At 44.6% G+C, this 72,089-nt stretch overlaps 1 protein-coding gene across 1 annotated transcript; it reads left to right on the top strand.

Annotated features, from left to right (window-relative positions):
- The first annotated feature begins 40,188 nt into the window (after nt 1-40,188).
- LOC147679931 (gastrokine-1-like) lies at nt 40,189-67,687 on the top strand. Its single transcript, XM_086944767.1, has 6 exons — nt 40,189-40,441; nt 41,951-42,004; nt 46,461-46,550; nt 49,490-49,591; nt 49,926-50,052; nt 67,243-67,687. The coding sequence occupies exons 1-6, from the start codon at nt 40,430-40,432 to the stop codon at nt 67,317-67,319; spliced, it is 462 nt and encodes a 153-aa protein (XP_086800893.1). The 5' UTR covers nt 40,189-40,429; the 3' UTR covers nt 67,320-67,687.
- The last annotated feature ends 4,402 nt before the right edge of the window (nt 67,688-72,089 follow it).

Genomic DNA, 72,089 nt, shown 5'->3' with positions numbered 1-72,089 from the left:
CAAGCGTGGTTTTGAACCGTTTACGCTCAAGACTATTCACTAGGGCAGAGCCGTGAGTATTCTGTACTGCACAGTTACGGCAATGCGAGTTCAAATGCCGGTAATCCAAAACCAGACGATATGAGCCGTCCGGCTTGTTAACAGTAAAAAGGGGATTATTCATCGGTGACACACACGTTTCAATTACACCTTGATATTCCAATTGTTCAAGGATAGCCGCGACCGAAGCCTTAGCTTCACGCCGTATGGGATATTGGGGTTGTGGCTGCGGCTGTGACCGTAACGGAATCTCATGGCTCGGGGACAATTTATCCCAGCCACACTGATTCCGGTACACAGCCGGCGCAAGCGCCAGAGCCCACTCTTCTGCAAAATGCAGCGCTTCCACTCTTGGCACAGTGTGCGCGAAACTGGGGAGGATTACCTCCTCCCCTCGCGGAGCTGCGAGAACAAAAGGTGGGGGCCAGTCAGCCTCCGAAAGCAAAATGTCATACGTATCCGAAAGATTTTCCCAAAATACCCCTTTTACAGTTCGCTGCATGTCACCTTCAATTAACAGGACAATTTCAAAAAGTCTTTCAGGGGGAGCAACATGTGTATCAGCTGTTTCAATCACAATAAAAGTCTCAGTCGCTGTCACCTTCAACAGTGGACGGAGGGCCTCTCTCACTATGGTAATCTCCGCCGCGCTGTCCAGCAAGGTCAGAGCCCACGTCAGATTCCGAAGCCGCGTTCTCACTATCTGGGGCATATCGATGCGCCGTTAAGGCAGCGACTTTCTTCTTGGCAAACTGCGGTCTCTTTGGCGTAGAGTCGTCCCGCTGATCCCCTTCACTTCGTGTGCGGGGCTGGCCACGTCCTTGCTGGCCACCCCTGCCCCTGCCGCCCCCTCCACCACCGGTTGACGGAGCCGATGAGTCCTGAAAGGAACGAGGAGAGCGTTGGTCAGATGCCTGATATCTGTCAGGCGATTTAATCGTAGCGCGATCGCGCAATTCATAAACTCGATCCGACTGCGCAGGTTGTGAAGGCGCCGGACTAGAAACCTGTGTTTGTTGTTGTTGTTGCTTACCCTGATTCTGTTTTTTAGGCCAATTTTGCTTTTTGGACTTGGGCTGTCCACCTGTTTCCGAAGACTGTCCCTGGGGCTGCTTCTTTTCTTTTTCAAGAAAAACCTTTGCACCCTTAGAATTGCGGCCAACCGTTTTATAAGCCGCCACAATAATTCTTGCCAGCTGACGGGGTTTCTCGGCATCGGGAATTAACGCCAGACCATTGGCCACCTGAAAGTTCACAGCATCCCCTTTTACATTGGCAAGGATAATACCGCAAACTGTCTCAAATGAACCGTTCAGGCGCATACCCAACTCAACCGCCGACTCAGGTCCGTGATCATCTTGAACACGTTTGAGGATCGCAGACAGGTTCGACACTGTCGGTGTGCCAAAGCACCTCGAGTAAACCGCTGCAAAAGTCTTACCCCATGTTTCACAGTCAGCAAGTTCAGGGGCTAAATCCTTCGGTAAACTAAGCGTAAGAATCCGGTGTTTTTCACCCGGAGTCGTATTAGGAAACACAGCCTCCAGCTGGTCGAATTTCTCGGCAAGCCAGTAAGGAAAATCATCCTTATTTTCTGGCTTTCTGCCCATTACGGAATTCACCAAGACAGGACTTATTTTCATACCAGCCTGTTCCGCTCGAAGCTGCGCACCTGCGGGGGCTGCGCCATGTATATTACGACCAATGTAATGAACAAGCGCTCTAATCACGTCAACCGCGACATCATGCAGACGCCGCAGATCAACCACATTACAAGTGGCGCGATTAGGATGAGGAGTAAATCCTCCCAAGGCGGGCCAGGCTGTGCCCGGTATGGACAACGGACCCAACCTCGGAGCCAATAAAGAGTGGGGTAGGACGCCACCAAACCAAACTCCGTGCTGCCAAGCATCGATAGGTACTTCCAGTGCTCTGTACGGAGCATAAGCCGCCGGAACAGCCGAGGCAGTGTACGTGTGGTAGACGCCCGAATTAGCGTTTACTTCCGGAAACGTCACCCAGGAATAAAACAATTCGTACGGGTACGCGTGTTCCGCACTCACCACTAGAACCACAGCCAAACCCTCCGCAGGGACATTATATGCCCTCAAGTGGTCGCGAACCGCGACGCGGCTATGCTGCGCAATTTCCACGGCCATGGCAGCACCGGAAGTGAAAAAAGGACAAAGAACACTTTGTAGCTCAACTGGGTAGTAATTCAAAGAAACCGTTTAAAGTAGAATTCAAGCTTGAAAAGACCTATTTCAAAAACAGGTAGGTTTTTCCGACACCACCGTTTACCGGAAACGGGAATGAAGGCGTTAAGGTTTGAATGATATACTACTCGAGTGTCATGAAATACGGCCAACCAATCCGTTGGGCGCCATGTAGCAGGGTTTCCGTTCTCCCACAGAACTGTGCATAGAGATCTAGAACCTCAGTGAGTTAGGATGATCCAAAACTCATCTCAGTGTCAGAGATCTCCTTACCTAGCTAGCTACAGTGTCTCATGGATCATTATGGAATGAACCATGTCTTAGACAAACCAGAACATGATCTTTAGAATACCTCAGGAATCGTGGAACACATGAACACTCTTTCGTTATATAATCATTTCAAACCAAAACTGGGAGTCAAAGAACACAAATGCAAGTTTGAAATATTTATTATTCAATGCAAAGTTCTCAAACGCAGTATCTTGTATAATACCAAAATGCAGATTATAAAAATCAGAGTTAGCAGCATAGTCACTAATCCATAGTAAGCAAAAGGTGCTAGCATGTTATAATGCAAAACCTATAGAATCGATATCACCTATATTTCGCGCACCCTATCTAGTATATTATTTTATATCTAAGAAGGTCTCATTCGGGCTTTAGCAGGGCGGCCCCATACCTCTCAATGTCAGTAGGAGCAGTTCACATCAACAGCTACCAGCTCTCTCCATGCGCAGCACCAAGTGTCTACGTTCATTCCGTGTAACTCTATCTTAAACCCGCGTAGAGCCCAAAATGTTGGCATCAACATTATATGTGTTATGTCTAATGTCTAATGTGGTGCGAGGATCAGACTTCCCAGCAACCTTGTGTTAGGTTAATCTTAGAGTGTGCAGCTCTCAGTGTGCAGACAGTTGTACCAAGTGTACGAGGCAAAGCTGATAGCATAGGAATAACATATTATTCTCAAATAAAACACCTCACCGCTTCTAGGGTGAAAGCTACAACAACAAGTACGTGTCGTGTGCAAAACTGAAGCCGAAGGCAAAGCGGCTGTTTAAACATGTAATACACTCATGCTAACTTAACGCAATATATGTAATGAAGTATCCATATGACAGGATCTGACACCGGTTACGACCTTGCCGTTGGCCCTTAACGTTAGGATGTACAATTTCAATTTGAAATGCATTTGTAAGGATGTTAGTATCGGCTAGGAGAACCTTTGTATTAGAAATGTGTTAAGGTTAGCCAAAACATCGTAATGTGGATATGAAATTGTACATGATATGAAACTGTTATTTTAATGTTTTTAATTTTGTTTCATATTTTAATAAATACGGCCGGGAGGGTAACTCCCTCCCGCCTTCCAAAAGTTCAGTACTGTTTCCGGTTTCCCAATTCTTGGGGATTGTGTTGAGAGGGGGTGGCGGGTATCTCAGCCACATGAAAGTGGTATTCGTGGCCTGCCAAGTCATCTATCATACTTTATATCTTTATTTATTACATTTAAAAGTTTGTATATTGCAAAAAATCATAAGATCCGTAAGACATCAACAGAAGACAAGATGGACCTGGGCCACTAATTAACATTGTGGCTATCACTGGCATAATTAAAGAAAAATCATAAAACACTTCACACCTCATTTGGGTTATTTTAGCGATCTAGATCGGGAATTGTCCTTAGCCCATGCATAACTATGACCACCACTGCCAGATGGTGGCCAGGGTATATTCCTTGGCAAATTGTGAGGATCGCTGGCAAAATAGTGACATTTCCTGGAATCGTGGCTATAATCACCGGTATGATGTGTCCCTGGCATAAACTGGCCATTGGTGGGCATGGGAATCCTACCATAACCATTCAATTCTAGTGGCCTCTTTTGTAGGAAAATCCATGTCCTGCCATAATGGTGGCCACTTCTCAAATATGGCGGTCGTCCTGGACTTCTAATGCTAGCATGTGATGAGCATCTCTGACATAAGGTTTCAACTCCTGCCATCTGGTAATCATCAACTGCTCGTTCAACTCTGCCACCTTTCCAGAAAGCTGGAAACACGCCGAACTCAGCGCCCTTCTGAAGAAACCCACAGCAGACCCTTCTGAACTTAAAAACTACCGACCCATATCCCTCCTCCCATTCCCGGCCAAAGTCATTGAGAAAGCCGTCAATAGCCAGCTCGCCGCCTTCCTTGAATCCAACAACTCCCTCGATCCATCTCAATCCGGGTTTCGAGCCAAACACAGCACCGAAACCGCCCTCATTGCAGCGACTGACGACATCCGAACACTACTGGACAACGGAGAAACTGTGGCCATCATTCTACTCGACCTCTCCGCCGCTTTCGACACAGTCTGCCACAGCACCCTTATACAACGCCTCATCAACATCGGCTTACAAGGAAAAGCATTGGACTGGATCATCTCATTCCTCACTGGGAGAACTCAAAGAGTCCGACTTCCCCCATTCAACTCAGAGGCCACTGAAGTCATCTGTGGCGTACCACAAGGATCTTCACTCAGTCCCACCCTCTTCAACGTTTACATGAGCCCACTCGCCTCCATCGCGCGTCAACACAACCTTAACATCATCTCTTACGCCGACGACACCCAGCTAATCCTTTCCCTCACCAAAGACCCTAACACCGCCAAAACCAATCTTCACGAAGGCATGAAAGAAGTAGCCGATTGGATGAAACATAGCCGCCTAAAACTCAACTCAGACAAAACGGAGGTGGTCATCCTAGGATCTTCCCCCACTGCCTGGGACGACTCTTGGTGGCCTTCCGCTCTGGGCACAGCACCCACACCCACAGACCATGCACGTAACCTTGGCTTCATCCTAGACTCCTCTCTCTCGATGTCCAGACAAGTCAACGCAGTCTCATCATCCTGCTTCAACGTACTCCGCATTCTCAAAAAGATCTTCCGCTGGATCCCCCTCGAGACAAGAAAGACTGTCACCCACGCACTGGTCACGAGTCGACTGGATTATGGTAACACACTATACGCCGGAATCACAGCAAAATTACAGAAAAAACTCCAACGCATCCAAAACGCATCAGCGAGACTCATATTAGACATCCCTCGCCAAGATCACATCACCGGACACCTAAAAGACCTCCACTGGCTTTCCGTCAACAAAAGAATTACATTCCGCCTTCTCACCCATGCACACAAGGCCCTCTACAATCTGGAACCCGAATGCCTTAGCAATCGACTGTCCTTCTACAAACCCACCAGCCAACTAAGATCGTCCAATCAAGCCCTCGCCGCAGTCCCGCGCATCCGAAAATCCACCATGGGTGGCAGATCCTTCTCCTTCCTTGCTGCCAAGACCTGGAACTCACTCCCCACTCACCTCCGGCTTACTCAAAACCACATCTCCTTCAGAAAAGAACTTAAAACCTGGCTATTCGACAAATAATGATCCCCTTCCCCAAGCGCCTTGAGACCCTCTGGGTGAGTAGTGCGCTATATAAATGCCCGAACTTGAACTTGTAGCCATTTCTTGCTAGTGATGATGTTGCACAGGCAGGTCAGCCAGATTCAGTCCTTTTTAGACAGTATTAAATGTGAGTACTTGATGAAAAGCATGTGGTGATATTTAGGAATCAAGCGTCTGTATGTATTAAATGCACATTTTTGCTTATGGCCGGGGGGTAATATACGTGTTGAAGAGGGTGAGGCTGAGGGACGATCCATGTCCTGACAATGATAAAAACTTCCAAATTCATTTTTTTTACTGTGGCAAGGCTGTCTCTCCCATAGGAAGATGCTGGGCTATACTTGAACAACTTATAGTGCTTAGTTTCAGTATGGGAGTTGTTACAAAGATGATTCAAAGACTCCTTTTAATAGTCATTTTAAATTCAACGTAATAAAAAAAATTCCGGACCTGCAAAAAATCTGAAAAAGTGGGACTTAAAACATTTTTTATGTTTGGAGAACTGTCAAAGACTGCAACCACTGTTGAAGCTGCAGTAATCTCCTTGCGTTTGTTTTGTTCGGCCTAAGTTCTCCTAGTGGAGAAGTGTGGCTCAATGGTTAGAGTGGCAGACCTTGATGCAGAGCTCTGGCCCGGGACCAGGGTTCGATTCCCAGCTCGGTGGGTCTTGGGCTCAAAAATTCCTCTGACCTGAAATTCTCGCCTCAGTGCCTATTCCAATCATGAGTCCCACGCTGCAACTCTGGGCAATAGCTTGCTTAATCTCCACAACGGCCCCAACAGCGCTAGGATGCCTGGCTTCACCCTGGGGGTGCCCAGGAGTGGACACTTCACAGGGAAAGCCAGGAAGGGTTCCACAGCGGTATGAGTAATAGCGCCACGAAACCGCTTGGTAGCAGTGCGCTCTACAAATACTTTACATTTACATTTAAGTTGGATCTGTATGCCCAGACGTGGGTCCCTTGTTCACTTTGCCACTGGTTTAAAGCTAGCCTGGCTGATGAGGGTGTTACCCTCAAACTGGTCCCAGGCTGCTTGTTTCCAGTCCAGGGAAGACCTGGCTTGGCACTTAGGGCTGGACTGTTCCCTTGAGGAACAGGGTCAAGACTAATTTGCATACGGCTGGATCTGAACTGGGTTGGCGAAGTGAGCTAAAGAATGATGATGAATTCAATCCAGATCTGTGACTGGGGGTGAGTGTCTGAAAAGTTTCAGGACTCCATCCATCATCTGCTTGTGTTTGCTTTGATCGACGTTTAGTCACGAGTTGGCCCCAGCTTGCTGGGTTGTCCCGGTAAAGAAGATATGACCTCAAGAAAAGTTTCTAAGTCCGAAAGTAGAGGGCTACTTAAGAACCAATGCCTAGTAGCATCCTAATGATGAAGAAGCTGTGGGGGCACTGTTCCTGCTCTGAGCTTTCCGAGCTTCATCAGCAACCACACCAGGACCCCATTCTACAGCAACCTGCCGTCATTGAGTCCTGCTTCAGATCCAGCTTGCATCTTGCCGCACTGATGACCCATTGATAACCACTTTTTCTCCATAAAAGTTTCTAATTCAGGAGTTAAACTTTCCATCGGGACAAACCTGGTCATTGTATCGACCTGCTCTCCACTGTGGTCAGCCTTAACTTTTGACTTTGACCCAGTCTAGTGTGACCAGATAACCACTAATGGCACTTTGTGCTTTTTGGTACTATTTCTAATTCAAATTTAAAAAAATCAAAATCTTCATTTCTACTTATTGGATTTTTGCCCTTTTAGTGTCATTTTATTTATTCAAACTTTATTTTTCTAAATTGGTTTGATGTTTTTCTTGTGCTGTATTTTCACTTTATTACTATTCGAGATCTACCTTAATGCTTTATGCATTGTCGCTAAGTTAGGCTTGACAGCTTTATGTTAAGCTACCAAAGTGTTAAGTACATGTATATAAAGTAACATTTTTAATTCACCCTGACAAGGAGTATGATCAATATTTGAGTTGGTTTCTCAACCACTCCACTAATACTCCAATTTCTTACATCTCCCTTCCAGAATTCCTGTAAATCTACATCTGTGTAGCTAATTTATTATAAAATTGAGAGGAGGTGAAATATTCACCGTGAACCAACCTCCACCATCCTCCCAGGAGAAACTGAGCTTGCTTGCTTCCCTTGCTCGCTCTTTGCCCCGATTAATAGGTGATTACCCGTCCTTACGTAGCATGCACAAAACCATAGTTGTAATGTTAATGGTAATGTTAATAAAAATGTGTACAGTGCAACGAATACCCTCAGGTGTCTTGGCGCTAGCGAACCAAAAGTGCTGTGCTCAACTATTCTACTACTGAAATAACCAGGTTTTTAGCTGTTTCCTAAACTCCAGATGATGGGTAGTTTTCCTGAGATATAACGGAAGAGAGTTCCATTCTTTGATGGCATTAAAAGCTAAACTCATCCCACCCCAGTTCATCTTATGGATCCAGGCTGGCTGCATAAGGTGAGCATTTGCTGACCGCAGCACTCTATTTGGGACATACCATCTAAACAAGTTCTCTAAGAACCTTGGTACTTTTCTGTAGAGTGCCTTATGTGCAATACAAATAATTTTAAATTGTATCCGCTGGCAAACTGGCAGCCAGTGGAGTTTTCTCAATTCAGCTCTTACCGATTGACATTTTGGAATATCCAGGATCAGTCTTGCAGCCACATTTTGTACTGCCTGCAACTTTCTGAGGAGGGCAGACTGTGCCTTAATGTACAAACTATTACAATAATCAAGTATGGACAAAATTAAGGCAGTCACTACTGATTTTCCACAGGATTTAGGAATGAATGGCAAGAAGTTCCTAATCATCTTATCATCTTAATCATATAAAACAAAGACGACGCTACTTTAGAAACTTGGGTCTTTTTTCTTTTTTTTAACTTTATTGTGCAAATCAACATCATTACAAGTATGGGCCTACAACCACAGGGGCCGGCCGCTAGTATATGTAAAGCAATGATATGACCTAACAAAGCAGCGATTGATCCCTTAGAGATCCAGCAGAGTACAGGATATATTTCTCAGCAACACAGGATGTAGTCAGGATATAGATATTTTAAAGTTTTTAGAAAAAGAACAAAGAGCAAAACAAAAAAAACTAAAACTCAAGGCGAAAAGCGTTCTAGACAATGTCGTGCTCCTATGGGGGGGACCTGCATTATCGGATATAGAATCAGGAGGGCAATAGAGATGACCGGGGGGGGAGGCAGTGAGGAAGTCAGACAATCAGGAAAAAAGAGTAAATTATTTCAGGAACCTCAGGATCAGGGGGACAGAGAAATGTCCGGAGTGTCTTCAAACGGGGGCGTACAGATGTTCCCTCAGAGGCGTTGCATTGACCCCAAATTTTACTCCACGCCCTCGGCTTGCCCCTAGCCAAATATACCGTCTTCTCTCTAAACATGCACCAGTTCATATTCTCCTTCCATATTGACACGGTGGGAGGCCGTTGGGAACCCCACAGCTGCGCAATATCTCTCTTTGCGTTCATGTTCCCAAGTGCCGCCCACCGGGCCTGGGCAACGTTGTAATCATTCGGCTCCCACACATTCACATTCAGGCAGCAGAGCGACCCCGGTGACACACTCCATTACCGCATGCACACGTTGCCAATACGCCGCCACCTCACGACACTCCCAAAGGATATGAAGAAAGGTGGCACTCATTCCACATTCGCGCTTACACAACCCATCCGAGGAAAAAAAACCATAGCAACCAAACGAGGATCCGTAACATACACACAATGAAGAATTTTGAGCTGGATGAGACGGAGACAGGCGGGAATGGCGACCTCTTTCAGGGAGGATAGTGCGGACCGCCAGTCTTCGTCATCCAACTCCAACCCGTCTCCGGTCCAGGCCTCCCTGAGACGCACAAGGAGATCCGCCCGATTGTTAATTAATTTCCTATAAATCAAGGAGATCGTACTATCGGGCAGATGACCGTCAAGTATACGGTCCTCGAGTGGGGAAGATTCAGGAACATTAACCCCGGCTGTGAAGACAGACAGCAAAGCGTGGCGAACCTGTGCATACCTGAAGAACTCCCTATCACTCAACTCGTACTCACTTTGAAGCACCGCAAAGGTCTTCACCGCGCCTTTCACCCAGAGATCACCCACTCTGCTAATGCCAATCATATCCCAGTTCTCAAAACCTTTCGTTGTCCAGAGGCATCCCAGTCTTTCAGAAGCATACAAAGGGGTCGCTCGTGTCAATCGATCATTCCATCCCATGGCCGCATTGGCATCTTTCCACACACGCACCGCAATCTTAGTGGGTCCCGTTAGGTTCCTCCCCGCCGTCCGAGAGTAGAGCGCTCTGTTGAAGTTACCGCCGGGCAACTGATATTTATCCATCTCGAAAGCCGGATTCGGACCGGGTGCATACGTTGCATGGTTGATGGCGGACAACTGGGAGGCCCAATAATACCTTCTGATGTCCGGGAGCGCAATGCACCCCTCATACCAGGGGAGAGTTCGTTTTGCAAGAGCGATGCATGCTCAACCGTCCCAAACAAGCCTCCTCTGTAAACCTTCCACCTCCCGAAAGTAGCCCGCCGGAATAACGTCGAAAGAGTTCTGAAGTGCGTAGAGAAATCGAGGCAGGGACATCATTTTAAAGAGTGCCGCTCGACCAAGTGGCGACAACGGCAATCTACGCCACCAAGCCACGTCCAACTTCAATCGTCGGAGAGGAGGAAGGAGATTGTGCTCGTAGCGGGCAGCTGGGTCTAACGATATATAGACCCCCAAATACTTGAAGCCGGATTGGGAAATTTGAATGGGAAACCTACTCGGTAAGGGGGGAAGGCCGCCCAAGATGACATACACACACGTTTTAGATCAATTAATGATCAAACCGGAGTTCTTGCCGAAAGAAGTGAGAACGTTGAACAAGACGTTAAGGGATTTACGAGGGGAGGTGAGGTACAAAAGGATATCGTCGGCGTACAACGAGACTCGATCTTCAAAATCGGGGGCCCACTGAATGCCCTTTATCGACGGCTCCCATCGGAGCCAGGCTGCAAGCAGTTCTAGAGCAAGAGCAAAGAGCAGGGGGGACAGCGGGCACCCCTGCCTAGTAACCCTCCTCACTGGGACACTACCATTGAAGACCACCAGAGCCAGCGGTTCCGTATATAAAAGTCTCACCCAACTGATAAATTCCGCACCGAAACCGAACTTCGCCAGAGTGGCCCAGAGATATGGCGATTCTATCGTATCAAAGGCCATTGTGGCGTCCAAGGAAGCCAAGATGGCCGGCTCCGGAAGACACTCCTCCCTAGCGAGAAAGCCATGTCAGCGCCGCAAATTGAGAGCAGTGTTCTGGTGCGGAATAAAGCCGGATTGATCCGGATGGATCAGGTCACAAATTACAGTGAGTAGACGATTAGCAAGGACCTTGGCGAGAATCTTCGGCTCATCATTCAATAGGGAGATAGGCCTTTATGATGCACAACAATCACGAGGCTTACCCTCCTTGGGAATTACTACGATAGTTGCCAGACGCTGGTCACAAGGGAGGGTGCCAAGATCACGTGACTCCATAAACATATCGCGAAGATATGGTGCCACTTTGTCCAGGCGCAGTTTGTACAGTTCAATAGGCAAGCCATTTGAGCCCATAGCCTTGCCAGAACGGATGGAAGAGATTGCGGTCGCAATCTCGTCGACTGACAACGAGGCCTCCATGGACTCTCGATCCTCCTCAGACAGGCGGGGCAGCGCGATGTCCCTCAGCAATAAACGGGAGTCATCCTCATCTCTATCGGACACCGGGGAGTAGACCAGACGGAAATAGTCAGCAAAACACTCCACAATCTCGCCAGGGTCAGTCACATTCACACCATCCGAAGTCTGAATCACAGGGACCACACGATTTGCTCTTTCCTTCTTATCAAGCCAGGCGATCAATTTACCCGCCTTATCCCCAACATCATACAATCTACTTTGCTGTTCCCTGTACATTGTCTTGGCAGCATCTGTAACAAGGGATTTATAGTCAAACTGCTTCAAACTAAGGGCGTGGAGTCTATCCTGGGTGAGGCCTAAGTCTAGGTCAGCCTCCAACTCTAGTATTTCCACCTCCATATTCACGACCTCCTTATTCCTAGCTTTCTTGGTCTCAGCTATTAAAGATAGGGCCTGTCCACGAATAACAGTTTTGAAGGCTTCCCACAGGGACACTGAGGACAAAACGGACCCCTCGTTCTCCAGGAAATAGTGATCTAGGGACTTTATCAGGCTGTTACGGGTCTTGGGATTGCGCAGGTACCAAGGATTGATAGGGGCGACCCGCCCCGCAGCGTGTATCCCCGTATCGAAACTAAGCCACAAAGGAGAATGAGCTGAAATGTCCCGGGCCAAGTGTCTGATCTCCCTGACGTAGGAAGACTGGACAGCAGGCATAAGGATATAATCAAGCCTGGAGACACTCCCATGAGCCCCGGAGTGAAAGTTGTATTGACATTGTGTCGGATGCATTAACCTCCAGCAATCTACCAGACCAAAGGTGTCCAAGAACCCACCGAGCCATGATTGGGAATTGGGTAGATCTCTGGGGGGGTGGCGATCTAAACCGCCTGAAAGCACAGAATTAAAATCCCCACCCATGAGGAGAAGACTATCAGGGAGCTACAGCATCATCCGGCCAACATCTGAGAAAGTAGAGGTCTGGAGTCCCGGGGGAACGTATACAGTAACCAATGAAAGAGTCTTACCCTCCCACCTTCCAGTGAGGGCGGCGTAGCGCCCTCTGTCGTCAAGGATTACGTCATCAATCTCTAGAGGGAGAGAAGACCGGACCAGAATACCAACCCCTCTGGAACCAGTGGTGAACCCGGAGTGTGCAACCAAGTGATAACCCCACCTATTCATAGCATGACACACATTTCCCACCAAATGCGTCTCCTGCAAGAGTACCACATCAGGAGGCAAACAACGCAAATATTGCAGTACAACACCCCGTTTTATACGATCCCCCAATCCATTGACGTTCCAAGATATCAACCTCAACCCACTACCCCCCATCCCCACAAGTGATGCATGAGTCACCCCAGAAAGAGCAGGACACATGAAGCAGAGAAGAAACCAATATGTCGCCTTGAGAAAGAAAAACACATACACAACACCCCATCCCACCCCCCAACCAAAACCCGTTACAACTCCCCCCTCCCTGCACCCCTGCAGTAGACTAAGAAGCCACCCCAACATGCAGTGTGCCTGTCGCTGTATCAGTCCCAGTCTACAAAAAGACCCCGGAGGAGGAAAGAGGCCCGTCTCCACCCGCCACCCGGACGTTGTCAACAATAAGACATAATATGCAAAAGGAATAGCACCCAGCTGAGCAATGTCCGATGTTCGGAAGTCAGGGACCGAAAAATCACTTCCGTGTAGGCTCACCACCCTCTGCACTGCCAGGGTGCTCCGTCCGATCGCCACGGCCAGGCAGGGAATCCAACCAGTCACTCACATTGTCCGGTCGATCGAAAAAGAAGGTCCGTTCCTCATATTCCACTTGAAGCCTAGTAGAGAAAAGCATCGCGTACTTTAGTCCTAAGTCCCGAAGACATCGTTTAACCCCCTGAAAGCCCATCCTTTGTCTCTGGACGAGTTGAGTGAAGTCCGGGAAAAAACTTGACAATGGAGTTTTAACATTTTACCGGGCGGCTCACTCTCGATGCCTGCAGGATCGTATCACGGTCTCTGAAGTGAAAAAGTTTTGCGATGATAGGCCTCTGAGGATCGCCCGGCTTGGGCTTACCACCCGGAACACGATGTGCACGCTCCACTGCGAAAAACTTGCTCAGTCCAGAAGGGGCAAGATGGTTCAGGACTAGATCTTCAACCAGGAGGTCAACCGAGTGAGTCTCGGGATTTTCTGGAACACCTATGACGCGGATGTTATTGCGTCTTGCCCTGTTCTCAAAATCCTCCAGTCGATGGGACATCAGGTCATTGGCCGATTTCAAATTGCCAAGTTCAGTTTGGAGTTTCGACACATCGGCCGTGAGGCTGGAAGTCTTCAGATCCAGTGACTTCACTTTCTCATTGGTCTTGGACAGGTCGGCCCTGATCAGGGTGACATCAATGGCGACCGTGTCAATTTTGTGAGCCAGAGCCTCATATTGCTGGCCGATGGTCTCCTTCATGTTGGTGATGGCGCCCATAATGTCCTGCAGGGACAAATCGACAGGAGCAGACGGGTCTTCTCTGGCTTCCTCCGGGGTACGGCTGGAGAGCCCGGGGAATCCTTTGGCTTGAGTGTACCGGTCCATAACATTTGCCTGGACCGGTCCCCCACGAAGAGGCGTCTTGGTCTTCCGCTTCTCGGTTTCACCCCTGCCCCCCATGTTGAAAGATGCGCCCCGTAGGGGCCCGCGAGACCTAGTGAAAATGGCCGCCTGCGGGCAGGGCACAAACAAACCACAAAAGCTGGCTCATACGGCCAAGATAAAGTCACAACTTGACCCAAAAGGCTGTGTGATGAAGCAGCGCTTACACTAAATGGAGGCTGGATTGGTCCCCAACCGAGCGAAACGGTCTCGCAATCAGACCATGCCAGGATCCAGAAACTAAACCGAAAGTTGAGGTAGGGCTGCAGAGGAGACCACACTGCCGTTGTTGTTCAACTTCGTCCCGGATCCACATGGCGCCAAGTCCCCGGCTCGCCTCCAGGTGGGCCCCAAAAGTTCAAATCGCTGTAGTTTCGGTTGCCCAAGTCCGATTTAAATTCTGAAAAGAGTTATGGACTCAGTCGAGGTTCATCTTTGAGAATCAGTCCAAGAATTCAGGATATCATCAGGATCAATTGCGAAGAGTGGCGAGGGTCCGGGGAGCCCTGTGCTCAGGCGACCATCTTGGATGCGCGCTAAGCTCCTCCTCAGAAACTTGGGTCTTAAAATTCAACTCTACATCTATAATGACCCCAAGATTTTTTGCTTTATCCACCGGTACAGGGGGAGGTCCAAGACTGTCCGGCCACCAGGGGGGGGACCAGGAGGGAGAGCGATTTCCAAACATTATCACCTCCGTCTTACTCAAATTCAACTTCAAGCAATGGGTGCTCATCCTGTGGCTAAGAGACAGCATACAATTATGAAGATTAAGAGAATGATTAGTGTCCTTTTCCACTGTAGAGATCACCAGCTGTGTATCATCAGCATATGATGTTGGAGTAAGATTAAAAGTTCTAATCAGAGGTGCTAGCTCAGCCACGTAAATATTGAAAAGCGTAGGGCTTAATGAGGAGACCTGTGGGACCCCGCATGGAAGAGAAAAAGGTGCCGACCTGAAATTCCCCTAGTGCACTGATTGAGTTCTCCCAAATAAGAAGGATGTCAGTAGAGTGAGTCCTTTTCCGCCAATACCAATTTCTTTTAAACAACGAACTACGAGAGAGTGATCCACTGTGTCAAATGAAACGGATAGGTCCAGCAGCACCAAGGCTGCTGATCCCCCGCTGTCCAATGACACACAAATTTCCTCTATGGTCCTAATCAGAGCGGTCTCAGTGCTATGGTTCTGTCTAAAACCAAACTGGCTATGATCTAACACTTGATTATCCGCAATGAAAGTTGCCAGTTCGGCATTCATAATCTTCTCCATTATCTTGGCTGGCAGGGAAATTCTCAAAATCGATCGGTAATTGACAGTGTCCTTTGCATCTAAATTGCTTTTTTTAAAGAGAGGCAGGATGCAAGCCTTCTTCCAAATAGTGTGAAAAAACCCTGATCTATCATCTGGTTAAATATTTCAGAGAGATGAGGACCAACATAATTATTAATAGATTGTAAGATTTTGGGGGGGGGGCAAGGATCTTCTGGGGAACCATATTTAATCATAGTTATTAATTCGGTAACTTGCGTGGGCAAAGTCGGCAAAACATTGAAGCCCAGATTATACTCAGTAGTTTCATTTAAAAATGTTTTAACCGTTGCAGTTGATTGAGTGAACTGGTCATAGATGTGCTCAACCTTGGATCTAAAAGAAAGAGCCAAGGCATCGCAAAATTTGTGACTAAAGGTAGTAGGGTCATCTCTTTGAACTGTAGTTAAATTGTTCACAGTACGAAAAAGTTATTTACGTGACCCGCTAGCTTTTTCAATCTTTGTGGTGTAAAAAAGAGTTTTTTTCTTCAATCAACTTTTTCTTAAAAGCTGAGATCATAGATTTATATCTATTTTTCTCTGTAAGTTCATATTTTTCCGCCAGATCCTTTCCTGTCTCCTACATGCCTGCTTATCTAACCTTAAGGCTTCAGAAAACCAAGGAGCCGTGGGTAATTTCCTATTTTTATTAATCTGTATATTGAGGGCTAATTTTGCAAAGTTAGTTTCAAGCCAAAGGGTATATTTTGTGGCTGCCATATCAGCATCATCCTCCACCTCCTCTCCGCTATTGCCAAGCTCATTGAACAAGATGTTATGGTCAATTTTTTGCCAAGCCCTACTTAAGTCTTTATGTTCTCATTATATGAATCATTGAAACATGAACGACAAATTCCACAACAACGGGCACCTTCAACTTTCCACCAATGGTTGCTGTAATGGAGCAAGATAAACCCCTAATTGCACTGGTGCAGCTCTATGTAGTATCCCCCTATCATGCCTCAACAGCTCCCGCACAGAAAATATTTGCATTTATTTATGCACATAAACAAGTCATGCATATATTTGTGTCCAGGGGGATGTATGTGTTCTAGGCCAAATACAGGCAGTAAGTAGGTCATAATATTTATCCCTTTGTTTATAAAGTCATTATGCTATTTAAGCTATTAAACCTTTTGGTGCGCATGACAGAATGGTTTGATCCTGAGCACCAGTGCTCATGTGCTCATGATGGAACCATTCCGTCATGTGCACAAGCGCACTGAATCCCACTGCTGTAAACAGCAGAGGAATTCCCTTTTTTTGGCCTCAGGAGGTGGGAGGAGCTTCCCCAACCTCTCAAGGCATTTTTTTCTTTTTCAATGTAATGACGATAGTGCATATGGCGCGCTGACATCATGACGTTGAAATTAAAATTTAGTGTCAGTTTCACTGTTTTGGTGCTAGTGGGCTATCCCACACCTGGTGCACTGAAACACCAGGGAGAGGTATCATTAAAAGGGGAGAATTTCCCCTCTCCAATGGTACCCCTCCGTCGTGGATCCCTGTTAGGGGATAGCCCTAGGAGGATAGTTCCCAAGCAGGGATCCGCCCACTAGGCACCAGGGAGCGGGGAGCAGCCCCTTGGGCAAGGATATTTGCTCCTCCCATTTCTAATGGGCATATTCAGCCTTTCTGTAACCCAATGGCAGAAGGGGCAGTACCCCCAATCCGCCCCCGGGAGGGCAGAAAGCATCCTGGACACCAGGGATTATTTTCTTTGTAGTTCAGGGTTGGGGGCTGCCCAGAATGGGAATGGGAAAGGCCCTTCCGACCCCCCACCCCCCCAAAATTCCAAAGTCTTTCGGCCCTCCTCAGGAAGCAGATGGGGGTAATAGCCCCCTGATTTCCAACCCCCAGGGGGCAGAAAGCCCACTAGGCACCAACTATTTTTTTTTTTGCAAAGTTCTGAGGTAGATTCTGCCCAAAATGGGCATGCCAATGCCACCATACCTTTCCCATAAAAATGCTACAGTCTTTTTGTTCCACCCAGGAGGCAGATGGGGGCAATAGCTGCACACTAGGCACCAGGGGTTATTAATTTTTTTATACATAGGGGTGGGGGCTTCCCAGAATGGGCATGCCAATGCCCCTATCCCCAAAGAAATTTGACAGTCTGTCTACCCCTCCCAGGAGCCACATGGTGGGATATAGCCCTTATCTGCCCCTGGGGGGCAGAAAGCCCACTAGGCATCAGGGATTTAGATTTTTTTTACATAGGGGTGAGGGCTGTCCAGAATGGGTATGCCAAAGCCCCACACCAATTAAATTTGCCACAGTCTTTCTCCCCCCGTGGGAGGCAGATGGGGCAATATTCCCTTATCTCCTGACCAGGGTGGGGGGCAGAAAGCCCACTAAGCACCAGAGATTTCTTTTGTAATACGTAGGGTTGGGGGCTGCCCAGAAGGGGCATACAAATGTCCCCACCCTTAAAATTTAATGACTGTCTTTCTGCCTCCCCCGGGAGGCAGATGGCGGCAATTGCCCCACTAGGCACCAGGGATTATGCAGGGTTTTTATACGTCTGGGTGGGAACTATCCAGAATGGGCATGCCAATGCCTCCACCCCTCAAAAAAAGGCCACAGTCTTTCTGTCTCTCTTGCAGGCATATTGGGGCAATAGCTCTCCCAATCTGCCACCCCCCCACAGGGAGGCAGAAATCTCCCATAGGCATTGACATTTTTTTTGCAATGTGCCTAGTTGTGGATTTCTGGCCCTAGTGCAGTCGGCCCAAGGGAAACCTAGCAGACCTGTAAAATCTTTAAAACTAGACATCCAGGGGTATCCAAGATGGGGTGACTTCTGTGCCTCTCTCCAAATTCTGTTACCCAAAATCCCTTGCAAACGTCAAACTTTGTAAAAGAAAAATACATTTTCCTCACATTTCTGTGATGGAAAGTTCTGATATTTGCGGGGAGCCACAAACTTCCACCCACCCAGCATTCCTCTGAGTCTTCCTCTGAGTCTCCCAATATAAATGGTACCTCACTTGTGTGGGTAGGCCTAGTGCCAGCAACAGGAAACATCCCAAAATGCAACATGGACACATCACATTTTTCCACTGAAAACTAACCCTTTTTTTGATATGGGCCTAGCTGTGGATTTTGGACCGTAGCTCAGCCGGCACCTAGAGAAAACTAGCAAACAAGATACCCAGGGGGATCCAGGATGGGTGACTTGTGTGACTCTTACCAGGGTCTATTACCCAGAATCCCTTGCAAATCTCAAACTGTATCAAAAGAAACACATTTTCCTCACATTTCTGGGATGGTAAGTTTTAGAACTTGAGGGGAGCCACACACCTTCATCCACCTAGCATTCCCCAAAGTCTCCCCATAAAAATGGTACCTCACTAGTGTGGTTAGGTCTATTGTCTGCGATAGGAAATGGCCCAAAATGCACTGTGGAAACTTCAAAATTATTGATCAAAAAAAGACTTGGTTTTGAGAGGGAGTTACCTGCGTTTCTGGTACCGGGTTCAATGGGCATCTAGGGAAACCTACCAAACCCAGACATTTCTGAAAACTAGACACCCTGAAGAGTCTGGAGAGGTGTGGTTTGCATGGATCCCCCAACGTTTTCCTATCGAGAATCCCCTGCAAATCTCAAATTTAGCTGTGGTCCACCCACACAAGTGAGGTACCATTTTTATCTGGAGAATTGGGGGAAAGCTGGGTGGGTGGAAGTTTATGGCTCCCCACAGAGAAAAGAACTTTCCATCGCAGAAATGTGAGGACATTTTTTTTTTTACAAAGTTTGAGGTTTGTAAGGGATTCTGGGTAAGAAAACCTAGTGAGGCACACACAAGTGACCCCGTCCTGGATTCCCCTGATAGTTTAGTTTTAAAAAATGCATCGGTTTGCTAGGTTTCCCTAGGTGCCGACTGAGCTAGGGTTAAAAAAACACAGCTAGGCACATTACGAAAAAAAGGGTCAGTTTTTCACTGGAAACATTTGATGTGTCTACAATGCGTTCCGGGCCGTTTCCTGTCGAGGTACTAGGCCTACCCACACAAGTGAGGTGCATTTTTATCGGGAGACTTTTGGGAATGCTGATTGGCTGCAAGTTTGTGACTCCCACAGATTCCAGAATTTTTCATCACTGAAATGTAAGAAAAATTTGTTTTTTTGACAAAATTTGAGGTTTGCAAGGGATTCTGGGTAACAGTACCTCGTGAGAGCCACACCAGTCACACGATCCTAGATTTCCCTAGATGCCTAGTTTTCAAAAATGTATAGGTTTGCTGTTCAGCAGTCGTAGCAAACAAAGAATACAATGCCGAGTTCGGTACGAAGCCCATTAAACAAGAAAATATCCACCGACGGCAAGATAGGGAAACTAACCAGAAGTGGGCAACAGTTCTAGGAAACGCAACTGGCTCACTACGATCAATGTCACTAATACATCAACAATCGTTAACCATCTCCAAGACGAATAAGCACTTTAACCGCTCCACTGCATAAGCATCACAGGAGAACTGGGACTGGCTAGCACGTACACTGGCAAGCTCAAATAATCAGTGACATTCAAGGTGCGCCTGAAAAAAAGCAAACACAGGAAACGAGACAATGAACTCAACAATATCTGTAGTCTCCTGGAATGTTGCAGGTCTTGAAAACGTACTAACCTACCCAGACACAATGGCCCTTTTAACATCGCATGGTAATATATGCATCCAGGAAACTTGGCGAGAGAAGGAGACAATAATAGAAGGATACTGCGAGTTCTATTTTCCTGCAACCAGAGTTCACATAAATACCCACACAACAGAGGGTTTTCAATTTTCCTCTCAGCCGATTGGGATTTTAAAGTCAGGGAGCACGCCATGGGCGATAAATATCTACAATGTGTGGAAATTAAAAAATGGCAACATAAGCATATCATTTTCAACTTATTTTTAAGACATCTCTACATTCACCCATCAGCAGCAGAGAAACAACAGTGTGTAAAGAAACTAGAACAACTGATTACGGCCATTAAACACAAACACATGAAGGCCCGTTTCTTGCTAACCAGAGACTTTAATTTAAATTTGTTACAGAATCCTTATGAAGCATGGCTGAAAATATTGCAGGCATCCAGTGGCAGATTTCCACATTAGTCTTAAGACTGAAAAGAATAGACTATTTGGGGTGTTCCCTACTTGCAGCATTAGAGGCATTGTCAATACGAGCACTGAGCGGTCGCTTCGCAGAAGACCAGCTCACCCTCCCTACGCATAACTGCCCAAAGAGGTCAGCAGTGCTGGATTACACCTTTATGTCCGCTACCGTCTTCCATAGCATGCAAACTTATCCCATCCAGCTGCACATGCCTCAGATTTGTACTTCAATCAACACTAACTCATCATTAACAGTGATAGGGACAAATGACTCACAACACAGCTGGAGATGGATTAAATGGAGCTCGGAAGCCACGATAAAGTATGATAATTGGAAAACACCATTAGCTGACCAGGGGAGGCCGTTAATCAATTCCACTAGTGACTGGGAATGCCTCTTTAGCCAGCAACAAACAAGGGCCTGTCTGTAAAATCTCATGGACACCAAACCCTGGTATACAAAGAAGCTGAGGATGTTAAAAAGAACACTGAATAAGAAGTGTTGTTTTCTTAAAACACTAGCAAATCCCAACTTAATCGCTGAGGTCGAATTCTTCCACACATAGTACAAAAAAACGAATTTGGCAAGCCAAATCAAACCATGAGGAATTGTTCCAAACTGAACTGTTTATGCCTTGTAGGCACAAAAATGCAAGACATTTCTGGATGATCATAAATTGGCTGAATAGTGGCTCATCTCTTATTGTGACAAATGGGAACAACGTCACGGCAGAAAAATGGAGAAAGCATGTTACCATGTCATACAAAGCTACTCCCATAAAGTCCAATGAAGTGCCAGCCTTAAGCAAACAAAACCTTGCACAGCTCTCGTCAACACCAACTGTGGCCATAAACCATCAATATGCAATAGATTTTGACGCTAGCAGAATAGCAACAATAATTCGAAAAAGTAGAGGAGATAGCGCGCCAGGCCCCAACGGCATCCCAGCATCAATCTACAAACTTGACATCGATTTTTGGTCGGGCATACTTGGAAATGTATTCAAGAGATGCGTAGTTCAGCACACAGTGCCATTTTCTGATAGGCTCGATTCCCCATCCTATTTACAAAAAAGGCCCTATCTCCCTCCCAGACAGGTATAGACATATTGTCCTACTGGACATTGAGGCAAAATATTCTGCCTAGTTACTACTTGAGGAATTACAAGATTGGGCAAAGACAAACAACTTGTTCTCCTTCAACCAAACTGAGTTTAGAACACAGGCCGGCACTAAAGACAACCTGGTGGACATAAAGATGCTTGCAACTAGACAAATACAGAAAAAGGCAGAGCTGTTTTGCTGTTTTAGAGACTACAGTAAAGCCTTTGACCTAGTCAACTGTTGCTTACTGTGGTCCAAACTTAAAGCCTGGAAAATCCCAAAGCTAATTGTTGCATTTCACCTTTTAATTATTTATTTCCCTTGCTGGAACTAGAACCCTGCTCCTGCGTGAGCCTTCCTGGTTCTGTGTTCCAGATTCCCTGTGTGGCAGTTTAAGCCTGCCCTGCTGTTCAGCTGGATGCTCTGTGCCTCTTCACCTGCAATAAATCCTTTTTTTGATACATATCGTCTGGCATCTTACCTTACAAAATTGGCGACGACTGGAGAACCAAAGAAATCCTTTTGCGGCATTTCCTAGGCACAGGTGCGAGGATTTCTTCTAAAAACGAACCCATCCACCTCTCTTCAATTTCTACGTGGTCGGACTGCTGTTGAGTTAAGCCTCTCCTCATCCGTTCGTTTGGCAGCCTCGTGGTATGTACTTTGAGGAAGTTATTGCTTTTTTACTATTTTTCCTCATTAAGAGAGGTCTGCCGTTATCTACGTAGCGTTAGCAGGTTGCCATAACAACCTTTCTGCCTGCATGTCAGCACGTCATAAACGTCACGACGCTTAACGCGTCATCACGCGGATCACGCTCTCTCTAGAGCCAATCCGCCTTGTTTTCTTCTGCTGGTAAAGGCGCGTCACAAAGGGTGTCCTGATTCAACGCCGCCTCAGCGTCAAAGCGTCTTGGATCTACACTTGTTTCTCGAGGCGCGTCACAAGCGGTGCCCCAGATCAGCGCTGCCTCGGCATCAAAGCCTCCTGGATCAACGTCCGCCTCAGGTAATTAGGCTGACCGAGTGAAATCCTGACGCTAGCGCTACAATACTGACAGCTACGACGTGATTAAAACTGACATTTACTGCTTTTCACCTTAACGTTTTAAGACATACTTCCAGACTGAAAACGCTACACTTTTTGATGCTTAAACGCTGAAAGACTTATTCAATTGTTCTTTTCTCAAAGCTTTGTTCTTCTCCTGCTTTGAGGGTTGGTACTATATATATATTTTTTTTGCTACTCTGCATTTTTGCTGTGTCCAGTACAGTGCAAGTATAATTTGGATATTTTGATACTTTCTTATCATTTTCTGTGTGCATTCTACACCATTGGCATCATCTATGCTATTTACAGTTACTGTTATTTTATTTAAGTGGTGTGATTAACTTATTACTCTGCCATGCAATTTGATCCTCCAAGCAAGTTTCTGCAGAGCAAAGGTGAACCACCTATTCCATGGTCACGTTGGAAGGAAGAGTTTATCACCTACCTTAAAGCCATCGATGGTGAGCGTATGTCTGCTGAAAGGAAGAAAAATATTTTCCTCCACTGCTTGGGTTCAGAGGGTCAAAATGTCTTCAGAACTCTTCCTCCTATGCGTTCAGGAGGTGATCACAATGTTTACGATGAAGCTTTATTGCGAATTGAAAATAGATTTAAACCCAATACCAGTGTAGCATTGAACAGGTATAAGTTTTATACTAGAGCTCAAGAAGAGAATGAAAGTTTTGATGACTTTCTCACTGCACTTCGAGCTCTGTCCCTTCATTGCAATTTCGGGTTAATGACTGACGAAATGCTCAGGGACCAAATTATTGTACATGTGAGAAGTAAAAAAGTTCAGGAGCAGCTTTGGATTCTGGGCGATCCCAGTTTAGAGGTGACCATCAGTACCTCCAAAGCTCTTGAACAATCTGAACGTTGGATGAAAACTTTAGAAAGTAAAGCTTCCTCTGGCACTGTTAGTAAACTATCTTCTAGTGTTGATGAGGGTAATGTTAGTGCTGTTTCATCCTCTAGCTCATTTTCCACTGGCAAGCCCAATGTTAATACGAAAACTCAGGTCAATTCAAAAAATTATTACTGCTTTAGATGTGGTAATCCCAACCACATTGCTTCGTATTCTCGTTGTCCTGCCATTGGAAAAGAGTGCACTAAATGTGGACGTTCAGGTCATTTTTCTAAAATGTGCAAAGACACTAGTTCTAGAAAAGATTCCTCTTTTTCCTCTAAAGGCAAAATTTCCACTGTGTCACAAGGTATGTCATCATCCCAAGACCTTGAACATGGCATTGTTGTTTCTATCCGCAATGTGTTTGATATTAATTCTGCAGAAACTTTGAGTTCTCCGGATTGTATCGTTAATATTTTGGGTAAAGAGCTCAAACTTATGGCGGATTCAGGCTCTCCCTGGACCATTATCACCAAGTTATATTGCAATGAAGTTTTTGGTAATCTAGTTGATCTAACTAGCTTATGTGAGTCTGATATTGTTGCACAAAACTTTGATGAATCCTACATTAATATTGTTGGTTATAAAGAAGTCTGTATTGAGTTTAGGGGGAATAGTGCTTGGATCAAAATGTACATTGCCATCAAAGGTGTGAATGTTCTGGGCTGGAGGGATCAATTCAGACTTGGTATTACCTTAAATCCCAGGAACAAAGACCCTATTTCTGTAGTTGCCATTACGTATGATGCTGCACCTTTGAACAACACTGCTTCATGTTCTACGAGTACTCATTTGTCTGATGAGAGTATGATTGCTTCTGAATCCTCAAGGGATGTATGTGATCTCGAGAAGGACCTTCCTTTGCTATTCCCTCAAGTTTTTTCTGAGAAACTCGGCAAACTTAGAGGTTTTTCCCATAGGATCAAAGTTAAAAATGGTGCCATTCCGGTCAAACAGAAGTTGAGGGGTGTACCCATCAGTATAAGAGCTGAACTCAAAATCTTATTGGATGATATGATCCTTGGTGGTGTCATTGAAGAGGTGGAGTCCTCTGAATGGGTTTCGCCCATCGTTTTGGCTCAAAAACCTGATAAAAGTATCAGGCTATGTGTGGACCTGAGGGCTCTCAATGCCAACTTAATTACTGATTGTCACCCTCTCCCCAATATAAACGAAATGGTTTGCTTGTTGGATGGTGCTTGCATTTTCTCTACTCTTGATTTGCGTTCCGCTTATCACCAAATCGAATTGACTGATGATGCAAAGCAATTTACCGCTTTCATCACTCCGTTTGGCCTTTTTCAATTTAAGCGGATGCCTTTTGGCCTAGCCTCCGCCGCTTCGGTCTTTCAGAGGGCCATGCACCATATTTTTAAGGAGGTTAGTTCTTTCGTAAAGTGTTTCCAGGATGATATCCTCATTTTTTCTAAGAATGTGGATGATCATCGTGTTCATCTTAAGGATGTGTGCAACAAGTTATGTGAAGCTGGTCTTACTCTCAAATTTAACAAGTGTAAATTATTTTGTAAGAGTGTCGAATACTTGGGTCATACTTTGTCTGCCGACGGTGTAGTTCCCAAGCGTTCTCTTGTTGATGCCATTGTAAAAGCCCCTTCTCCTGACAACAAGGAGAAATTGCTTTCCTTCGCTGGCTTATGCGAGTACTACAGTAAGTTCATTCGCAATTTCGCCACGAAAATGGAACCCCTCAGGGAGCTTACCAGGAAGTCCTCTGACTTTGTGTGGTCTGAAAGGCAGGAGTCTGCCTTTTCTTCTATCAAAGAAGATATCGTCAATGCCCCCACTTTGAGATCCTTCTCTCTCAACAAAAAGTGCATTATTACCGTGGATGCCAGTTGTTATGGTCTTGGAGCTGTGTTAGGTCAGGTTTCTGGCAAAGAAGAATGGTGTGTTGCCTTTGCGTCAAGGACCCTATCTCTCACTGAGAGGAGGTATGCGGTTATCGAAAGGGAGTTGTTAGCCTGCACATGGGCTGTGGAGCATTTTCGCAATTATGTTTGGGGCAACAGATTCATTCTTAAAACTGACCACAAGCCCTTGGTTGGTATCTTGTCTCCTGGTGGAGGTTGGAACTCAACTGCTCGCATTGCACGCTTATCTTCAAAGTTGCAGGAGTATGATTTTGAGGTTTTGTATGTCCCAGGTAGGAGTAATGTCACGGCGGACTTTCTCTCTAGGTTGCCTTGCCCTGATGTTGGTTCCAACCCAGATAATCCTGAAATTGATATTGTTTCTGTGGTTAATGACTATATTTCTAGTGATTTCAGGGGTGTCACTGAGATTGAGTGGATGTCGGAAGTTGAGAAGGATCCCATTTTCTCATTTATTTTTGATTGTTTAGAAAAAGGTTGGCCCAAGGATAAATCTGTTTTACCTGAATTTGCCCCTTTTTGTCAGGTTTCATCTGAGATTGAGGCTGTAGGAAGGATTTTGTTTAAGTCTGGGAAAATGATTCCTCCTGCTTCTCTGTACAACAAGATTCTTTCATTGGCCCATAGGACTCACATTGGGATGTCCTCTATGAAACGTCTCATTAGGACCAACTTTTGGTGGCCTGGCCTCGACAAGATGGTAGATAGAACTGTCCGTGACTGTGTGGATTGCATTAGTAGTGATAAGATGCTTAAGGTGTCTTCTGCTCCCCTTCATCCTGTTTCTTGGCCCGATCATCCCTGGCAGAAGCTTGCTTTTGACATTTCTGGTCCTTTCCACCGCCTACCAGAGAATGCTCGTTTTGCTTTAGTTCTTATTGACTATCACAGTAAATGGCCGGAAGTTAAGTTTGTCTCCTGTGCCACCACCTTGGTCATTATTTCTTTTCTTAGGGAAGTTTTTGCCAGAGAGGGTTCCCCTGAAATCCTTATTACTGATAATGGCGTCCAACTTATCTCTCGGGACATGGAGGATTTTCTTGTTTCTTGTGGTATCAAGCATCACACTACTTCGTTGTATGAGCCTAGAGAAAATGGCCAGGTTGAGAGGTTTAACCGTGTCCTCAAAAATGCTGTGGAGCTTGCTTGTTCTTCGTGTGAATCCTGGAGGGATGTGGTAAGGGAAAGACTTTGGATGTACCGCATCACTCCACATGCTGTTACTGAGGTTAGTCCTTTCCAACTTCTGAAAGGGAGAACTCCCAGTTCTGAAATCTGTCCTTGGTGGGTTAAGAAGTTGGATGTTAAGGCTGACCACTTAGACATCTCGCAAGTGGCCAGTCGGGTTGAAACCAAGCAGAACACTATGAAGTCTTTGTTTGACCGTAAAATGAATGTGAAAGTTCCTGATTTTGTTGTGGGCGAATGGGTCAAGATCAAGAAACCTGGGTTCACTCTCAAAGGTCTTTCCAAGTTTGGCAACCCCATTAAGATTGTCAAAGTTTTCAGGAACTCTGTAATTACCCAAGATGGTAGATCCTGGAACATAAGGAGGGTTGCCAAATGTAAGTTTGTTCCTCCTGGTTCTGCCCAGACTTCTACTCATGATAAATGTTCTGCTCAGAGTTCTTCTCATGGCGACAGCAACTGTGTTCCGCCCTCTCAATCTGTCGCTCATAGAGTTAAAACCAATGCCAGACCTGTAGTTATGCCTTCTAGGTTTTTATCTTAATTCTCCTTTCACTTTACTGTTTGCTTTGTTTTATAGGAAGGAGATGTGTTGCATTTCACCTTTTAATTATTTATTTCCCTTGCTGGAACTAGAACCCTGCTCCTGCGTGAGCCTTCCTGGTTCTGTGTTCCAGATTCCCTGTGTGGCAGTTTAAGCCTGCCCTGCTGTTCAGCTGGATGCTCTGTGCCTCTTCACCTGCAATAAATCCTTTTTTTGATACATATCGTCTGGCATCTTACCTTACACTAATATTACAAGACATCATGCTGCTCTACTCCAACATGTGGGCTAGAGTAAAATTAGGACGACACACCGCATTTTTGGAAAAAATCAGCATGGAACAAGGGGTTAAATAGGGGTGCGTATTAGCACCCACCCTTTTTAATCTGTATATGGGTGATTTGATTCCAGCATTGAACCAAGTTAACAGTCATACTCCTAAACTAGCCAAAACAACATCTCTTCCCTGCTGTATGCGGATGACATTGTCCTGCTCAGCCAAGCGCCGGTAAGGCTTCAAAGACTGCTAGATGCCTGAGATATGAGATGAAAATTAAAAATGACAAAACCAATATTGTTATCGGCCGGAAAAAGATAAAAACAACACCATTGGCATCTTGACAACCTTCAACTGACCATCGCTAACAAAAATAAATACTTGGGCTGGTGGTTAGACAGCAAAGGAGGTCATTTACTGCATTTGAACTCACTAAAACCAAAACTAGCTTCATTGCAATGTGCCTTTTGAACAAACTTTAAGAGCACCAACAAGTCCTCTTTGAGGCACTGTTGAAAACAGTCTCTGACAAATTAGTGCAAACATTGCCATACGGGTCAGAGGCCTACCCGAGTAAACTGGGTGCCTTCTTAAACAGGGCACAAAATGCAGTGTTGAGGTCTTTATTTCAATTAACAAGCAATACCTCACCAGCTCAGATCAGGATGGAATTTGCATTTCAGGATCAACTGTTCGTACAGATGGCCAGCGTAATAAAATACCTGCACTCCACAAGGTCTGCTGAGCAAAGATCATTGAGAAATCTTTTCTGGCTAGAAGTTGCATGCTCCGACAGTGCAATCCACTCAAATGCCTGGTCACATGCCCTCTCCGAAGCATTGGTGCAAACTCAGTCAACGGAGCAGTAAAATTTAAAATGACCACACTTACAGTTTAAAACAGCCCTGAACAGAAACGTTAAAATGACATCTCTTAAATCTGACCAAACAGCACTTGCTAGAAGAGAACATGCCCACTTGGTCCTTAGCAGTTACAACAGAAAAGGCCCACAAAAATATATTGACAAACCATTCTCCTCCTATTACAAAAAGAAATACCTGCAGCTTCGGATGGGCTCTTTTGCGTCTTTAGAACTGCCGCCATTATGGGCGGTTACATCAGAGTAGAAAATATGTCGACTATGCGGTCTATCCCAGGAGTTAATAACTCACCTGCTCTGTATATGCCCTACACTCCTTGAAGACCGCAGAAGATTGCTCCGGCTCCTGTGGGCTAAGGAGGGGACACAGACATTACCATTTGCTATCAGCGTCTTACAGAAGCCATAAGTGATCACCAAACTGGCAACATTTTTGGAGAGTATTGAGAATCAACTAAAAATAAACCCAGAAGCCCACAATGAAGAAGGGGAGGAACCTTGAATCTCAGTAGCCTCAAATACCTCCTTCAAATAAACAGACAGTACGGCTTTAAAAAAAATAAAAGTTTAAGTACTGGTTCTTATCCGAACAGACAGAACAGTAATAGCAAGCTGGACACAGTGAAATTTTAACCAAAGACTATTTTACTAAGTTATTAGTTGTCTATCGAATTGTATTTTGCATTTTTTAACCATTGAGGAAACCTGAGGATCAACTATGGGTTATCTGTTGAATTATCGACGCTCATGAAAAATTGTGACACTATCTATCATTTTTAATCTATTTGGCATTAATGAGCATTGACAGACTTCATTATCTAAATAGGGTTTTTGGGAATGAATGTATAGGTCTGCTAGGTTTCCCTGGGTGCCAGCTGAGCTAGACTCCAAAGTTCACAGCAGGCAGATTTAAAAAAAGGCTCAGTTTTCACTGGAAAAATGTGATTTGTCCATGCTGCGTGTTGGGGAGTTTCCTGCTGCAGGCGCTAGGCCTACCCCCACACAAGTGAGGTACGATTTTTATTAGGAGACATAGAGGAACATAGAATAGTAGAACAAGTGCTATTACCAATTGACTTTCTTTGCATTTCTGCCTTCCAAATATAAGACAATGTGTAAAAAAAAAGTCATTTTGAAAACGTTCCTCTAATTCACATGCATGTATGGGTACCCACAATTTTGGAGATGTGCAAATAACCTCTGCTTCTGAACTCTATATTTTTATCCCATTTTGGAAATATATAGATTTCCTTGGTTCCTATTTTTCAATCTTTATATGTTACCAATTGAATTGCTATATACCCGGTGCACAATGAAATACCATTGCTAGATGCAGCTCAGTTAATAGCCCTGGGTACCATGGGGTCCTTGGTGAACCTTCAAGTCCTATATATCCCCTCAACCAGAAGGGTCCAACAGATGTCATGTTATATTGCTTTAAAAAATCTGCCATATTTAGTAGTTACAGGTGAAAATGTTGGCCCAAATGGCAGTTTTGTCCAACTCAATTTTAATATTTTTCTATTTCAATGGTTAGTTTGGATGTATGATAGTACAACACGATCTTTTTGATCGCGGTACTTTACATTGTGGATTTTACAACGCAAGTCGTTACAACGACTTGCGTTGGAGGGCGCGGATTGAGGATTGTTATAATTTTCTATTCTAACACCAGTCCACGTAACAGTAGGGAAGGTGTTGGAATAGAAAATTACATTATTCCTTAACAAACAGCGCTATCCAGCGCAAGTCGTAGTAATGACTTGCGTTGTAATGGCAGCGTGGTAAACGTCATGTTAGTCTCTATAGAAAACCCCTGAAGGATCTAAACAAATGACCCGTTTGCTGAATTCAGAATTTTGTCCTCTTTCAGAAATGTATAGTTCTCCGGGATCCATTATTGTTTTCACACCCATTTCTACCACTAACTGAAAGGAGGTTGAAAGTACAAAAGATAGGAAAAATAGGCAATGCCCATGTAAAATGCCAACACTGTGTAGAATTTTTTGTTTTCTGACAAAAGTCTGCCTGTTCCTGAAAGCTGCGAGGATGGTGATTTTAGCACCATAACCCCTTTGTTGATACCTTATTCAGGGGAAAAACAGACAATTTCTTCGGCAGCACTTTCGCCCCATTTTTCCTAAAAAAAACAATATATATTATAGCTGTATTTTGGCCAATTTCTTGGTCTCCTCTAGGGAAATCCACAAATGCTGTATACTTTAGAATCCTCACGATGTTAGAAGAAAATGATGCAAACTTGGAATGGATATCTTATGTGGACAAAAAGTTACAGGGGCCTAAGCATGAACTACCCCAAATAGCTTAATAAGAATCCAACCCAAAATTATATTTATCATCCTGGATGCCCTGAAATCATTGCTATTTCTTTAAAATTAAGTCCTTAGCCAGATGGCAGCGACTGAGCTTTGCCTACAGAGAAAATTCAGATGTCGTTGGCAAATTACAAATGCCAAGATTAATATGATCATCACTTTATAAATGCTGTAAATGTAGCTCCCTGGCTTGCAAAAAATATACTTATAACCTCCAAGCCATGTATTTCAGTCACAGCTGGGCTGACTGAGACTTTTTCTGATCGGATGACATGAACACTGAAGGGTTGGCCAATTGTTAGAAATTGGATTGCTGGTTGGCTAGGGCCTGCGCCTAAGCCAGGCAGAAACCACCACTCTAGTCAAGGCAAGGGAGTTACAAGCCAAAGATAACCCCTGCTCACACCCTTGGCACAAGCAGTCAGGCTTATTCCGGAGGCCATGTGTAAAGCATTTGCGCAACCCACACAGCAACAACATACTAGACACACCACAAAAGAAACTCCACACAAGGTTATATCAGAAATAGCCTTTGTATTATCTTAAAACACATTAGAATAGTATTCACACAATATACACTGTGCCAGGTGGCACTGGGCAATATTTACCGCGGATTATATACACATGACAGGGCCACTTGGACCACTGTCAGAACCATCACTTAGTAAAGATAGTAAATGGAGAACATATAATAAGCATAGAACACAACCAGAAATTACTGGCAAACACTGGACTCAGCATCATCCTGCAACATAAATCATATTATACACAATATCACATTAGGCATGAAATATATCCTGTGCCAACCTCATAAGCCTAAACATATTAGACCATAACTTCCTAAACATAATCCACCTTAGGAAATAATCTCACTAGAATAAACCACAGTAGAGGATAACTCAAACATAAATACAGTAGGAAAAACGTCATAATCATAAACCACATTTAGAGGCATAAAACAGGGTGCATAAATCATACTACATAAATCACATTTCCTAGCCCCACATCCATCACATTAGGGCCTGGCGCCCTACAAACCTAACAGTCCCCCTCGCCAACTGGCCTTCTCAAAGGGGCTCAAAATGCCCTATGTCCAAATTGTCAGGGTGGCTGCCAATGCAGCAGAATCCATGTGCGCAATTGTGCAAACCTAAATGTTGCAGCTGGCACTAAGTGTTGCACAGCTATGAAAGTACGGGACTTAAAGGCGGGCACTCAGAGGCACAGCTCCTCAGCTGCAGCAGCCCACAACAGTGATAGTGATGATTTTCATAGTACGGCAAATGTGGGCACTCAGCGGCACAGCTCCTCAGCTGCAGCGGCCCACAATAGTGGTAGCAATGATTCTCGTAGGAGAGAAAATGTGGGCACTCAGCGGCACAGCTCCTCAACTGCAGCGGCCCACAATAGCGATAGCGATGATTCTCGTAGGATGGCAAATGCGGGCACTCAGCGGCCACAGCTTCCCAGCTGCTGCAGCCCACAATAGCGATAGCGATGATTCTCGTAGGACGGCAAATGTGGGCACTCAGCGGCCACAGCTCCCCAGGTGCAGCGGCCCACAATAGCGATAACGATGACTTTGGCATCACAGGCAAATGCAGACTCTCAGGGGCAACAGCTCCTCAGCTACGGCAATCCACAATAGCGATAACGATGACTTTGGTAACAAAGGGAAATGCGGGCTCTCAGCGGCAACAGCTCCTCAACTGCAGAGGCCCACAATAACGATAACGATGACTTTGGTAACACAGGCAAATACGGGCTCTGAGTGGCAACAGGTCCTCAGCTGCGGCTGCCCATAATAACGATAACTATGACTGTCAGCCCGCGTTCCCCGCAGTAGAACCAGAGGCTCTGGAATTCTCAACAGAGGCCTCACCTGTGAGTAGAATCCCCCTCAAATATCAAACCAGGCAGCTGATGGGGGAAGTCTAATGTCCCTGAGACATCAGCAGGAGACAAGCTCAATTCAGGCCTTGGGTAGTTGCTTCAGTAAGATGGATGAAAGTTTCAAAGTCCTTTCCCTCTAGTTACACGAACAGAGGTTCATCTTGATATCCAGTAGTAACACGTTCTTCCTCCAGGAAAGAATTCAAATATAGCGCTCACAGGGCGGAGGGAGCCATAGCTCCAAAAGCATAAGTCCTCAGCCATAGCTCCAGAAGCAAAAGTCCTCCGCAAGCAAGGGGGCAATGCAGGTCCCAGGGAGGCAAGCTCTCATGGCAGTTGCTTCTGGGCCCCAACAGCAGCATGCCCCAGCACTATCAGGAACAGCACATCATCCTAGAAGAGCACCATGGATCTGAACAATTTCATGGGGTCACAGCCCCTCTACTCATACCACCAGAAGACTTTGTTCTCAAAAGTCACAAGCCACTGAACCCAGCCAGAACCAGTTCGGTGTGGTCCTGGAGCACTTTGTGTACAAGGCTGCATCCTGCCTTTGAAGAAGAGGGGGTCTGCCATCAGCCGCACAGTGGGAGGTGGAGCCATCGTTCACCTTGCCAGGCACAACCCTGTTCAGATCAAAGGGGCACCCCTCCCCATACTCCAACTGCAGATCTCTCTATTCAACCCACGTCTGGCTCAGCCTGCCCTGTCCCTCCAAAACCAGACATGCAATTCACATCAGGCAGGCGGACACAAAGCACACAGAAATGCCAACTTCTAAAAGTGGCATTTCTTACATAGTCATGAAAAAATCTGCGCACACCATTGAGCAGCATTTATTCTCACAATTTCATACATACCAGACTTGACCATACTGCTACTCTCATAACAGGAATTACCACTGACACACACTGAGCAGGGAATCCCCCATGCATTCCTATGGGAGTGCAGGCCTCTCTCACTCCCTCTAAATGTAACAGAGAGCGCACACACTTTACACTGGACCACAGGACTAAAGTGCCCAGAGGCCTAAAACCACTAACACTACACAAAGAAAAAGGCTGGGAGAAATGCAAAAAATTTAGGGGTGAACCTGTAAAAAGGACCAAGTACAACACCAATGATGTAACCTCAAAGAGAGTGGTGCCAGAGCAGGGCCATGCTGCCTTTCCACTTTGCTATTTTAAAGGGCAACCACCCCCTGACTGGAGTTCAATTGTTTAAATAAACTGTAATGTTGTTTGGAGCTACCAGATATGCCTTTTTAATGAATGAACAGATTTATCTGCATCTGACAGCTTGTCATTGTATGAAAGAACAATGTTTTCAACAGCATGTTATACTGCTGCATGTTATGCTCCATTGGAGCTTTACTGCCTACGTACTTCTCTTCTGACTCCCATATTCATCTTCACGACATACAGGTGGTCTTATAGGCCATACATCAAGAGTAAAATACCTTTGTGGTATCATCGTCTACCTCAAAAAATTCCCTGTGGCCATGCACAGACTCAATTGGGCTATTCCCAAAGGTAGCGTACACTTGTTACTAATTTACACCTGTATTTTACTTTTGAGTAACTGTTCTGCTTTATTATCTGAGTGTAAAGTTACTCAAAAGTGTAGATTTATTGTCTCCTTAGCAACATTAGGAATGACCATCCTAGTTTTGTCCCATGGTCAGATCATGCTCTGCTCCCTTTTGTCTGGGCTCCTAGAGACCAAAATCATCCTATAGCTAGTCTATCAAATAAAGTCAGCCGAACTTGGTCGAGGCTTTCAGTGGAGGACTGGGAGGCTGCCCTGTTGAGGTCCCCCCGGCCCCTCACGATAACCCCTTTGTCGCCAAGGAGGTCTTCAATGAGTGGCTTACCTCAACATTAGATGCCACTCTCCCCAAAAAAAGTGGTTCAACGCAGGACTGGCCCCAACAAACAACCTTGGTACTCTAGGGAACTCAAGGAGCAAAAACAGTGCTGTAAAAGAGCGGAGAGGAAGAGGGGGAAAGATTTTGCAACTGCCTCCAAAAATGAATATAGGTTAGAGCTCAGGGCATATTAAAAACAACAAAAAATTGCTCAATCGGCGTATTTTCAGGTCAAAATTATGGAAGCAGCTAACAGGCCAAGAGAAATCTCTAGAATATTCCAAGCCCTAGTCACCCCCACCTTGGCAACTATGGCCTCCCCCGATCCCCAGAAAAGATGTGACGATTTGGCCGCTTTCTTTTCTGCCAAGGTGTCTGACATCTATGCAGGCTTTGAGCCATCCGGACAGGCTTCTGACCCTACGGAAAGCTTGGCTGGGATTTTAGAAGAGGTTCCTTTTGATGCCTCCGAAAGTCTCGACGACTTTCCACCACTCGACCTGGCCACTGTGGAAAGACTCCTTGATGGCCTCAAATCGGCTTCACCCCTGGATGCTGCGCCTCCTGCAGCTCTTAAACAGGTTTCAAGGACGGTGTGCCCTGCTATCATGCAGGTCATTATTTCGTCCCTGGAGTCAGGTGTGGTACCTCCTATTTGGAAGATGGCGAAAGTGAAAGCCCTCCTAAAAAAAAAAACTTGGACCCAAAAGATCTATCTAACTATAGACCTATCTCGCTGCTACCGGGCCTGAGTAAGATTGCTGAAAAATACGTCAATCAGATCCTCTCCTCATTTTTGAGACCTCGGGCAACCTCCATTCCTCTCAGACGGGATTTAGAGCCAAACAGGGTACGGAGACTGTCCTGGTGGCAGTGGTGGAGGTGACTAGGAGTATTGTGGATGCCGGGGGCTGCGCTGCAGTGGTCCTGTTGGACCTCAGCGCAGCCTTCGACACTGTAAATCATCCACTTTGCTTCAGCACCTCCATCGGGCAGGGATCTCAGGAATGGCCCTTAAATGGCTACAGTCACTGCTGGCGGAGAGATTTTTCTCCGTCTTTGAGGAGGAGGTATCTTCCGACCAACTGCAACTTTATCACGGCGTTCCCCAGGGCTCCTCTCTCAGTCCAACCTTGTTTAACATCTACATGAGTCCACTGGCTGAGGTGGGCCTTCCCTGAGGAGTTCAGCTTATCACCTACGCCGATGATACGCAGTTGGTCGTCTCCCTGGCAAGGGATGATGCCAGAGATCAGGAGAGTAACAACTTGACCCCCTGTCTCACCAAGGTTCTGAAGTGGATGACGACGTCGTTTTTAAAGCTAAATGGGGCCAAAACTGACATCATGCTCCTGGGTTATAAAGCTCCCATCAACCTCGACCTATGGTGGCCACACTGTCTGGGCCCCCCTCCCACCCCAAAGACCCAAATAAAGAGCCTGGATGTCTGGCTAGACACCACCTAAGGGTTTCAGGTCCAGGCCAAGAAGGTGGCGGCGACCTGTTATGGACTGCTTAGGGTCCTCAGGAAAGTCCTGTCCCTCCTACCTTTTGAGGCCAGACGCGTGCTGGTCCAGTCGCTGATTTTATCGTGTCTGGATTATGCAAATGCTATTTATCTGGAAGCTCCAGTTGGTTCTATCCAAATTCTTCAATCAGTACAAAACTGTGCAGCTCAGCTGCTTATGAATCTTCCCAGACGCTGTTCGGCGAAGGCGGCACTTCGGTCACTTCACTGGCTCCCGATCCAGGAAAGGATCTTGTTTAAAACGTTATGTATGGCGCACAAGTCTATAAGTAATGTTGGTCCTACCATCCTCCAGCCCTTGTTTTGTCGGCATCATGCCGCTAGATCCTTGAGATCTAATAAGCAAAGTTTGTTGGTGGTACCCAGGGTAAAGCGAGCCCGTATGGGTGGCCGCCAGCTTTCCTTCCATGTAGCCAAGGGCTGGAATAAACTCCCAGACAACATCAGGCTGGAAATGAATCATCTCGTATTCAGGAAGCGATTGAAGACATTTTTGTTCCACTGATTGTCTTCTTCTGTCTGTGGTCTTGCAGCGCTGGGATGCCTCAGGGTAGCCATGCGCTATACAAGAGTGTACTCATTCATTCATTCATTCATTCATTCATTCATTCATTCATTCATTCATTCATTCTCTACCCCATGAAAAAGGGGATGGGTCAAATTTACTAGTGTAAGTTATTGGTACAATAAATAAATATTTGTATTTGCAGTACCATACATGTCCAACCACTGATACTGGAAAATCCATCCATAGAAAATAATGGAGATAGCACCCATTAGAACCCCAAATGATATTAAGTTAAAATAAATACATAAAATATGTTTATTATTTAATTGAAAAAGTATGTTAACTTCTTTTTTGGATTTATAAATAATGTAACATTAATGTTTGCTAAAATATAATTAACCTACTTTTAATTAAATACGTACATCACTTTTAAAAATTATTAATTTATTTAGTTGTACCTCATGAAGGAGTATATTTTTCATATAAACTTTTGAAAATAATGTATCACTGACTCTTATTGATCGACATTTTTAAGCCCACATAGTATACCTAAAGTATCCTTCAGCTTTCTTCAAGAGCTTTGCATAAGCTTCACTGACTTATTTCTCACCTCAACCGAAGTGTAAGAAAGAAAGAGGTAATTTACCACGCTTATGAGCAGGTTCTGACAAATTGAGTCAGTATGCTGGAAAGGATAACATTACAAACATTGCCTTTAATTTTGTAGCATGGTCACTATCCCCCAAACACCAACCCAAACTAAACTGGATCATAGTCACTCCACTGCACCCTTGGTTTTCTGTATCCACTATTCTCACCAAGCTACACCATCTACAAAGCTTTTGTGGTCCTGATAATATCATATCTTTACCCAGCCCGTGACATATGGTGCAGGTCCTGTAAGCATAATCATAATTAAGATACATATATGCTTTAGCCAGCATACATTTTGTCACAGTGTACCAAACGGTGGTAAATGGAGAGCTTAATTTGAGCTGGTGGTTGCAGGTGGGGTCACAGCACTTATTTTTGGGGACCAGCACTTATTTATCAGCATCAGACATTTAGTGATAGCAAGAGAAGAAGAAACACAGAAAACAAAAGATGGAGAAAGAGAAAAACTGTTGCAGAGGGAATTACTCTTCCATTGACAAATTAAGCACTAGGTAAAGGTGTGTTCATGTCACATGGAGGGTATTCAGCTCTAACTCTGTCTAACTGTGTCTAACTGTGTCTTCTCAGAAGAAAGTCTGATGTTTTCCTATAAGAAAATCATTTTTAATTTGTTACTGCATTGTCAAGGACATGATTTTTAGTTGCAGCATAGAAACACAGAGAATTGAGCTTTTATTAGCATCAGGTGGCGGTATGTCCTTAATTCATTTTATATTATCCCCCATTCTGAGTTCTGTCATCATAACAAAGCTGGGATTTAACATTTGATCATGTCATACTTAGATTCTTCACAAGTACCATAAGAGTACACAATGTTCAAAAATAATATGTGTATTAATAAGATGATGTGAATGTGCAATTTGACATCGGGCCATTTTCAGGTCTCGTCTAAGACAGCGCATATACTGTCGCTTGTGCAGGCTTTCATTTTCTTTAAAGTGGACTTAAAGTTCCCCTATTACTTGCATTGGTTGGGCAATTGTTACTCCTATTTCCTTGCTTCTTATTGGTCAATGGCAGCAAGCTTCCTTTCTCTTCATGTGTTGTCCCTCCCTTGGAGCATAGAGGCATTACTTGTGTCCATCCACTGCTTGCTTTGAGGTGATACTTTCTTCTTTGTGCTTGTATATTCTACCAGAGTGAGTCTTTTTTAGCTGATCCCTTGTGTTCTTCCCCCCCCCACTCTGTGTTCCCCACCTCTCTGTGTTGGCTTGCCCACACCAGTCCTCCCTCCTCCTGTCATTCATGTTTGCTTTGCCCCCCTCCTCCCACTGCCCATGCTGCCTTTGACCCCTCCTTCCTTCCCTTCGACTGTCTATGCTGCTTTTGCCTCCTCCTTCCCACTGTTTGTGCTGCCTTGGCCCCTTCCCTGCCTACTGCTGTCCATGCTCCAATTGCTCCCTGCCTCCATCTGTCCGTGTTGCTTTCTTCCTCACTCCCAATGTGTGTGTTGCCACCCACCCGCCATAAAAAAGTGCTATGACGCGAACATCACTGGCGACGTCATAATGCTCCCCCCTCCATGTTGCCTTTTGACTCGCTCCATGTTGCCTCCGCCTGCCCTCCCACCTGCAATAAAGAAAAAATGCAATTCGATAGAGACCTGAATGAGCTATTGAAAAATCAACATCTGGTGTTCCAAATACAATCTGATAACCAATATGTATTTTGTTTACCGTAATAAACATCATATATATTGTAACAACAAATAACAATGTATACCTTGTCAGTTAATTGGGGCTACATGTGCACCCCTTTTGCCCTCTCCCTTCTTCCTGCAGTCTGTGTTGCTCTAACGCCCATCCTTCCCACTGTCTGCGTTGCCTTAGAGCTTCCTCCCCTCCCTCCCTCATACTGTACGTGTTGCCTTGCCCCTTACTCCCATCCAGCTATCAATGTTCCCTTGCCCCATCCTTTCTCTCTCCCACACATTCGCATTGCTCCCCACCCGCCTGTAATAAGTGATTTGGCGTATACGCTGCTGCCTTTTTTCCCCAGGTGTCGCAGTCCATGCTGCCTCCGGCCTCACCCCTCCCCCCCCTTCCTCATTAAGAAAAAAACACACTATGACGTGGCCAGTGGTGCGCATGTCATAGAGCTTTTTATTTTTCTAGCCTTCAGCTATGCTTCACAGCAGCAGTGCTGCTGTACAACATGGCTGCAAAAAAAACATTGACAAAGCCAATACTTCACAATACTTTTGAGACGAGTCAGATGACTGTGATCGCCAGGTGGTATGATAAGACTCAGGGCCAGATTCACAAAGGGCCTACACACTCGTGGTGGAACCCCCTCAACCTCCTTGTGGCACGGGCCCGCCCTTGTGGCAGGACCTCCACACAGGGCCTGACTGAGGACCAAAACAGGCCCTGGCAAAGTGCTCAGCCGGCCCCCTGGGGATGCGACCAAGCTTTTTGCCTTGGCCGATTTTTGGACGATTTTGCACCTATGCTGCAAAATCGTCCCCTTGTAACAAAAACGGCCCCCAGGGCCCAAAACCGGCCCCCATCCTTGTGGCGCACCGGGGGATTGTCCGGTGCCCGCAATGGCCAGTCCGGGCCTGCCTCCACAACAAGTAATTGCAGTGCGGAGGTCCGCCATGAGTGGGACCCCCTGCAGCGAACAGCAACCAGCCCTGGCAGGATGCTGCTCGACCACTGTGTGAGCAGGAGGACGGGTGGGGGTGGGGTGGTGGTAGCAAGAAGGACTGCTCCTGCTTTTCTTACAGGGAGCCTCTATTGCAGCCTTATAAGAAAAGCAGCCCCAGCAGCCACAACACCGCCCCCCACCCCTCCAGCCCAACCGGGGAAATGCCCGGTGCCAGCTACGGCCAGTCCGGCCCTGAGCCTGCTTAAATTATTGCTGAGTGCTTTGATCCCAAGCGAAATGTTGAGTCAGTTAACTTTCCACAGAAGTAGATGCCGGTTGTGGCCTCTGGCACAGTCTTCCTCCCGGCTGGCATCAGGCAGGTGATTGGTCGCTGCTCGCCTGTTTGCCCCGTCCAATCACAAGGCCTGTTCTTATGTAGGAAAAGGAGGACATGTTAATCCTTGGCCATAACGTATGGACTTGTCATAATATCCCACTGAATCAGCAGTTCGCAAACACTGGGACTGATAAGCCAAATCAATACCGCAACCTGACATGTGTTGACAATATTTATGGCCATTTCATCATTAAAGGCCGATTATAATCTAACTTTATTGTAAGTGACTCTCCGAGACATTCTCTGTGCGTGGCAGCCGGTTCTCAGAACAGTCCTCCTTCCTTCGCGTAGTGTTCATCCCCGAATCTAAAATGACGGCCCCAGTAAGTATACCTTCATTTATTAATGTATCAATGTAATGTGAATTAAACCTGGGATCAAGTATCAGCAGTGAATACTGTTATACTTTAACTCATCTAGCCCTCGGGACGAGACCTCTGTGTCCTCAGCTCCATAGTTTATGGCTTGCAGCAGTGTTTGGTTGTATCGAGGGTGCTGCATGGTTTGTTCACTGTCGCAAGTGGGAGCGTCCGTCCTCAGATTGCTTGTCTGCCTGAGCTCAGGGTTACCCCTAATGGATGCGCAGAACTGGCTGACACCACAGGGGTGTTTCTTTTCCACAAAATTGGTTTGTTGATGTCCTTCTTTTGTCATCATGCGGAATTCTATCATTGTATTTCCTGTGATGTCACAAAAATCAATTTCAGGATTCTTAGGGGCATCAGTAAGACCTCGATCAAGCTCTTGGTGAGGGAGCATTAACCTTAGCATCTTAACCACCTATCTTGGTGTCATCCGATGCTCCAATAACTATCTTTCTAAGTCCATCTGCCCAATTCCAGTCATCTTAACAGTGCCTACGATCCCTTTGTCAAAGAATTTGAAGAGGGTAGGTGGTTTGCTGTTCCTAATTCATGGTGATGTTACAGCTGTCCACAGTCTCGTCACACACAGTGCTGGTCATACGTGCGTTGCTAGATAACGAGAAGTGCAAACTTAGATACGGAAGGTTATATATCCTTCGTGAGTAGTGAGAGGGAGTGTTGAAGGAGTCTGGTATTCTTTGTAGAAAATCAGGGTGACTGGCGTTAAATGTTGAAACTGTTTTGGCCCTTACTTTTTAATTGGTGAAATTATTTTCAACACCATCTATCCAAGAGATAACATGAACACTGGAAGAGGGGCTGGGCACCTTCCACCAAGGGATTCACTTTCAAGTGACACAGTGAACATATTGGAAGAACGGATAGCAAAGGAAGAAGTAAGAGAAGAAAGAAGTATTTATGCATTGAAAATTGATGCTTTCAAGACTAGCGTCGTTATATTTAGAAGATAATTGGGTATTTTAGTTATGTGTAGTCACAATAAAAATATTTAGTTAGGGGGTGTAGTTAGGTAACACAGTTGTTGAACTTATGCAATGGAAATTCCACCTCTAATGTCCGATCCCGGCTTCCCGTTACCCCACTTTATGTGATCCTGAGTAAATCTCTGAACCATCCGTGCTTCAATTGCCTTGCCAGCCAAAATTATCAGCACTTACAACTGGGTGGAAATCTGTTGTTAGATGGTACATGAAAAAGAACTCTACTTCGAAGTAACTTTATATAACTTAAAGAATTAGGGAACACGTTGCCATACCGAGATAATAAGGTAGTGGAAATACCTAAAACAATAAAATATAAAACCAGAGGCAAATACGTTTTTTTAATTGAATGAAGCAAGTAACATAGATCGTACTCCTTCGCTACCACGGTCTGTGTAGTCACTTTCGGCAGATCACCTTGTGTCGCCATATGTAACAGTGTTTCATTTTATCGCTTTCCTCGTAGATGTTGGTTGCAGCCCTGCTGGGTATCTGCCTGACCCAGGCATTCGCTGTTCAGGTAAGGGGTACTTTAATTCAACATTTATATATGGCATCCTCCACATTCATTAAATTGCTTTCCTAAAGTGGATGCTAAGTAATCCAGCACTGGACCACCTGACATAGCGAACAAGCATTAGTAAATGCATTAGGTTTCGCCTATGTGATTACTAATAAGCTGTTTTTGTTGTAAATTGTAGCTTGTTGATTAGTTGTGCTAAAGTGTTTATGTACAATAAGGCAATATATTGTGCTGTTACCAGTGGTATAGTGTGGGTAAGTAATAGCGACATTAAAAAAAAAATAAACAAAAGAGAGAAATAATAGGATTAATTGATGTGACAGCAATATTATGTGTTTAGAGGAGTTCTGACAACTTTTGGGCCTGGTGCCAGTGCACCTGCTGCACCATTCCAATCATGACCCTATTGCCTGTAAGGTGAGTGAACTTGTGACTGCCTGTTTAGTAGTAACATTTTGCAACATTTGGTGTTTAGAGGGGTTTCTAGAGCTGTTTGCCCCGGTGCCACTGCACCTGTTGCACTATTCAAATAATGGCCCTTTTAACTACTACAAGGCAACCTCCTGTTTAGTAGTAAAATATTGCATTATTTGGTATTTAGAGGGGTTCCCAGAGCTTTCGGCCCCAGTGTCACTGCACCTGCTCCACCATTGAATTCATGACCCTGGTACCTAAAAGGTAATTACACTTGTGACTGCATATTTAGTAGTTAAATATAGAAATATTTGTTGCTTAGAGGAGTTCTGACAACCTTTGACCCCGGTGTCACTGCACCTGCAGCACCATCAAAATCATTGCCCTAGTGCTTGCCTGCTAGATAACTGCACTTGTGACCACCTGCTTAGAAGTAAAGCTTAGCAATATTCTGCGTTAAGTAGGGTCCCTAGAGCTTTTGGCCCCGGTGCCACTGCACCTTCTGCACAATTCAAATGATACCCCAGTTGTCTGCAAGGTAAATGCACTTGTGCCCATCTGTTTAGAAGTAAAATATAGCAATATTAACTTTTTAGTGAGGTGCCTAGAGCTTTTGCTCTTGGTTCTACTACACCTGCTGCACCATTTAAATCATGACCGTATTGCCTGCTAGATAAATGCACTTGTGACTGTCTTGTTTAGTAATAACATTTAGCAATAATCTGTGTTTAGTGGGGTCCTGAGAGCTTTTAGCCCCAGTACCATTGCACCTGCTGCACCATTCAAAGCAAGTCCCTGTTAGCTGCAGGGTAACTACAATTGTGACTGCCTGTATAGTAGTAAAATATAGCAATATTATGTTTAGAGGAGTTCTGACAACTTTTGGGCCACATGCTACTGTAGCTGCTGCACCATGCAAATTAAGACCCTGTTGACTGCAAAGTAACTGCACTTGTGGTTGCCTGTTTAGGAATGAAAAATAGCAATATTAGGTGTTTAGTGGAGTGCCTGGGGATTTTGGTCCCGGTGCCACTGCATCTGGGGCACTATTGAAATCATGACTCCAGTACTTGCTAGATAACTTCACTTATAACTGCCTGTTTAGTAGTAAAATATAGCAATATTAGGTGTATAGAGGAGTTCTGACAACTTTTGGCCCTGGTGCCACTGCACCTGCTGCACCATTTAAATCAAGCCCCTTTAAACGGCAAGGTAACTGCAATTGTGACTGCCTGCATAATTGTAAAATATAGCAATATTAGGTGTTTAGAGTAAGTCTGAGCGGTGAACTCTGCTCCGGGAGTTTGCAGAGTTTTCTGCACTTTGCGTTGTGCAGAGCTCGCGGAGTTCTGTAAAACTCTGCTTAGCGTAGATTTTTTCCTTGCTCACGTTTGTGAACGTCAAGTTGCTGGGTGCGAGTGAGGAAAATCCACCACCCAGCGAGATTTCTCATTGTGAGTGGTTGGTTATGCTTTTGACTGCTCACGTTGAGAAACCGTCCGTTCGCATTGAGAAAGCTACCATTCGAGTAAAAATCTACTCAAGCGGCAGAAAGGAAGCAGCGTCCACTTGTCCTGTTCATGATGCCTTTTGCGATGATTGCACAGTGTGGACAAGCCCAAGCACTGAAAATCACTGCGAACAGCATTTATCTGATGCATTCCGCTGGTTGTGGAGCTCCGCGTGGCGAAGTTGAGTTTCTTTTGCGCTGAACTCCTCGAACTCCACCCAGACTTAGTTTAAAAGAGTTCTGACAACTCTTTGGCCCGGTGCCACTGTACTTTCTGCAAAATTCAAATAATTACCCTGTTGTCTGCAAGGTAACTGCATTTGTGACTGCCTGTTTAGCAGGGAAATATAGCAACATTAAGTATTTATTGGGGTGCCTGGAGCTTTTGGTCCCGGTGCCACTGCACCTGCTGCACTATTGAAATCATGACCCTAGTGCTTAGAAGATTTCTAACAACTTTTTGGCCCGGTGAAACTGCATTTGCTGCACCGTTCAAATCATGACCCTGTTGGCTGCAAGGTAACTGCTCTTGTGACTGCCTATTTAGTAGTCAAATATAGCAATAATCTGGGACTTAATGGGGTCCCTAGAGGTTTTTTCCCCCCTACCAGTGCATCTGCTGCACCATTTAAATCAAGTCCATTTTAACTGCAAGGTAACTGCAATTGTGAGTGCCTGTTTAGTAGTCAAATATACCAATACTATGGGCCCCATTAGGATGTCGGGCAGATCGCAGACCGGCATGCGGGCGGTGGCGATCCGCCCGACATCCTTCTCCGCCCGCAGCCCATTTCCCCCCTGCCATATTACTATGGCGGGGGGACCGCGGCGGACGGAAAGACCGTCCGCAGCTTTTCCGCCTGGTCAAGGAGTTGACCGGGCGGAAAAGGGTTTCCTATGGTGGCAGTGTCTGTTACACACCGCCATCCATATTAAGGTATGTGCAAGGACAGTGCCGCAACGGAAAGGCATGCAGGAATGTCTTGTGGGGGCCCTTTGCGGGCCCCCCGGGACTACAGGGGTGTGGGGGGGTGTACATGGGGGGTACGAATGGTACCACCCCGCATTTCACTGTACAACGTGGCAGGCACCACGCGGTGCCTGTCACATTGTGCATTGAAATGCACAATGTGCATTTTTAGCATTGCAACGGGCGGTGCTGAAAGCACCGCCCGCCGCAATGTTAAAAATGCGGGATGCGCCTGCCAGTGTGGTGGGCGCATCCTAATAGCCCCCACGGGACCGTCGCCCTTATTGGGCGCCGTCCCGTTTTACGTCGGGATGGCGGGCGGACAGAGTCCGCCTGCCATCCTAATGGGCCCCTATGTGTTTAGAGGAGTTCTGACAACTTTTGGGCCTGGTGCTACTGCACCTGCTGCAACATTTAGATCATGACCCTGCACTTGTGGTTGCCTGTCTAGTTGTAAAATATAGCACAGCTCTTGTATATAACTTTATTTGTATTTACAACAGTGAACCTGCAACCACAAAGAAGCTAAATATGGTATGCTATTTGCTTCCTTTATTGGTGTCATTGCCTTGGATATGATCTGTGATGTCATAAAAAGTGTCTTGACTTGGAGAAACTAGTTGATGTGGCTAAGTGAAAGGTTAAAAAAATTAATATGAAGATGAAAGTCAGAGGGACTTGAAGCACTTCACTATGATAGTGCCCTCAGGACATTGTCTTGCCTGAAGAAGTAATCACATATGTCTATCAAAATAAGCAATTTTAGGGTTGTTTCAAAAGAACAGGTGCATTTTCCATATGCATGTCCACAGAGAATGTATTCCTTGTTCTGGGACCATAGATTGTAAATCAGCTGGCTCTTTTTGAACTCCACTATTCAGTGAGGATATATCATAGTATTTGAGGGTTTGAGTGTGAATTTCCTTATTTGGTATTTAAGGGATCTTTCTTTTATGGTGTGGTGTGATTGGGGAGATTTTGGCATTAAAGGGTAGTTTTTGGCCTAACACTCTTGTTTGGGAGTTGGAGCCCCAGTAATTTGCTTCCCAACTACTAGCCTTGGCTTGGGCAATTTAGGTATTTCATAGGTGAGGAGGATGTATTGGATGGCTAAACAGAGGGAGCTGACATAGTCAAGCTGGGTTTTGTTGACCATAGAGACTAATACTCGTTGCTCTGTTAAGGGAGGGAGAAGGTGTTAGATTGAGGCATTAAATGCAGAGAGGATATAGTTATGGACAGTGGTGATTGTTGATCCAATTTTGGCATTAGTGTCCAGAGTGAAATCTCTTAACCTTTGCCTTACTTTCTTGAAGAGGTTCTATGTTCTTGTAGGAGTGGTAGAGTTACCACCATGAGGAGGTTAATGGAGGAAATACAGTTGAGCGACATTTAGTCTCTTTATAAAGAGTTCATAGCAGCATGTGCCCTTACGAAGAGGTATGCTCTTAACAGTCACAGCCTCCAGCACTTTGTTTAACTTATGTTTCAGTTCTTCCTCACTTGTCAACACTCATTTTCTACAATGGCTTGTTTTAATGCATGTGACGTTTCTGCAGACAGTGGACATTGATGCATTGCAGAACGTGGCCTACTTGAAGACTGAAGATGGCCTGAACTCTAGGGTTACTGTTTTGGACTACAACTTGGTAAGCAGTTTTATGTAAAGTATTTGTGTGTACAATTGTTATCTTTGGTTCTACTGTTTTCTTTGGTAAAAGTTGACTTCATACTGATTCTCAGGTGGTCAGAATGACTACATTTGATTAAAAACTAGAAAGGCCAATATTTTGTACTCATTGTCATTGAATCACATGAAATACATGTCTTTGAAGGATGTTTGGAGCTTTCAAAGTTACCATAGATAAGGTTCAGTTTTCCTTCTCCTCCCTATCGAAAGCACTAATTTTTTTAAAGACTCCCTTCCATTTGTTTTAAAACCCTCTCTGAACCCTTCATTGTAACATTCTGTTTTTATGTGTGTGTTTTTTTTTATTGTAAACACATATGGTAATTACATTACCAGGAAGAGCAATACAACAATTTAATTCCAGTCATTTAAAAGCAATAGTCAGAAAGAAAGAATCCGACAAAAATTACTATTTTTGAAAATACTACCATACACCAGAGGTCTTTGGAGGGTAAACTACTTGATTCTAATGAAATCTTGAATATTTCTAAACAAAATGTAGAAGATAACTGTATCAAAATATCCAACTTTACATTTTTTATTAAGTTTCTTTAAATAATCATCAAATGCATGGTTCAGTGAGGTTGGCCTTTAACCTCTTCGCTGCTGATGACGAGCTGAGCTCGTCATCAGCTACGGCGCTCATATGCTGATGACGAGCTGGGCTCGTCATGTAACGCGGTATTTTGAAAATTGCAGCACACAGCGGGAAAAGCTGCCGCAGCGATGCGGCTAAGAAGAAAGGGCAAGGCAGACCAGGGATTTTAGTGATTTATGCTTGGCAGTAAAGAAAATGAAGACAGCTCTGCACCTGCCTATACCAGTTAGATAACTGGAACTGAGGAGACACATGTAGTATAAGCAACCCAGGGTTTGAATGATAACTTTTTGCATCAGGGCCATATATATATATTTTCTTTAAATTTGAAAATATTTTGTGCACTCAAGTGGCAGATTCACAGAATATACCTCATTCACTAAATTTAATATACGGATATTTATGTCAGATGATCACATGAAGGCTTAAAGCTGCACCACACTGATCGAATCAGGGCTTTACATGAGCCCAGATTGAATAGCTCAGTGCTTTACAGATTTATTGTATGCGCCTCCGGTGGCCTTTTTGCCAAAACAATAGTGTGTTGTGTGGTGGATATGCTTGTGATCAATTTCTTCCAGCCCTGCCATTCAGTCTTTAAAAGTGAAGAAGAAGTAATTTGATCAGGAACGGTGGCAGATCAACCGCCCTATCTAGGACAACTGATTCAGCCCCATGTCTGGCGAAGATTTGCTGTCGAGGAGGAAACCCCTCTTTAATGCTGAAAGGAAAATTCATTGTCAGAGCTCTGAAACAGACCCTAAAATGTTGCTGATGGCTCAGTGCAGAGATGAACGAGAAGCATTCCAACTGTTAAAGTTGCTCTCTTTTTCCTGTCTTGATGGAATTGTCTTTTTTTTGTTTAAAAAGTTAGGTTTCAGGTACACAGTGACAATACATAAATACTATTGGAGAGTGGAATGGGAGAACATTATAGATACCTTCAACCATTCTAGTTTCAAATCCCAACTCGAGAAACAATGGTTTCTGTGACCATTTTTATTTGTACTCATTTACTCAAGCTCGGAAAGGTGGAAGTCTAGGTTACTTATCTAGGTGCTAAATATTGGATCTGCCGGTGATAGACAGATCTATGCAGCACGCTAAACCTCTGTGCTTAGTTACTGAGACTGGAGCTGGTTACAGACAGGTTACACGTTTATCTGTCCAGCAGGCACATTAATTCCTTTGAAGTTCGACAGTGCCAGGAACTAAACCTGTAATTTATATGTGTGATTTCTTCTGAAGCATCTTTCTGAGGGAGACTCGACCTGGTTACAGAAAACATGTCCACATTGGCCACTGCCATCCCCTTAATTACCTTGCTGCCATCGAAAAGTGCTACCCGCAGTTAGTCCATCAACTTGCTCATCCATTTATCCATCCATGCACTTACCAACTCATTCTTCTATACACGCCCAGTCCTCCAACTTCCATCCATTCACTCACTTATCCGTTCACTCATCTGTTCTTCCATGCACTCAGTCAATTAGCCAATAACTATTTATGCACTCTTTCATTCATCCAGGTACTGACACATTTTCTTGTTTATTTACCCATCAACATAACCACACACATACACACACACACATTCGTCAATCAATGAAACGCACTTGCACTTTGTCAGAGTTTGATACATTCATTAAACGGATCTCTTTTCTACAGCTATTGTAGAATACAAATTGGATTCACGCTGTCAAAATAAACAAACCAAAACAGATTGCAATTTCTCACGTGAACATTAAGCCTTTAAGCATTTGTAAGTAGCTGCCAAAGCTAGTGTAGAGCTTTGGAATATGCGATTACATCAAAGTGATGATCCAAAAATTCTCATTACAAGTGAAGTAGTGCTATCCCACTTAGAATAACACAGAAAATAAACACAAAGGTTACAGAGGGATTTCAGTCTTATATGTATTACACATTTTATGATAACACATTTGTGGTTCTACCCGTATGGCCCTGAATGTGCTCTGCAATTAAAGAGTTCAACTATGCAAGATCACTTTATATATAATTATTTTAAATTTACAAAGGATCCGGGAATGTGTCATCTGTTGACTTTGCAACACTAGAGCAATGCCATGTCGTGTAGGAAACTTTCCACTAACTTATTGAACCCAGTGCAGAAACACATTCACAATTCACAAACAAATGGTGAAAAATGTATATTCAAGAAATGCAAAGCAGGCAAGGTTGAAATCAGGAGAAAGGTGAAACTATCAAAGTCGTTTTTTTATATTTACATTTCTAGATGCACAGAAAGTCACTCGATGATCTGAATCTATTTTATTTCATAGGGAGTGGTTGCGACCCGGCTGCTGTCCAATCAGAACTGCGTGGTGATGATGGTGAATAGGGAAGTAATTCCCACCTTGCAGCAGCTCACAGAGGAGACCCAGGTAAGGTCTTGGAGGATCAGCTACTTTTCATTTGGATCAGGGGCTGACTAGGACCCAAAAGAAGCCCTTGCAAACAAAATATATATATTAGCCCCCTACTGCAATGAGCAGTTGTTACGACTTGCGGGGTAATGGTATGCGGAATCACAATGCGGTCATTGTAACGACCGTGTTGTGATTCCCTGCGGGCAAAAAGACTGCGGGATAACAAGGCATAGTCCCTCAAAATGATTAGTATGACACTTGCCTGATTTAGTGAATGTTGAAAATGGGGGAGGGAAGTTCTTGCTTGATTAACGTGGATTAAATGCTATAACTGTTAATTTATTTTCAGACTCCTCCCAGGCCACAGTTGTCCTACTCCCTTATGAATACACCAATGAAAAATGCAGCATTGTTCGGGAAACAAGTAGAGCAGTTATGTGCCGGTGTCCCTAGCTACTATGCAGAAGAAACAGAAAGTGAGTGGATTTAACTTTTAAATGCTGTAGAAGAAAAGAAGCAGGCTCCATGTGCACACATTTAGCACTTGTCATGGGCTTTCACTGATTACTGCAGCAGAAGAATTAGTGAAGGATTCTACAACTGTTTATTGGGGCCTTTGTGCTCAGCCCACATTTGATTAGAAATTCTTATTTGAAATTACCTATATCCTTTTTACATGAATATGTGGAACATTATCATGCCAGCATATTTCCTAGCAATAGTATGCTCGAGTAGTTCAGAAATATCGGCCCTGTTCTAGTGTAAAAACAAAGGTGCTTTAAGGTGCTTTATCTTAAGCCAGAAAAAAAGAATATTGAAGAATTAATGGCAGAATTCCATCTTTTTCAAGCAATAGAGTGATATAAAATCAACCATAACAAAACGGAATTGCTTGTATTCAATGCTTTGCCTGGTATATTCACGTTCAATCTTCAGCAACAGGCATCTACCAACCAACCAATTTGATATCCAGGGTAGAGAAACTAACCTAGACAAAGAACCTTATAGACTAAATTACGGACCAATGTTGAAAAACATTAAGGAATTATTCAATGGATGGACATTACTCCACCTTACATTGATAGGATGCGTAGCTTTAATTAAGATGTCTATCCTACCCTTGTTGATTTTTATTTTTTCAAAATCAATAGAACATATTTAAAGGAATTAGACACACTTTTTAGGCAATTCATTTGAATAAAAAGGCTCCTCGAGTCAAATTCCCAATATTCCATTTGGATATAAGTCAGAGTGGATTGGCTTTACACAACATGTATTCTTACTATGAAGCAGCCCTCTTGGATAGAACAGTGCAGATTTAGGATGTAGGAACAGAGGATAACTTTTTTTTGAAAAGATGGTGAAGGAGGAGGGGTCTCAGCTGCTGGCTTTTTTAAAGATTGCAAAGCTCCCAAAAAAACTAAGATATAACATTCTTCAGGAAAACTGTACCCAACTGCAAATATTTCTTGCCGCAAAAGCACAATTCTCTTATATGTACTTTTTCTTAAAAAACATGGAAATACTTTTATGAAAAATGCACACACCAAACGTTTTTTTGTAAGCAAAGTTGTAATTATTCAGTTACTTTGCAAAGCTTTTTTTCTTTTTCAACATTAAAAGATCGGTTGTCCATACAAATTGAAAATATAATAACAATAAATAAGTGCAGCAGTGAATAAACGTGATCTGTGATTAATGGTGACTGTTCTAGTGATACAGTTTAGTGGAAATGCAATTAGAAACAAAGGTCCAACAATAACTTCAATTTCCTCAATCAGTATAGTTATTCATATTTTTCTGTTTGAGATGCAGTGAGGACCAATTGGTGGATTAGCGTCGACGTTTCGACCCAGCGATATGGTGCCTGTTTATTAGCAACTGTTTCGGGTCTTCATCAGGACAATAGGGGGGGGGACAACCTGATGGAAAGATACTGAGGTGTCTTATTCGTAACCTCCGTGAGATGATTCTCTCCTATATTGAAGCGTGGTATCGTCGTAAAAGAATTTATCACCGTCCGCTGATGTATTCCGGTTTGAAGTGCCGCAGCCGCGATCACTTAAGGGGCATGACAGCAGACGTCTGTATTTCTCTCCCGTTAACGATTCAATCGTGATGAAGACCCGAAACGGTTGCTAATAAACAGGCACCATACCGCTGGGTCGAAACGTCAACGCTAATCCACCAATTGGCTCTCACTGCATCTCAAACAGAAAAATATGAATAACTATACTGATTGAGGAAATTGAAGTTATTGTTGGACCTTTGTTTCTAATTGCATTTCCACGAAACTGTATCACTATAACAGTCACCATTAATCACAGATTACGTTTATTCACTGCTGCACTTATTTATTGTTATTATATTTTCAATTTGTATGGACAACCGATCTTTTAATGTTGAAAAAGAAAAAAAGCTTTGCAAAGTAACTGAATAATTACAACTTTGCTTACAAAAAAACGTTTGGTGTGTGCATTTTTCATAAAAGTATTTCCATGTTTTTTAAGAAAAAGTACATATGAGAAAATACTGAGCCAAGTAGCTATTGAGCAAAGAAATTGAGTACAATCCGACAGAACCACTATTTGCATACTACGTAATACCCAGGTTCTGAGGGTCACTGGGTTACCCCATTAAAATTAATGGCAAAAGCACAATTCGTCAGGGCCGGACTGGCTACCGGAAGTTTTGGTTTGCTGCCATGATTTCATTGATGGGGATCTGAGTGTGCTTAAAACCATTTGTTTTGCTTTGTTTATTTAGAAGCACACCCAGGTTACCATCAACAAAATCAGCTCCCACCACAGTGAAATAAGCCCCGAGCTCGGCAGCACACCAAAACGCCCAGTAGCCAGTCCGGCCCTGCAATTCGTAGGTATCTGCAGTTAGACGAATGCCAGGTCTTGGGGTTGAAAATCCCTAAAAGTCATTTAGGATATTGGTATATGAATGTATTTAAAGAATTAGGACATTCTATGATTGAAGTGGTATTATCCCCTGGCAGAATATCCAAGAAAGATGTGGTGATCGTTGCAAGTTATTTTCTTTTGGATATCTTCAGATCGTGCACTTTATGAATACATTTAATGTACTAACGAGCATCACCTCTTTACCAACAATGTCTCTTTTTAAGAAAAAAAATAGGGTATTTGAAATTGGCATAGGCTACTAATGAGCCAAACAGAAGGCCTTTAGATGAATAACTTTTTAGAGAAGATTTAATTGACAGCTCAGGGGCATATTCACAAGGGGCTATCGCAAAATTAACGGCAGTTTAGCACAGCCAAAGCCGCGATAAATTTACCGCTCCATTCACAAGCTGGTGCTAACAGCTCACAGCACCAGTTTTCCCGCAATAGTAGATGCAAAAAACATTGCGACAGAGGACCTCTGCAACCATCGCTAATGAGATGCAGAGTATGCATTCCCGTGCAAAAAGCAGCGAAAACAAGACACCTCAACATTCACAACAACCAGCCAGATCAGTGATAAGAACACAAAACACTCAATAAGGCACGTTAGCAGCCAGAAATGAACACCTGCTCTGACCTGGTGTAAAGTCAGACCACAGCCTGCACCACGAAAGGGAGCACAGCCCAGGGCGCCATCGGAAGGGCAACAGATGCCATGGAGCCACACATCGTGCAGCCCGGACACCCAAGAGGGCCACAACACACACCCGGCACACACACCCCTGGACCACCGCAGAGGCAGCGCAGACAAAGACAGTGGCCCCCCAGGAAATGCACCTGCCTCACAGGCCCAACATCTTACTATGTCACTGTCCAGTACAGGCTGAAAGGGACAACCATCCTACACATCCTGGCCATCATCGCCCAACAGTCTAACGGCACCAACACAGCAGACAACCAACATCCCACCCCACACCAAGCTGCTGGCTGTGCTGCACCTGTTGGCCCCTGGCTCACCCCAATCAACACCCGCCAAAGACAGCGGAGTCTCACAGCCAGCCACATCCAAGTCTCCCACACCTGTCCTTGACATCAACATCACCCTGGCACTCCAGGCCCCATACGTCCAACACATGTGCAGGAACCACCGGAGACCAAGCAAGGACCACACGCCATAGCCGGATGCATGCACGTGCTGGGGGCAATCCACTGCACACATGTTCCACCTGTGCCCCCTGGTGACACAGCACACAATTAGCGCAACAGGAAGCACACATCATACATCAATGTGCAGGCAACATCCGAACACAGTGGGACCTTCACCAATATTGCCTCCAAATGCACAGCCAGTGTGCATGATCCCTACATCCTCTGACAGTCCATCAGCAACCAGCGTTCCCAGGATGGCACCAAGGGAAATGCACAGTCGGTTGGCAAGCTCCCAATTAACACCCCACTCATTTCAACTCCACAACCATGCAATCCACAACAGGGCAATGCACACGTCACAAATTTACAACCAACATGCACAACATGCCCACCCATCAGACACTTTAGAAGAACTTACAATGGTAACCTGGGCAAGCCGTGCACATGGCCAATCAACGGCATTGCACCTCAGCCACACAATATCCAAATGTGGGGAGAGTTGCAACCAGGCATGTGTGAAGGATGCAGTCGACCCATGAAGGGGAAAGTACACAATGCCAAGAGTGACGGCTGTGTGCTGGACAGACCGCAGTATGCAGAACACACCCATATCCACAGCAATATACCCCTCTGGTGTATGGAGTGTAGTGGACAGTAGATGCAACCATGTCAGCCCAACCAGTGTGGGTCCTTGCGGAAATGTTGCATGTTACGCCCCATAAGATTGAGTGGAGTGGGATGGCACGGCGTGACATAGCCCTGGGCGTGGTCTTCTTCCGGGAAGCCCAACATCTCTGCCAGGGCGGTGCCTCCCACCCTGCCACAAGGCCGATGCAGTCCTTGTTAGCAAAGTTGCCTGAGATCCCGTGCGCCTGCCATACACCAGGCTGCTGGACCACAAACCCATTAGGCCTGACCCTGCTCAGCCGGGCCGCACTGATCAGCAGCCAACACCAGAATATGTCAAGGAGGGCCCACCACGTGCCTATGTAAGCACCAAGCCCGAGGCCCGTGACCCTGCCAGCCTTTCAGAGCATCACTGGCCCACATTATTCCTTCCTCGTTGACATATTCTACTGTGGTCCTTTGTGGCCCAGTGAGTCCATATGTGAAACTGTGCCCTTGCTCCTGAATGGCAGTGACCCTAAATCTGGGCCAGGGGCCACAGCACTAGACTCCCTTCGATCCATGAGGCATAGTTCCATATGGGCATCTTGCGACACGTGGTGCCACTAAGCCTGTTCAACGCCTGCCGGCGAAACCTGTGGTGCCACAAATCCTGTTCAACACCAGCTGGCAACACATGATGCCAAAAACCCTGTTCAACGCCAGCCGGTGACCCGTGCGGCCACAAACCCTGTTCAATGCCAGCTGGCGACACGTGCTGCCACAAACCCTGTTCAAAGCCAGCCGGCGACACGTGCTGCCACAAACCCTGTTCAACGCCAGCCGGCAACACGTGGTGCCAGAAGCCCTGTTCAACACCAGCCGGCAACACGAGCTGCCACAAACCCTGTTGAACGCCAGTCGGTGACACGTGATACCACAAACCCTGTTCAACACCACCCGGCAACACGTGCTGCCACAAAACCTGGTCAATGCCAGCCGGCTACACGTGCTGCCACAAACCCTATTCAACGACAGCCGGCGACATGTGGTGAGGGGCCAGGACTACCATGCGGACCAGGTTGTCTCACATCCAGCACCTAGTTGTGAATAACAAATGGCAGAATCCACACCAGTGGTCGCATGGAGAGGAGTAAGAAGAAGATATGGCTCAGTCCGGATGAAAGCCGGGTACTAGTCATGGAGGGGACCTAACATGTGGTGCCACTGAACCTGAACTATGCAGGCCAGTGGGGCCACCAACACCTATGCCGGCAACACTCGATGAATAGCCCGTTCTGACCGCTGCCTCCGCCCTACACTGCTCTTGGTCTAGGTTGCGCTCGATTAAGTCATAGATTGGAACTGAACATCGAGTCTTGCATCTTGGCAGAGAGAAAGGGATCATCATTATGGAGATGTTCGTACACTACCGACAACTGGCATCTTGCGACACATGGTGCAACTAACCCTGTTCAACGCCAATCGGCGACACGTGGTGCCACAAACCCTGTTCAACACCAGCGGGCAACACGTGGTGCCACAAACCCTGTTCAACGCCAGCCTGCGACACGTGCGCCCACAAACCCTGATTAACGCCAGCCGGCAACATGTGCTGCCACAAACCCTGTTCAATGCCAGCCTGTCGACACGTGGTGCCATAAACCCTGTCCAACGCCAGCCGGCTACACGTGCAGTCACAAATCCCTGTTCAACACCAGCTGGCGACACGTGCTGCCGCAAACCCTGTTCAATGCCAGCCGGCGACACGTGCTGCCACAAACCCTGTTCAATGGCAGCCGACGACACATGATGCCACAAACCCTGTTCAATGCCAGCCGGCAACACATGGTGCCAGAAACCCTGTTCAACGCCAGCCGGCAACACGTGCTGCCACAAACCCTGTTCAACGCCAGTCGGTGACACGTGATGCCACAAACCCTGTTCAACACCACCCGGCAACACGTGCTGCCACAAAACCTGTTCAATGCCAGCTGGCTACACGTGCTGCCACAAACCCTGTTCAACGACAGCCGGCGACACGTGGATGAGGGGCCAGGACCAGGTTTTCACACATCCAGCACCTAGTCGTGAATAACGAATGGAAGAGTTCACACCAGTGGTCGCATGGAGAGGAGTAAGAGGAAGATGCGGCTCAGTCCGGATGACAGTCGGGTCATAGTCACGGAGGTGACCTAACACGTGGTGCCACTGAACCTGAACTATGCGGGCCTGTGGGACTAACAAACCTATGCCAGCGACACTCAGTGAATAGCCAGTGCTGTCCGCTGCCTCCGCCCTACACTGCTCTCGGCCTAGGTTGCGCTCGAGTAGGTCATAAATTGGAACTGAACATTGAGTCTTGCATCTTGGCAGAGAGAAAAGGATCATCATTATGGAGGTGTTCGTACACTAGCGACAACTGCCCTGGTGTCACTAGCGCTGTACATCGCGAGCCAACAACGTGTGGCTGTGGGCCACTGATGATAGCTGCCTACACTGTGGCTCAGTAGATCACAGAGTCATAGTTTTGCAATGGCGGAGTTCCTATCAGTGTACCGGCATCAACGCAGACTGCATCCCCACTCAGCCCTGGTGCCACTAAGTTCCGTTCCCCGACATTCATGGACACTCTCTGGTCGAACTTGGGTGGCGTCTGAGTCTATGGTCTGGGGGGCAGTTTTCATCCTCATGGAGCCGATACCGAATCGGTGGTGGCAACAAAGCTGTCGGATTTCACTCCTCCATTTGCTGCTTCCAGAAAAAATCAAATCTTTCGGCATCATGCCCTGGAAGACACCTTACACTGTCCCCCGAATCCCTCCGCAACATACACCTCGGACATTGATGGTGACCCATTCAGGTCGCATGGCCCATCTGACTGCACCGCAACTCACCGTCCCGTGGCTGGGTGCCTGTGCCAGCCGCAGTGCATCCGGGGCCACTAACTCTGTGCTGGTGAGGTCCGTAACCCCTTCTCCAGGGACATTGGATAGCCCCTGAGGCATAGGCCTTGGGGTCATCAAAGCCATTTCTCTGTGGCCTTGCGATGTATGCAGCCTCTGGACCCAAATGCGTCCCAGTAGGCTCACACACAAAAGCGGGTCCAGACTGGCCCGGACGTCGCATCACCGCAGGAGCCACGCGCCACCACCGCAAGGACCACCTCCAAAAGCCATCTGCCAGAGTTGAAACGGTGGTCTTGACAGACTTACGGAGTTGATCAGACCTGTCGTGGATGCCATCATCGGCCTGATACCCTGCTCAGCTCTCCAGGTGCCAGTGACTCAGTGACTCAGTGCACCGCAGGCCATTGTCCGTTGCTAATTGTGTTTTGTGCTTTGGAGTGGTTGCGCAGCTTTGTCACCTCAAACAGTGTGGGGGGCCCTGAGACGTTGATGGTGAAGATGATGCTGGTCTAACACACCCCACTACAGCTGCATCAGGAATATGTCGAAGGGACACAAACCGAGACTTCTTCTTCACATGAGCGCGCTCATCTCTATTGACCCAACCTGGACTTTCTCTGGCTCACTCCCTGTTGCTCAGCAGTTTACTCTGTAATGCATGTGTTTTCTGTTTACATTGCACTGGTGTCCAATGTTCAAGTGGTTGCCAGCACCAGACATTCTGTGCGGAATAACTTACACTCACCCCACACAAATCCAGCACAGGCATCATTGTACATGTGGCCCTGCCAATAAAAGGGCGGGCGCATGTGCCCGTAGCCACTACAACATGATATTTGCGTGTGTCCCTGTGGCCTTGTAGTATGCAAGTGGGCCTTGGGCTCTACCACATTACATTGTGCTGTGTACATCAGATGTAGACATGTCACCGCAGGCATGGGGTTGGAGCTTGGACATGTAGCTTAGTTGTCACCCACTCAATTCGTAAGGGGAGTGGCCAGGGCAATCGTACGTAGAGCCAACATGGGTGTATGACTGATATTTGAGCGCCCCTGGGCGTGGTTCTGTGCTGTGAATGTGCATCTGCATGTGTCTCTATGGCAGTGTGGGTCTCCTTAGTGGGGTATGGGTGGGCCCTGAATGGTGATTGACCCCTATGTATGTCTCCTGGTTTGCATTCCATGGGTTCAGCCCCCACCCACACCTATTGGGCCACCTCCTTTGGGCGTGCTGACACATGGCATTGGGGTGCCATGTGTGGGTGGGTGAAGTGTCGTGAGCCAGCTGTGCTTGCGGGTGCTTCCTGCTGTGTGGTCTGTTGCAGGCTTGGTGTTCCCCCCTGAGAAGCTTGGCTGGCTGGGTTCTGATGGGGGTTGCGTGAGATATCCATGGGCTGTGGTAGGGCGTCGGTGTGTTGTATTGTGTGCTCTGCTGAAGGTGTTGTGTGCCCCTCTGTAATGTGAAGGGGAAATGTGTGTTGACTTTGTGTTGACATATATGTTGATGCAGTGTGGTGGTTTGCATGTAGACTGTATGTCTGTACATTGTGACTGTTTGGGGGTTCTGGATTCTCCTGCTGAACAGTGTACATTTGGAATACATGACGGATGTGAGGGCATACGCGTACATTTCCATTTCACTGTTTCCGTCTGTGTCCGATGTAGTGGACATGTTTCTGTGCATATGCAGAGCCAGTTGGGTCCTCCGTTCGGCAGTGTCAGCTATTAGCGTGGTTCCACGTTGTCGTCAATGTGGGTGTGCTGTTCGTGCTATGTGTGTGTGCTGCAGTGTGCCAAGGGAATCTGGGATATGATCTTGGGGGTGTTTGTGGGGGTGCAGTGTGCTATGACTCGTTGTTCATGTATGCCATTGTGCCCAGCTTCCCCCATCCCCCATCCCTCCAGTCTCTGTTCATTGCACTCCCTCTTGATGTTGTGTCAGCTCCTCTCGAGCTGTGTCCATGCTCCCTACTCCTTACACCGTCTCCACACTGATGACTGTGGCCTGGGTTTCCTCAAGCTCCTCGGGTGACACTGGACTGCCACCTCTTCTTGGCGTTGCTGCCTTCCTTTTGGCAGCGGGTTGGTGCCTGATTTAGGAAGTCACATCATGCTGATGCCTTTTGGCCTCCTGGATTGGCCTCCTATGCACTCTGACTGCAATCCAGGTGGTCTGCTAGTGGGTCAGTTCAGGACCGGCATTAGCGCTAGTGGCGCCTAGTGCGACAATCACTTTTGGCGCCCACACATCCCTTGACCGCTTCCTCTGATTCTCTGTAATATAGATATTGCTAAACACAGCGCTCCCCTGAGGTCACAGTGCCCCTTCCACAGGTCAGCGCCCAGTGCGACTGCACCAGTTGCACTACCCTAAAGCCGGCCCTGGATCAGTTGCTGGGACTGTTCTGTCACCTCTGTGATGCTGGTCTTGTTTTCCTGCGGTCTGCACCCCGTCTTCCTCTCCCTCCTCTCCTTGGCCTTCCCCGACCCCGTTGTTCCTTGCTGGGGGTCTGTGTGGTTGTGGGGTTTGTGTTGGCCTCTGCGCTGGGTCAGGGTGCATCCATGTTGCTACGTGCTATGGTTTGTTTCTGGTGTATTTTCTGTGGTTTTTATGGTGCATTGTCCCGCCAGACACGTGGGATTTGCAAACCTATGGCTGGTTTTCGCTACTTTTTGTACAGCGCTTGGCCTCATCGCAAGTTTTTTGTGTACACATATCACATTTTTGAAGCGTGGCGTTGATTTTCACACTGACATTTGCCACGATGTCTGGTGTCTATCGCATACCATCGCCGCGTTGTGTATTCCACGTTGACACTGGGTTATTTTTCTGCGACAGGCTGCGTTGTTGAAAACTGCGTTACGCTACTCATGCGGTCGTTATCACACGTTCTGGTGAATATACCCCTTAGTGTACTTTTCAGAAGCGGATTGGCAGATGATCTCAAAACTAGGGGAACTCAGCCTTAAGTGCTGCAAACTACAAAAGAATGTCCTTTTTAGCTCGGTGGATGGCATACTATATCCCTAGAATCCTCTCAAAGATGTATCCAAAGGTGGAAGATCGCTGTTTCTGATGTAAGCAGTTTAGGAGCAGAGATTGGCTCCATATCTTTTTCACCTGCCCTGGGATAAAGGTATTTTGGGAACAAGTATTCTATGCCTTAAAAAAGAGGCTAAATATACAAATAGAACCTGATGTAGGTGTGACACTGTTTGAGTTAAGTACTAATAGGTAATGCCAATTTTATTTTTCTTCAACAATGTTTTCCATGCTGTTAAAGAACAGGAATGGGTGTTGACAAAAGTGTTAATGAGAAATGGATCAGTGTGTAAATAATTTAGCTCATTTCTCTTTTGTATACTTGTGATTAGCTTTTTCTGCACCCTCAATGAATTTTTCTACATAAATTTATATTTTTCTAAAAATGTATACTCCTGTCTTGTTTTCTTTGGAGATTCGTTCATGTTGAAAAAATAAGTTTCATTCCGAAAAAATGTTGTTTGAAGTCACTATTTAGGGTTTCAGGAATGCATAAAAAGATTATGAAGATTTAGGGTAAAATACATTCCCTTGTAGGCACATATACCTATTATTGAACTTTTAAGTAAAGGCATTGATGTATTTATAACTATTATGTCTTTAGTTGCGCATTCCTTGATCCTCCAGAACTGGAGGGCTAATAGAGTGCCTACTTATCCGGGAGGGTATAAAAAGATGATCCTAACTCAAATGTTTGAGAAATCATACACTAACAGGGGTCTTAAAAGATTTACCGCTTCATGGCATTTTGTGATAGTGATCTAGAACTTTATGTTAGCTCTTAAATTCCCCATCTTTGCACCTTATCTATAACATATACAATATTTGCACTTACGCACATCCGCACTTTCTAGAGCTTTATTTAGAATCAGATGCACTGTTGAAAATATAATGATGAAAGGAATTGTATTTGTTTTTATAATTTAGAAATATTTCATTATATATCTTATAACTATGTTGGCGTTATTAAGATATTATGTTTAATGAAAGACTGTTTGATAAATTGAATACTTTCTCTTACTTCTTTGTAATTCCAACTTGCTTATTTTCATATGTATATTCTGCTATTTTATAGAAATATCCGGGCAAGCTCTTCATTTGAGCTGAAACAAATTTGACGAATCTGATGTAGTTTATTCTTTTATCTGCTTAGTATAAAATAAATAAAATAAAAGAGGATTAACATAGGAAAAATATGTTGTGGTAGCCCCATTTTTCACAACCCCTGGTGATGTTTCATTTTGAAACCTACTAGTATGGAGCTGAGGTTTTTTAAGTTTCATGAATATTTGTCAAATGACAGCAAAGTTATTTGTAATACAAAAATGCTCTTCATATCTAAACTCTAACCTCACTATACCTACACAGTGGTGATGGGATTATGGAATATATATAAAAAAAACAGCAAAGATGCCCTCAGGCTGAAACCTTAAAATTAAGCCAGAAACCATAACAAGTTCAGACTTGAACTGCTGATCGAAGCATTCAGCGATTCACAGGGTTTCTGTTTTAATAGACAAAATAAGCTAATTACTCAGACCTGTTCAACATATTATGTTGCATACTATGTTCTAGAACCTAGCAACCCCCTGAAAGTTCCTGCGAAATTATTCCCAAAATCAAAAGTCTCTTACCTCTAAAAAACATTCAGATTCATCCCTTGCTTTAATATCAAGATGCACTGTTTTAAAACACCTATTTTCACACAGTAAAGAATGGTACTGTGTAAGAGATCGAATTTCTCTTTATCTGCATTCTAGCTATGAGCAAGCAGTAGAATATGAACCCTTTCGATGCTCATGACGAGCTCAGCTCGTCATGATGCACAGTTGAGCTGTGCTGATGACGAGCTGAGCTCGTCATGAAATGATGGACATGACGAAAAGTCAGCATAGGAGGGGAAAACACCTAGCAGCCAAGGTGTTAAAGTAACCTCTGCATCCATTGACAAAAATCCTCAATCCCAAAAATAAGGACTCTTTACTTATCTTTATTTGCCTACCTAGGAGACATTCCAATGCTTTTCTCACCTTGCACTAGAAAGTTGATGGAGACTTAAAAGTCATCAACGTATGACTTAAATGGGCACATGTGGTTTTACATATGGGGTAGCTTTTTGTGACACTCACAATCCTTGTTAGCCTGCATTGGGAAAAATAAAGTTGAGGAAAAACAGAAAAATTATGTATTTTTATATTACTGGCATTAAGTACTTTATGCAATACAAAACTACTAATATATACTCATCCTCTAAGCAGAGGCCTTATTTTCCCAATCCCCCCCACACAAAGTATCCAAGTATTCCAATCCACCTCATCAGCAGTAAGACGACTACTGTAGTTCTCTGACAGAAATCTCCTTTTAAATCCAACCTGTGTAGAGCTTTCATCCTAATCTTTTAATCATTTCCTTCTCATCCCATTTGTCCAGTTGTTTTACCACCATTTTTAAATGGAGCTATTTCAACCATTAGAGGTCAGACACCCCCACCAGTTGCAGTTCTTCAATGGATCTATGCTTTTATTAGTCTGACGAAAACCTGCATGAGAAAATCAGTAAAAGAAACCCCCTGGAAGAAATAGCACAAATTTTACTCTGTTGTAAGCCTATGGGAAATGCTGTACCTACTCAGCTGCAAACAAAAAATGATATATTCTTCAGCAGTGCTGACCAACAATATTTCGTTTTAGGCCGGATAGAGTTCCTCCACCCTTCAGCAAAGATCTGGGAATTTTTTATAGGCTAATTGGGAAGGTTTGAAGGCGCAAATACAATTTGAAATGTCAATTTACACTTTACTTAAACAACTAGGATTGAGAAAGAGAGAGTGGACATTGAAAAAGCTGAATTTCAGTAGAATTGCATTGTTTATTCGATTAAGGCAGCCTATCAGAGTCAGGTGAAGTCTATCTCGCCTTAGCATCTTGTGAAACCCTTTCAAGTTAACATTCGCTATCAATAGCAATGCCAAGTATTTCACAGTCTAAGCAATTCAGTTACAAGTAAGATATTCAAATGCATTAAATCACAATGTGATTCATTGACATGGTACACAGATAAAGACCAAAGCTCTCCTAATAGGTGTGAGGCCTCTTGTGTGTGGCTTTATTTTATTGCTCACATTGTGCCTCTTTTTTTCATGGTGTTGGATAAGCACCTTTCAAGTAGCTCAATTCAATAATCTTTATTCAGCTTATCAAATCATAAAAGAGTGCACAGCATAAAAACCATCAATATACAGTCATTGTATCACAGCAAAAAAAATAAAACAGGTACATAAGAAAATGCATATAGTGGCATCTACATTAAATAGGTTATTTGCCAGCAATAGACGTATACTCTACTACAAAAATTCGATTCGTAAAGTGACTTGTGCATAAAAGAGAAGGGGAAATAATATAAAAACTAGACAGTAAATGGACCAGACCCATTTTCCATGCTCAGTAACACTATAGAAAGGCTAAAAACACATTTAATAGTAGATCACCATTAAAACACGACATCCCCACCATAATCCTCAGTCTTAATGCAGCTGATATACATGTATGTAAAGACATATTTCGTTTGAAAGAGTTTTAAATAGAGTAAGCTGGTCTACACCTTCCTGATGTTTAAAAACCGGAGTAACAGAATTAAAAACTATTTCTTTGTCATGGCATATAGTTTCCGAAAATTGAAAAAATTTAACATGGATTGATGTGACCAGGTATCACAGGGACATAGTTCAATGCCTGATTCACTATAAGTGGCACTTGGATTAGAGACCAGAAGAGGAGCTATATTAAACCTAAACCATAGCAAGTAAAATCTCTGATGGTGATAAGATAAAGAACAGAGGTCGAGCACCAGACAATCAGTGGTAAGAAACATATCATAGGCAGCTACTCTCTTCTTATTGAGCTCTTGAGATTCTCTTCTCCTCCCTCACATAGTGAGAAATTCTTTTTTTAAACACCTTTTCCCGTGGTTTATGAAACCTTTCAGGCCAATCGGAGTCAAGGGTAGTCCTTCGCATCTTAAGATAGGGCCTTAGCATCTTGTAAAACTCTTTCAAGTTAACATTCATGCCAATAGTAACGCCAAAAATGTCACTGCCTAAGCAATTCAATCACAAGGGGCATATTATCAAGAAACAGCGTTAAAATTATCACCGCTTTAGCGGCAGGAAACTGCCGCTAAAGCATCGATAATGGGCTTGATAATATGCCTTTGTGAATTCCCATAGAAGCCCATGTTCTGGTGTGAACATGGGCTTCTATGGGAATTCTCAAGGGCATATTATCAAGCCCATTATCGCCGCTTTAGCTGCAGTTTCCTGCCGCTAAAGCAGTGATAATTTTAACGCCGTTCTTGATAATATGCCCCCAAGTAAGTTTATCCACTGCATTAAATCGCAATTAGATGAGATGTATTGCCCTGATAACCAGATAAGACCCAAACTCTCCTAATAGTCCTGAGGTCTCTTCCATGTTATTTTAGTTGTTTGTACAAGTTTAGCCTCTTCTTTCAGTGTATTGATTAAGCACCTTTTTTAAAAAAAACAAATATGCATGAAAAATATTCTGTGACATAAACCATAAATGCAGGAGTCTGAAATTCTATTTATTACCTCTGTTGAAAGAGGGGAAAAGGCATCATGACCCACACAAACCATCTCCTCATATAAGTCATGGACCCTCTCTACACTCAACATAGGTAATATATAGCATATTGCGCTTTGCACCTCTCCATATACATTTTATAATGCTAGAAATCTCCCATTACTAGCCTGTTAACTTTTTTGGGGTAAGTAGCAACATCTTTTGTTCTGATTAATTTTCCGAGTGAGCAGTTGAAAGGTGCCGAAACATGTTGCCAGTGCTGCATGAAAAGGGGGAGTTATACAGACTTTTGTTATTATTGTAGTCGGAATGTCGCTTTGAAAATCACAAATAATAGGAATGGATTATGACTTCACACACCTTGGTTTACTACATAGTAAACTGTTCTCCATGACAAGTTCAGAAGCATTTGATGACAAGAACAAAGGTGTGTCATTTTCAGTTGGATTTCCAGCATAAACGCAAGTAGAGACAGAGCGAGGTCTTATTGTCAGGTGTGAAATAATTCATAGACGCCCACATGCATCAATATCGGCTTTTGTGATTTCTAAATTGCAAAAAATAGCGATTCGCAATTTAGAAATCGCAAAAGCCTATGCATGATTATTTTGTAATTTTTTATGCAATTCGGTAAAAATCGCTATTTTTACCGAATCGCATAAAAAATGCGAATTTCAAATTGCGAATTCGCAATTCCCATTCATTCCTATGGGCCAAAATGCCCATAGGAATGAATGGGAATTGCGAATTCGCAATTTGAAATTGCAATTCATCAATCCATTTCAAGGTTGGAGAGGGGGGTCCAAATGACCCCCCCCTGCACCCATGAAATGCACTTTTACCTATAAGTTACATACACACATGTCCTAAGGACATGTGTGTCTGTAACGTAACAGTTTAAAAAATGCATTTTTGTAAATTTTTAAACAATTTCGCAAATTACCACAAGGTTCAACCTCGTGGTAATTTGCACTTGCAATTTGTAAAATCGCAATTTTTTTAAGAATGATGCATTGCATTTAAGGAATCGCAAAATTGCAATTCCTTAAATGCAATCGCATTTTTGAAAATCGCAAAATTAGCGATTTTCAACAAAAACAAATGATGCATCTCAAAAAGCATTTTTGGAATCGCAAGCGGACGATTTTAAGGAATCACACCGTTTGCGACTCCAAAAATGCTTGATGCATGTGGGCAACTATTTCTAATCTCACGATATTTAATGGCACCTATGATGAGGAATATGAAGTGCTATAGAGGTGCACTTGAAAATAATAAAAAAAACAAAGAACTTTTGGTGAATTCAATACCCATGTCCAGACAGTGTCCTTGATGTCCTTCAGTGTTCGAACAAGGGTTTAAGAATATGTTCCAAGTCACAGATGAATGTGTGCTTTATTTTTTTTAAGTTGTTCTCTCCCTAGACCTGCTGTCTTTAAAGCATTTGCAGCATTGTGCAAAACAGTTGCACTGTTTGTACATAAATTAACACTTATTCACCATATGCCCTGCGGTCCTGCTCCGCTCAGTCGCTGAGCGGACAGCAGAAGCTCAGCTCCAAAGCAGGAAGTTTCCTCATTGCATGTGAAAGTGGTCGGTGGTTGCACGTGCACAAGTGGCGCATGGACGGTAGGTGTGTTTGAGGCATCGACTTAGGTAGAAGATTTTACCTGAACTTTCACCAATCCCATCTTCATAAAATGGTCTACGCTATTTTCATCCAAATTTGCACACAAGTTCTCCTTCTTACCACTGTTTCAGTGTAATTTCTTTATGTATTTAATTGCTTTTTATAGTGTTACTACTCTAATATGCATTAGTGAGCTTTATATAGAGCAATAGTCAAGATCACAGCTCCTGGAATTATGCGATTAGGCAACCACGTAATTTTGAATTCACCATTTACCTTCTGCTGCAGAATTTGCACATTTCATCAATGGAAATTTGATTCTAGCACAAACGATCAAACATTACTAAAATAATTACTAATCTTATGGTGCAATATTTATCCACACTTTGCAATAGTTTCCTAGTCAACTTACAGTTGTTAACTAACCATCTGAGGGTACTGCCATGCCTTTACCGCTGCTTCTAGACAACAGCCTGTATATATCACAAATGCGTTGACAGTGGTGGTAAGAAAATTAATTTGAGTTTTGGCCAGTTCCGCTAAGCAATACCTATTTAGAAGTGCAATTTCTCTATTGTAGCTTACTGTAAGTTGTTTGAGGGAGAATGGAATTATTCACTTGATGAGATTGTGCAAGGGCAGCTCAATGCATGTATGATAAGTACCCTGTAGGGCCTCATAGGTGTGATGCAACTGCCGTAGGGTCCACAAAATGTGGGGCAACCCCAAGTAATTATGGATTACTGTTGTAAACAGCAGAAGAGGGAGAGGGTTGACATTTGTACTTAAGTGCTGTCTTTTTTCTGTTTTTCAGGAACCACATTTACTGCCACCTGTGAAACCATCATAACCATCTTGGGTGTCACCATTTGCATAGTCACACCTTATTAGTTCCACAGGACCTCTGATTACAGATCCAGGAGCGCCCACTGATGAAGGAAAAATGCACATTTTCTTGAGCTTCATTAATGTCACTGTAATAAACTTAAGAGCTAGCCAGTTCAATTCATTTACAGCTACTTTATATGTTATGTTGTCATTATATTTCAAAAGTTTGATTGTCTAGTGTTTATAAAAGTGAAATACAAATGTAATCAATCAAACATCCAGTACAAGAGGTAGCAACAGAAATATGCATCATTGTCCTTGTGTCAATTCAGTTAGCTTTTGGGCTTCTCTGGTACCCATAATTTTTCTCATGCATTTATTTTTAACTATGTAACATTGTATGATTCAATATATGCACTTCATTCTCAAAACTTGGTTCAGATTCATATGATTTCAGCATGAAGTGCTGAGTAGTGGCTGTAAATGGTCAGGACTTTCATTTAAAAAAAAAAAGAGTCATTTCTTGATCCCACCAGCGAGGATAAACATTATCCTAATCACCCCCAATGTTTTCACAAACGAAGGATTAGGAATTGTCCCATTACCATGGATTTAACTCTCCAGTGGCCATCTCTAGAATATGCAGTTGCTTCTGTCACAAAGATCCATATTATATATGAATGAGGATGTAAGGTGGTCATTGCTTTATTTTTGGCGGCAGTTGCAGGTGGTGAGCACCGGCACTCATTTTTGGGGTCTCAAACTTATTTTATATCATCAGATTTTAGCACACAGTATGAGCGAAGATCAGAAAGGAGAAAGAAGTAAGAAGATAAAGACATTAAGGTAACAGTAAAAAGAGGAAAGCAGAGATGAAAAAAAACTTGCAAGACTGAGATAATAAGATAGGAAGTTTAGAATGATGCAAGAAAGAAGCATGAGATGGAATCAAGATCCGGCAACCTTGGTATTCGGCAACCATGGCATTCAGAAGAGCTTATGGTGAATTCCTAGGAAAAACTTTGGTACCCTATACTCACAAGAATCCAGTGTGTAATAGCAGGACGGTAGTATATTTTGAAAAGTAGGAACTTGCTAATTCCAAATGCCACATCCAAATGGAACCTACAACTTTTAAATTCAAACAGAGCCCTTTGCAGTCCGTGCATGCGCATATGAGCTTGTGCGTCAGTGCAAACCTTGAATAGGTCTTCAAAAGCAGTGGTGATCTGGTTTACCGAGAACCAATAGATTTCTTGACAGGTGATCCCTCTACAAGGCTGGAGTGTCTGTGGAAGTCAGTCACGGGTCAGTCATATCATCTATAACTTCTATTGAATAGATTAACGTTTATATATCACGTTTATATAGAACAACGAAACCAACCATTCCCTTCGTCTTTTACAAATCGGCAAATTTTGGATGGTTTATGTATCCATATATGTCGCTATATGTATGCATCTTTTTGCACTCAAAATCTGACTCTTTCAGCTTGAGAAAGCTTTAGAAAAGCAAAGATATCCTGCTGGCACTCATCCTTACCCATATCCTCCTGATCGATGAGCCTCGTTGTCGGGCCCACATGGAGAGTGCAGGGATTTTTTGCCCCACTATGTAATTCATGTGTCTAGTTGTGCTGGTTGAAGGAACAATTTTGCTCCCATAGCTAGTGGCAACCTAGGAAGCTCACTAGTCTGCTATGGAACTACCCTTCCACCAAGGTATACCACTTAGTTTGCATGAATCAAATGGCTCTGCTGCTTCAACCTCATCTCCTCTCACTCTCTGAGGAGCCATGTCAAAGTAGTATTCAAAGAGCCTGATTATGAGTTTTGCAGACAGGGTTACTCCATCTCAAACATAACAGATATACCGTCTGTCAAATTACAATTCTATTATATCCTTTGAAACTCATAATACAGCGGACGGGATATTCGTCATGTTTGTAATGAAGTATATCATCTGCTTAACTCATAATCGGGCCCAAAGTACATATGAACATGGGGATCCCTGGTTAGCTGAAGCTTTCAAATAAAAACTATTTCTAATTTTAGAGGCTCAAAAGAGCAGAATAAGGGCCATAACCCTGCAAAGACCACTTCGAATATTTGTATACTTGTAATTAAAGCACCTATATAACGTTCATCGTAGGACAGGGCATCCTGCAGGTTGAGTACTGCTTTTGCACAGCACTGGGAGTTATAAAAGAGGAAGGATATGTCCAACAACACCTCTGTGATGAAACATGCCACCTAGTATGGGTGAAAGGTTCTTGTCCTTTTTAAACTTAGGACAACAAAGTGAAATATTTTTTTTCAAAAAGATCTTTCTAGTGTTTTGCAAGAGGCAACTCTGGAAGTAAAGAAGCCATTTTTTCTTTGCACAAAAATAATTATCAGCCTGTTTGTTCTGCGTATTAAAACAAAGACAATGGAACAGGTCTCAATGATCTCTAAATTTACATTAAGCAGCAAAACAAGCAGTGGAATTAAAAGTAGGTCTGGTTTTCATATACTGGCAAACAACTCACCCTGCACTCTTTTACCTCTTTTACCTCTGGTGCACTGCGGATAGGTTCCAGAACCAATAAAGAGTGGCTGCCTGCTCTGGTGCGATGGAGCATGGGCACAACCAAGAGTACACAAGAAGAGGAACCTAGCACGTCAGAGGGCATGCAGTGCTGAAGGTGATACTCAGGACATGAGCTAGCAAATGCCTTTTGCACAGTGGAAAGTGTCTTGAACCACTGGTTACTTGAGGAGAAAATCCACCTGGGGTTTAAGAGAAGTATGCAGAGATAAATCATGCAACATGCCACAGCTACCTATCATGCCAGCTGCCGGAGATGGATAAAGATATTTAGGTAAGCCAAGCAAGACTGAAATTCTATAACACAAAGTAGTAAGACCCTCAATTATCAATCTTCACCCATGACCTCAGAGATAAGGAAGCATTTTCCTTAAGCCTTGGAAAACAGAGTAATGCACCATCAATCTGGTTTACATTCTGGCAAAAGGTAAGATCAGAATTGACAGTAACACCAACCTTTCTGGTGATATAAGCAGGAGCTGGGGATTGAACAAGATTCACTGACTACCAAATGGAGATCCAGGTCTAAGGATGGTTCTCTAACGCCAAGACCTCAGCTATATTAATGTTTAACTTGAAACGTTTATTGGTCATCAAACACCAAACAGAAGCAAGATATTCCTGAAGTTTAAGGGAACAGTCAGCATTTTTACTACCTTGTTGTATCTGGAATGGAATATCAACAACATATTCAAAAACAAGTAAAGCCAAATTATCTAATTAAAGCAACTAAAGAAGGTACATAAACATCGTCTACGAAATGCCAAGAGGTTTTTATTTTTAAAAATAAAAAGTGCTTTAATTCACACACAGCCAACAACTAAACATAAGCATTACAAATGTACGCAATGAAAACAATACCACCTTATCTAGGGATCTGTGCCTGGAGGTGTCTTGGTGTTAAACAATGTATAGCTCCCCCTACAATGTTTAACAAGTAGGTGACATTTCTCAGAGAGCTGCCTGTGTAAATAGGCCTTCCTTGTACATTTATTAAAGAGTTCACAATGAAAAGACTGAATCATGTGTAGAATTGCAGAGCAGTCTAAAAGGCTAAGTCTAGGAGGTGCTGCGGTCTCGGAAATGAGCAGCACACAAAAATAACACACACAAATCAATGTGCAGCCAATGATTTTCCTTAAAAGGCCTACGTAACCTAATGCAAACACAATTACTGTACTTGAAATTACACATATTTACACTATTTTAGGTGGAATTACAAATTGTTTCTCTCCTTTTGTGGGTTCACAGATTAACCAGGTTGCAAATCACAGACCCTAAAGAAATATCACAGAGAGACTAACCCTGAAAGTGCAGTCTGTTCCTCTTAACTGTATGGCCCCATGAGAAAGGCTTTAATCCTAAAAACAGTCAATTCTCCTATAAAGGCCTGTGGAAAATATTACGCTTTTCACAAACTAAAAGGGTAAAATCTACAGGCATTTCACAATGTAAAATGAGAGGGCCTTTGTATCCACATTTAATAAAGAAGTCGTGCTGGCTTTTGATGTGAAAATAAATGCATATGACTGTGTAATTCCTGCCCAGGGAAGACAATTGAACACTTTAGGAAGACTCTAAGGGGGTCATTAGGATGGCATCCTATCGGACAATAGGATCGCCCGCTATAAGGGCGGGGGTCCCGTGGGGGGCATTAGGATGCTCCCGCCACAATGACGGGCGCATCCAGCATTTTTAACATTGTGGTGGGCGGTGCCTAGAGCCCCGCCAGCCACAATGCTAAAAAGGCATGTATGCATTTGCATACCCAAAGTGGCAGGCTCCGCGCGGTGCCTGCCGCTTTGTGTATGCAAATGCTGGGGGGTACCACAGGTACCCCCCGTGTGCACCCCCCACCTTGCCTTCACTCCGGGGCCCGCAAGGGGCCCCCGGAGTGAAGACCGCCTGCCTTTCCATGGCCGCATTGCCGCCACGGAAAGGCATCAGATTAGGACCATATTAATATGGCCGGCAGTGTCTAACAGACACCGCCACCATATTAAACCTTTTCCACCCCGGTTGCAAGGGACCGGGGCGGAAAAGCGGCAGACCGTCTTTCCGTCCGCCGCGGACCCCCCAGCCATCCTAATGTGGCGGGGGGTCATTTCAGTGAGGATGGCAGGCAGATAGCCCCCACCAGGCCGGCGGTGGCTACCACCAGCCTGGTGGGGGCAATCCGCCCGCCATCCTAATGGGCCCCTAAGTGTGCATTGAAACGAACATAGAATCTCCCACTCAAGATAT

Source organism: Lissotriton vulgaris, chromosome 11, assembly GCF_964263255.1.
Source record: "Lissotriton vulgaris chromosome 11, aLisVul1.2, whole genome shotgun sequence".
Classification (NCBI taxonomy): Eukaryota; Metazoa; Chordata; class Amphibia; order Caudata; family Salamandridae; genus Lissotriton; species Lissotriton vulgaris.
Note: the sequence above shows the minus strand (reverse complement) of the source record. Positions and strands in the feature narration are given on the sequence as shown.

Coding starts and splice junctions, on each gene's coding strand:
- LOC147679931 (XM_086944767.1), top strand. Junction 42,005..46,460: donor CCCAGGCATTCGCTGTTCAG/GTAAGGGGTACT, acceptor ACGTTTCTGCAG/ACAGTGGACATTGATGCATT. Junction 49,592..49,925: donor AGCTCACAGAGGAGACCCAG/GTAAGGTCTTGG, acceptor ATTTATTTTCAG/ACTCCTCCCAGGCCACAGTT.